We start from the raw sequence: 60,948 nt of genomic DNA, 5'->3' as shown, positions 1-60,948 counted from the left end.
ATGCTTTAGAATAGAGACATATTACTGGAATCAAAATCTTTATCGTCATTCAAAAGAGAATTTAAAGGATTTTTTTTTATTCAAAAATATATACTTAGTATATTTTTCGTTATTGGAATTTCCTAAAATGTGTTTGTTTTAATATCTTGAAACGATTTGTCGTGAACACTTTTAGTAATTTCGTATGCTCATGCTATTTAAAAAAAAAAAATCTATTGTTATGAATGACAGTGGACTGTGTTGTCGGTATGTAGATGCGGAGGTTTCCAGATCTCCGCTCGTCACAGCCTGTATTTAAAATCCATTGTTATTCGTAACAATAGATCTTTTCAGTTTACACAAATAGAAACTATGAAGTATAACAATAGGGCTACATGTAGGGTTCAAAATATCTTTCTTTCATTCATATTTATTTTTAGAAGTATTTCTCTTTGTTTATGCATTGCATAGATATCACGAGATTTAACTACATTATTACACAAGGAACCTTTATATTTAAAATGGCGATACATATTTAAAACACATATTAAACAATCTGGATTGTAATTTATAAAGCATTCCACGCGTTCTATAGAAAGGGAGTAAGGTAAGAAAAATATACAAATTATTGAATAGATATTTTACAACACCGTGCGGGTCTGGTCTTTATGATGATAATAATTATTATATTTATTCAGATAAACAAATCAGACTCAGTATAACCTGGGATATAAAGTAAAATCTCTAAAATACCGGACTCCAAAGAAAATTCAAAACGGAAAATTCCTAATCAAAAGCCTGGATCAAAAGCTCAAACGCATCACACGAATGGATAGCAACTGTCATATTCCTGACTTGGTGCAGTCATTTTCTTATGTAGAAACATATATGTATTAGTATACAAGTGCCATATATAACTGTCATACAACAAGCATTTTTATACAAACATAGCACATAAGAGACAATCAAGTAAACATAGTAAAGTAAGAAACCCATAAAGTGTTATTTTCATATGTTAAATTACAGTGCACTTTAATACAGTTTAAATATCATGAAATTCAATACAATAACTTAAAATATTACAAATACGTTTGTCCAATTTGAGCTGGTTTTTAAATACACACATTCAACTGTTGAATGAAAATTATTTGATATGTAAATGATTTCTTGGAAGGCTCCAAACAAAATCTACATGTTAACCTATGATGGTTTTCGGTGCAGATTTCGTCATATTTTCAATCGTTCTCAACACACATTTTTTATTAAATGGCGAATTTAGACGTAAGTAGAAATCTTTGTCTTCTTAAGGACGATACAGTTCTTAATGCAAAACGAAAATGAATACAAATTAAAAATGCTACCATTTCATTTCTTCCTTTTGACGTACCGTTTATTAAATTAATGTCAATGGTGATAATAATAAGACCTACACTTTTGAACGCTAAATTATCTTCACTGAATTAAAAAAAATCAAACCAAATCAATCAGTCTTCACCAGCGTGCAACAAGAAAAGCCGGACATTGAAGTCTTAAGGTATTGTATGGTAGACAAAGGACTTAGAGTATGTAGTTATGACGTAAAATTATTACATGTACTTACATGTATGGACACGAAACACAGACATTTGTCTTTTATTACTTCATCGTGCTCACCACAACATCGCATTCAAGTCTTGATACCCAAAGTCAAAAACAGAATATCTTCTTTCTATTTGATTTTAAGCGTTAACACATAACATTATATTATCAATAAGAATACTAAATGTACTGCGAAGAACATCTATATCTAATCCGAGTTGAACAGCCATTCCAGTTAAGATTATCCATCAATCGACCATGTTTTACAAGGAGATACCTGTAATAAGTCCGGAATATGACAGTTGTTGTCAATTTGTTTGATGCGGTTGAGGTTTTCATTTAATCATTTTATAACATTTTTTCGTTGTGAAATTAAAATTGGAGTGCGGTATTTTTGTTATGTTACAGTCAGAATGGGAATGCCTAGTGTGATATAGCAGTGGAGCAAGGTATTGGAGGTTGCATACGTGTTACGTAATTGTTTTGTACACTGATGAGTCTTATGTAGACGAAACGCGCGTCTGGCGTACTAAATTATAATTCTGGTACCTTTGACAACTATTTTGTACTTTGTGCAAACTAAAATTTGTCATGCAATAAAATTGGAACATGTTAGGAGACGGACAATTTAATCTGTCTATATAGTATATATTTAAAGTTTTGACATTGCATGCACTTTTTCATTTGGTTCAATGTATCTTTAGCTATACCCTTTGATATCTTGATATCATGTATTTTGATATTAAATACAATATAACACTATATATGTATAGAACCAAATAAGTTTTTTGTTGTCAGTATGAAAACACACCTGACAGTACATAAATCATTGAAGATAGATTTGATAACTTATATTATTGAGAGATTTAGAATGAAGAAAATATCAATTTCAACAGCGACAGTTTGTTTGAATAACTTTTCAATTCTTCAGATACATAATGTTTTAATTTTTTCAGAAGTTTCCGTAATCCATAAGATCAGCATTATACATGAACACAAACATTTGGACTTGACTGTTACGTACATGCACGTGATTTTAAGGAGAAAAGAAGACAAAATTCACATTTGAACATTAAAAGCTCAGAAAGTAAAACAAAATGCCACGAAGAGCAAGATCAGCTGCAGCTCGAAGGTATCTTGCATACATGTCTACATCGTTTTTCCCCTTGATATTACAATAATACAAAAAAGCACTACAAGTAATTCCATTTGATAAAAATGTAGAAGTATTTTTTCAGGACTGTCCATACATAAACAAATTCACTGATGAATACAAAAAAACAACCAAACATTTGATTAAGAAACAAATTGTGCAAATGCACTTGACAGTGACCCTGTTGTCTGTGAGCTCAGTACAACCCCAATTACAAACACTTCAAAAATAAGCGTTTGTTTAACATGGTAGTTTTTATTTGAATTTTTATCGTGCCGAAATATATTTTTCTAGAAAATATTGTGTCTATTTTTTCATTTTTCTATTTCGAGAGGTCTGACACAATGTAGTTAATGTAAAAAAAAAAACAATGCCAGAACCTTGAAAAGGTCAAACTTTCAGCTTGATAAACATGATGTTAGGCATGCCAAAAATACAAAAAAATCCTAATTGACTGTCTCAATTTTCAAAACAAAGTAGCAAGATAAACTGTGTTTTTAATGGTTTTCTTGACATCTAGACATGGTAGACCTGAAACATATTTCAAAAGGACGAACATGACAATTCTACGCGAAATTATGTCAGATATCCTTAAACGGAAATATGGATAAAACTTACGTACGATAGTTTCTTATTTAAAAAGCTGTCAACAAAAATGATAGACACATTGTTTTGTCAAAATATGCACATTTCAGTTATTAGATATGATATAAAACAAAAAGCAATTTTCATGGCCAAATCAAGACCTTCCTGGCCAACCGGGATAACTATTGAACAACAAAGAAATGATGCAATTATGGTTAGTGTTAACATTCTGGGATAATTATTACAGTGGTTTTGTCGTCTACAAACGCGTATCACAGATTAGATGGAATATCTGAGTTTACGAAGGATAATGGTCCAAACCAGTTACTTGACTATTTTACATTTGTAAATGTCTTATAAAATGTTTTCATCTTCTTTGTCTGGTTGATCATTTTTTTTTTAATCCTTCAGTAGTGAAATATGGTAGATTTACTTAGATTGCGAATTATGTAACAACTCTACAACTTTAACCTTATGACTCTTGATTCGAGCGTCAATGCGTCGTTTTTTAAATGCACAAAAATATAAGCCTGATATCTCTGATGAGTTTATTTAAAAGACCATAAAAAATACATCATACGTCACCCACAGAAGATTCTGAAAAAGAACAGCATAAGTTACAAACAATTGATGGTTTGGCAATCTGACAAATTGAATATCTGGACAGGATTATCATAATTACCGGACTAAACTGATTTGTAGCCCTTACTTGCATTGTATTTAAAACAACAACATAACTTGCATAGCTTAACATGTACATACATTCTTATGGTATATAGACGTCGGTCTCCAAGTTTTGTGCCTGCTAGAGCCCCACCAGCAGCACCAGCCCATTCTCCGGCAACACAGCCCAGACAACCAGGATTAATGGCACAGATGGCTACTACAGCAGCTGGAGTAGCTGTTGGGTCTGCTGTTGTAAGTATTTAACCGTGTTAACTGAATTAACAGCTCAAACATCTCTTAGCAAACTGAACACAACGGTCATACTTCGTACAAGCATTAATTTTCCTTATGTAGAAAATGGTGGATAAACCCTGGTTTTATAGCTAGCTATATTTCTCACTTGCATGACAGTCACAATGGATACCATTATATTTACAAAAATATGTGAGAAAAACAAAAAGACAAAATATGTAAAAACATCAGAAATTGGGATACAGCTGTCAACATTGTAGTTTATTACTATAAAAACAAATAGCATTGATATAACCGATGATATCAAATTTGAGGTACATGACGGAGAGTATGATCTCAACCAGTTAAATTTCAATTTACACAAATAGTATCATCATATTTGTTTTGAAGAAATAGTTGGCCAAGAAAGATAATTGAATTAAACTTAACTTTATCGATCATACATGTGTAATCAGTATTTTGTTCAACTGGTTTTTAAAACCAGTCACTTACAAAAACTGAACAATGACGTATCCATGTTACCTGTACTTCGTTAACCAGATATTTTTTAAAACAGTATAAAAACATGATTATTCATGATATTCATTAATCTCAGTTTATAAATATTAAAAGTCGACGAACACTTGAACCGGTTTATTTTCTTAATTTAACTATTTGTTGCAAAAACTAAGCATTGCAGCCAAGTAACTAATATTTTGCTGCGTGAATAGATCTTGTTTGTATTTTATTTTTTTGGAAACAGGTAAATCTAGTTTACATTGTTTCATCAACTTGAAATCTTTACAACATCTGATGATACAACAAATAAGCCTATAGATATGTCTAGGAGTGTAAACCACATATAATTCATCCGTTAGTTTCTCGGTATATAAAGGCAACAGTAGTATACCGATGTTCAAACTCATAAATCCAAGGACAAAAAACATTCTTAATCTTCACTGAACTATATCTTACAATATATATTTAATTTGCAGGAAGTGCACTCAAATCATTAATATCATGTTGGTAAAAACATTTTCACTTGTTAAGAAATCCACATGGATACAAATGCTAACACTTCTTGAAAACAATTACACTATGTAGTTCACTTTTTATGACTTTACAGGGTCATACACTAGGAGCAGCCATGACTAGTGGCAGTGGTGGTGAAACTCTCCCACCATACCAGGAACCAGTTTACCAGCAGACCCAAGAACAGCCATGTCAGATGGAGTTCAGACAATTCATCGAATGTACTCAGACACAAAATGACATATCAATGTGCCAAGGACTTAACGAAGTTTTACGAGAATGCAAGCTTAAATTTGGTTAGTAACGAAACTTCTTGTAAGAAAGACATCGTTGAATAATTCTCAGAAACAAACATATTTTCCTTTCTGGTGGATCAAAATAACTAACATTTTGTTTTGCGATCTCTTCGTCTGTCATTCCTCTATTATGCACCTAGTTACAGTTTGGCGAAAAGAAGTCTTTACGTGAAGTTGATGTCACAAAATTTTAGTTTATAGCACACAAACTTTGAAAGTTTAAACCATATTTTAGGTGTAAACAAATTAATAAAGCACTGTAATCGAACTAGCCGATAGAGTTTTTCACACGTCAGTTCGGTTTTCAAATTTGTATTGTACGTTTCAGTCAAGTTACCGTCTCGTGCTTGCGCATTTTCATCGAATCTACGTTATATAGTTGTTTATTTTCTTGGACTTTTATAGGGAAAAAAAAAGAAAAGTGTACTGTTCTTCATTTGTTTTCACGTCAAGTTTATACAAGGTACCCCTTTGTTCTATTGTCTTAATCCGACTTTTTCAATTTTCGTCACCAGACTTAGACGTAGTGAAATCTACAGCATTTGATCTCAGTTGACGGACATATCTTTTATAAACCTTTCTTCAAAATTGACATGTATTGACTGCTTTTGATTGGATATAACTTGACAATTGATGAGAAGAAATTCACATAACTTTCTTCAGCTTTTTCAGGAAGTACGCAAAATACAGAGGAACATACTGCCCGTTCTAGTAGCCATGCATAGTAAATAAGTGTTTAAAAGACCTTTGGGCAACAAACTTCATAAACATTCAAGAATGATTATTACAGTTTGTTCATATTCAATCAGTACAATATTTTTTAATTAATGTGTGTCGATAATCACTTTCGTGGGTTTCTCTCTCTAGATTTTGGAAGTGCATGATGAGATATTTGTCCTTTATTTACAAATCGGCAAGCTACAATTTAAAACATCAATATACAAATTGACAAATCACACAGTTACGAAGTAAGAATTTTGACCGCGTTGGCTTTTCCATTTTTGATAATGTGCTTTCCCTATATGACTTTTTGTTTTTCTTTGTTGGCATCTTAGTTTGTTTTTAAAGTGATTAAGATTATAACACAATGTTGACTGCTGTACACCTATTTTTGACATTTTTACCTATTATGTATGTTTGTTTTGTTCAAACATCGTTGTCAACACAATGTAATTGTATGCGACTGTCCTACAAATGCGAGGTTTAGCTAGCTGTAAAACCAGGACTAATCCACCTTTTTCTACATAAGACAAGGCCTGTACTAAGTCATGAAAATGACAGCTGTTATCGATTAGTTTAATGTGTTCGAATGTTTGATTTTGCCATTTGCTTAATGACTTTCCGTTTTGGAATTTTCCTCAGAGTTCGGTATTTTTGTTATTTTTCTGTTTACTTACACGTGTTACATTTATCTATCTATACAGTGTTATAACACTTTTTGTACATTTATATCATTAATTATTACAGGTGTACATTTATAATGGTTAGTTGTCAGATCCGAGCATAACTATGGTGACAAGAGACTTACACTTTCAACATGATCAAGATCCGAATTTGTATATAACTTTGTATGTGTTTTTCAATTGTCTGATTATTTTTGGAATCTTTATTGTTTATTCTTAAGTACGTTGTAACTCTTGTAATTTTCATTTTCTTATAACATCATCATCTTGGGAAAACAATTGCTCTTCAGCTGCGTACATTTTTTTTTTCCTTTCTAACTTTTTTATTCGAACGTCACTGATGAGTCTTTTGTAGACGAAACGCACGTATTGCCCAAATATAAAATTTCAATCCTGGTATATATATGATGAGTTTGTTTACACATAACTGCAAATATATTAAGTTTTGAAATATCACTTTACCTGTCGAGTTTAAAATGCAGTTCGAATTCGTTATGGTCAGTTGTTGAAATACATTGTTATCTCATGCAATACTTTCTGAGGTAATTGAAATTACATGCATGTGAATTTTTTCCGCTTTTATATGTGTTATAAATAAATGTCTTGGTATAAGGGTAATTTTGCAGTAAAAATGTAAATAAAGTAAGTTGTAATGGAATTTAACCCCATTGGTAGTAACCAAACTAAATGCATACGAATATTTCATTCTATCAATTGTAGTCATATTTGTATTTCATTTTTATTTTTGTGCTGTTGATGCTTGAAATTGAAGAATATGTATCTGTCTATGTCTTTAATGAAATATCAAAAATGAAAAAAGTGCATTTCCAAACTTAGATCATTTGACATCACATGGTAATGCTATTTACACATAATAATCTTCTGCATATGTTTATTTGTTTGTAGTGGATCAGCCTTTTTACAAATTATTAATAAAAACTAAACCATGCAAATTGTTATTCAAGTTGAGTAACTCTGTTTTTGTTTTAAACATTTTCTCATCGTGCTATGCTACAATTTGAAGTGTTTATTGCAAGTTCGCAATTTTTGTATCAGAAGTTGAACCTATACACTTATTGATTTCCATTATGTTGATACAATTTTCTCTTAAGCTATATGAGACAGTGAAAAGTTTCTCAAAGCATATGCATGTCCTTAAATTCTAAAAGTTTTAAAATTGTATTCAGTCCATCAAGTTGTTTGCCTCAATCAAAATAAGATTAATTTCGTGTCCGGTTATCATACAAATTTTTCATTTCTGAACGATTTAATTGTTTCTATAAGACAAAAAGCGAGACTGTCATGTCTTACACTTCGGCAATGTTATATGAGACATAATTTATGAAATTGTTAATTCTGTGAATGAAGGGATGAGAATTGGTCGATATCTAGCAAAGAATTATGATAAAAACCGATGCGAGTTGCTTCTTTTACTCGAAACGAAGAAGCATTTTGCTGCTATAAGATGTTTCTGAGATTTTTCGTCTTGAATTGATATATCAAATCGTTTTCTTTCTATTCATTTGCAGGCTGTCTTTTTTGTTAAAAACCTGATATCATGAATTTTATAGTTCTTCGTGATAGGGATACACATGACCTTAACAAAATATAAAATGAGCTGATGATATCTCGAAAATTGTCGAAATGTTAATACCCATTAAATAAGATTGGTTTACAAATAACCTTTGGGCGAAATACATATTAACATTTTTTTTTATCGGGTTAAAGTCAAGTTATGATTAAACATAGTTCAAGTGTTGGTTTACGGTAATTATTGCATTCTTCTCAAAATGAAAGTTAGTATGTATCATGACAATTAACTGTGTAATGTATATACCACATTGGGAAATGTGATAAGTTTAAACTGTTAAAACGAAGACCTACGTCTAGTAAGGTTAAGGTTGTTTGTTAATTACAAATATTTCTTATGCCAAAATTGTATGATTCATTTTACCTGGAGTATGGTTCCTTATGCACATATAATCCAGTTTGTCTACTTGTTTCCATGAGTGATTTTCCGGCAAAATTTGGAAATGAGTATTTAACAGCCATAAAAATGGTAAAAATACATTTCCATAATTGAATGGTTAGTTCAAAATTTTAATAGAGCCTTTAACATGAAAAATTAAATATTTTTTTAAAGTATCTTAACGAACTTGAGTGCTATGTTCATAGGCTTTGAGAAAAATATTGTGGCGAGTGGCGAATGTAACCCCATTCATAGCCAAATTTTGAACGGATTGACCTAACATTAAAAGTAAATAAACGTTTTCTGGATACCTTTTTAGTTAATGCTAGCGTAGCCACGAAATAACCAAACTTACCCAGGCTCTATGTACTGTATATGAACTACAAAGGTAAGTTATGCACTGGACACCTTGTCACAATCAGGGACAAGTTTCTACAACAAATCGACATAACAGACATTTCTCTGGAATGACAAAGCTAATACTCGACCTGGACATTAATTTGGACCATTATAAGCTAGCATTATGGGAAGAAAGTCTTAAAGAAATAACAATAAATATTTTAATATGGCATTAAGTTTAACCACAATACAAAAGGTAAGTAAAGTGGGGAAATGTCTAACTGTAAGTAGTGGTTTTTGAACTATATCATTTAAACCAGTTTATAACCATGTCCTAACTTTTAAACCCTTAATAATGTCAAAACATTTAACAGTAGAAATTAGTCCAGGACAGTAATATTAAACAGCATGACTGTATTATCCAATGGTACTTTCTTGAAATAAGAGTTGCAATATAACCAATTTCAAACACAGTCTTTTCTTTAACTATAAATATCTGGTTTTGAAAAGGAGTGACTTTATCGTGTACTTTAACATAGGTTAAAGTTTCATATAAACAATTGTAATTATATAAAATGTAGATAAGCTCCGAATCGATCGAGCTAATTAATTAATTCAAAATTCAAAATGCCACATTCGTCCCCACTTACAGATCAAATGTTATCATTTGATGTAACAACAATAATGAAAAAAAGTACATGTATATAAAATATATATCAAAATATTCAATAAATGTGTATTATTTTACTCTTAACAACAACCATAAAAACCCTATTTCTCGTATCAAGTATAAACTAGAAGAACTAGCCAAGGAATTTGTTTTTGTCCCGGCCGATAAAACTGCTAATAATATCATTATTGTTTCACGTAAATTTTACATTGCGGTTCTGAAAAAAAGAAATCACCAATTCACCAACATTCCAGCTGACTCCATTTTCAGAAAACGACATCTGTAGCAAACATAAACTTTTAACTACCTCATTACAAGCAGAACCAAGTACAATGAAAGTCCCAACTATGTACTGGCTTCCAAAGCTACACAAAACAACTTACAAATATATAGATTTATTTCGTCTTCCGGCCATGGTTCCACTACTAAATTGTCTATTCTTCTTACGAGTACACTTGGTACAATCAAAAACCTGACAATAAATTGTTCAAATAAGGCATTTGAAAATAGTGGAATTAATTACTTTTGGATTGTCAAAAACTCGTTAGAAATACTTGATAAATTGCATGCTTTTATTGATGATTTTGAATCAGTTCAAAGTTTTGATTTTTCTACATTATATACCACTTTGCCTCACATTCTCATTAGGAAAAAAAACCACACACCTAATTAAATGGGCATTGAAAAAGTCAGAATGCGAATACATATGTTAAATATGTTTTAGGTCATTTTTTAATAGCAATGTCAATTGGACATGCTTTGATACTATATCTGCCCTTGAATTTTACTAGATAACAATTGTGTTCGCTTTGGAGATTCCGTATATCGTCAAGTAATCGGAATTCCAAAGGGGACTAGCTGTGCAATACTTATTGCGGACCCTTTTTTGTATTGCTATGAGTTACAATTTATGACTAAAATTACCAAAGACCCATCGAAAAAACATCTGATACAAAAATTTAATAATACTTTAAAAAATTGGATGATATATTGGAACTCTATAACGACGACTTCAGTATATATACTAAGGAAATTTATCCTGTTGAACTTACTTTAAATAAATCTTATACTAACAATGATCACTGACCTTTCCTCGATCTTGATATCTATATCATTAACGGAAATCTTAATACAAAACATATTTTTCATTTGCTTTCGTTAATTATCCATTTTTAGATGGTGACGTTCCGGTGTTTATATATCTCAACTTGTACGATTCGCTCGTGTATGTAACAACGTTTTAGATTTTAGCGAGAGAAATTTATGTATTACTGAAAAATTGTTACACCAGGGTTTTCGATATCACAAACTAGTCAAAACATTTACTAATTAAATTTTATCATCGGTACAAGGACATCATTCGTAAATATAAGTCAACATGTATACTTCTTATACGTTCAGGTATTTCATATTCAATCTTTTATGGTAATTTTCTTTACAAAGTACAAAAGTTTTCACCTCAGAAGCTAACAAAACCTTTAATATTGATTCACTTATAGAGTCTTTGCATTGGAATTTAACACATTTATTTAAAAACCAGTTGTTGGCATGACACGGGTTATGTTCTTCTCATATATTTTATGATGGTATAATACTAAACCCCTAACTGGAGGGATTGTGCCTGATATTTATATAATGAAGACATAATTTTCAATCAGTTTAATTGAGGTCTGGAGCTGGCATGTCAGTAACTGCTAGTCGTCTGTTGTTATTTATGTATTATTGTCATTTTGTTTATTTTCTTCTGTAACCTCTTCTGACATCGAACTCGGACTTCTCTTAACCTGAATTTTACTGTGCGTATTGCTATGCGTTTACTTTTCTACATTTGGTAGAGATATAGAGGGAGGGTTCAGATATCAACAAACATGTGTAACCCCGCAGCATTTTTGCACCTGTCCCAAGTCAGGAGCCTCTGGCCTTTGTTAGTCTTGTATGATTTTTTATTTTAGTTTCTAGTGTATAACATGTATAATTTCGAGTTCAGTATGACGTCCAGTTTCCCTGAACTAGTATAGATATTTGTTTAGGGGCCAGCTGAAGCACGCCTCCGGATGCGGGAGTTTCTCGCTGTATTGAAGATCTATTGGTGACCTTCTGCTTTTATCTGTTCTATGGTGGAGTTGTTGTCTCTTTGACACATTCCCCATTTCCCTTCTCAATTTTATCAAAATTTTAAATAAATGTATAAAAAGAATATCGGTAATCAAATGTCAATGTCTCTATGTTGTTACAACGTTCCTTGTTATATTATTTTATTAAAATCAAACATTAATCTTTCGTCCCTAGCATTGTAATAATTTTGTTCTCTACATGAGTTTTTTTTCTGGTTCATATTATGTTTTCTTGTTTCCTGTCATCTTCTTTAGCTTTTTCCCCTCTCATTTACTTGTTCCCTTATTTGTTGAGCTTCTTTCCTTCATTTGCATAACCAACTCAATAAGGTAAGGCATCCTTTGGATCTTCTATTCATATTTTTACTTTGTTATAAAAGATGTCTATATTATATTCGAATGTAAACCCACCTTTGATGGTCGAATGTAACCCTATTTTTGATAGGCGAATGTAATCTCATCTTTGATGGAATAAATCAATAGGGTTTTGTCATTATAAACATATATGTTGTTTATAAATATGATTCACTGATTATTTAATTATACATGTTTTTTTATTTTGTTGCTTCTTTGTCATTTTTATTATTTTAATAATAAAAGACAGTTTTCAATTCATACATATTGTTTGTTTGTCATTCCTTCATCCTATCAACATGAGCGCAATCATGTGATGGACACACATAGTATATGATTCATGGTCTATTAAAAATCAACTAATAAATGTAGCATGAATAATCTGTATGCGAGTTGAAAAATAATTTTATTATTTATTAATTTGTTGTTTTCCATATAGGACTGATAAAGGTTGGCCCTATGTAAGTTTAACATTATTTGTTTATCCATTTATTTGATTTGTTTTTGTTTTTGTTTTTAAAGTCTTATATTTCATAAAAAGGAGATACCAGTTCTTTACACAGGATATAATTACTCTTGTCAAAAAACGATGCATTGGTCTTATCAAATTATTTAAAGACCCATTGTTTCATTTCTTTATATATTTATTCATTTAAATATTTACCCTAGTTATCGAGATTTTGACCGTGCATTCAAACGGAGAACGTCTTTACTAACAATGGCGAATATTTAAAGACGAAACCAACAAATATGGTAAGTGAAATCACTTATATTGCATTTTACTATTGTGTAAATGATGCGGTCCAATTTTCTAAAATTATGCAGCGTATTTACTCAAAATACCCAGTACATAAACATGATAAAATTACCATTAAGTATCTATAAAACAATAATTATAGAACCACATATTTTAAAGTGACATTTTGAATAGGAAAACAACACATTTGGCAGACGTTTCTCGAACGTGACACATCATTCTGACAGTGTTTTACGGGTTTGATTTAACTATAACTCATATCTTGCTGTCATATGCAAGAACAATATCAGTCAATATATTTTTTGAGTTTTATTGTTCGTCCTTTTTTTTTTCTTTAATTAATTTTCTATCATGTTTAAGACAATGATAATCAATCTCTTTATCTTAAGCTGCTACAACTTTCTAGTACAAGGCTTTGTGATATATTAGCATTTTGTAGAACAAGATGGGAACTATTATTTTTTGGCTCCAGTAATCGTTACCCAAGAAAGATTTATGATAATGATGGTTACATTAATCTTTTTAATGTCAGTGGGTAATACAAAGTTAAGGTATCGTGTTGTGTTATGCCTTAAAGTTGTAAAATAAAAGTTATTTGAGGACCTGGGGAAATGATTGAGAACCGTAAATCTAGACACCTCAAATGTGATTTTAAGCAGAGGTTCAATGTTGTCCGCTATGTTAAAGAAATCGTCAACCTGTTTTAATGTGCCTGTGAAGAACATAAAACTGTTGTCTTTGTATTGACAGTGCAATTGGATTTTTTCTTTCCATTGGAACTTAATATCTAAGATATTTTTAACAGACCAGACAGATATTAATCTGCATGTCGGAGAAAATATACCACCAATAGGCGCTCCTATAATTTGTTTGTATAAATGTCCATTTAATTCAAGTTCATTGTTTCTCAACTTTACAAATGCCGTTTATTCTGTTTGTTTGAAATTTTTAAAGTATATTCTTGTTTGTCAACTGATGAAAATGCATTTATAAATGTTACATCATAGGCAATAAGAATGCATTCTTTCTTGACCTTGTGCGACTCTATTTTATAAATGAAGTCTTTCGTATCTTGAATGTAAAAGTGATGACTCTTCAATAACGGTTTTAGAATTAGATCCAGTAATCTTTCAAGGCGTCTCGTAGTAGAGTTACACTTATGGATGATTGGTCGGTAAGAAATGTTTATGTTGCTAACTATTTGACCAGTTCGAAATGCCTCATTAATTATTTCTAGATTGATTTAATGACTTTTCGGATGAAGGTACATGTGTCTATGTTTTGATTTGTTGTTATTCTTCCAAAAATTATAAGTTTGTGAATCAATTTTTTTTTCCTATATAGTTTTTCAACACTATCTTTTATAGATTTGACAACAACGTTAATAGTTATTTTCTAGTAATGATAACTGTTAAGGTGACTTGTTTCTGTTTTGATGTAATAGATTTTTTACAACCGCTGTTGTGTTATTTTGATTGGGTTCATATAAATATGTTTTAGTTATGTTAGAGCTCTTCGTTTTCATGTTGATGAAATGTCCTTTAACTGTTTAACCTCAAGTTTTGATATATCTATTGTTATGTCAATTAACTAATTTTCTAGGGCAACATAGTAAAATTTTATTATACAGGCGTACAAAAGGCTTACAAAAAGCTCATACAAGCTCTTAACTATAACTTTTATATTTGATTGACATTAATGGGAATGTTATGGTGTATTAACGATATTAGCTTCTCTAAAATGCTCGGAGCATCCTCCAAGCATGCCTGGAGGAAGCTCTCTAGAATAAATATATGTTCCCTAAAGTGATATATCAATATGACATAATTTTCAGAAGTACCACATAGTACACGAACCGTTGGCTCACTAGGACCTACATATAACGGCAGTATATCGTGTGTTATTTATATATACACATTTGTTAGTTATAACAAATTTTACACACTATTGCACCTGCAATTTTGTATGGATATACAAATGATAAAACAGATATATTGAATGATGTGAAACAAAGATGTTAACTTAATGCCACATGCATGGTTTTTGGTGCTTTCTTTGTTGAAGGTCGCCGAAATGGCGTTGTGGTTCATAATTATATATATAATGTGTTCTCAAAAGCTGGCGTATCATGTTTGACTTCTCATTTTTAATTTTTATACATAAATGAGTTCTCCAATGTAATAAAAAAATAATTTGTTTATATCACACTTTTCAGGTCAGTCAAATTTTAAAGAGATTGGTGCAACAATATTTGATACTCATAAAGTGAGGCGTCCTCGGCAAAAATCAGCCAAACGTTTTAATAAAGCAGTTATTCTCTCTAAAAGTCTCACTGAAAAAAAAAATAGTTTGTTGTTATCGACGTCGCAGTAAGGTGTCAAGACGTCATAATTGTTTAGAGAAACGAAGTAGTTGAATATAACTGAAAATAGTTACAACTTTCCATAAACCAACTGACCAAAAAACTAAGACTACCAATTACATGTCACCCTTTAACAATTCATATGCCTGATTAGGGTTAAAACTGACAATCGCAAAACATGAGATGCGAAAGTTAACAGTAAATAGCTTTGCACTTAATGTTGATAAGAAAAGAACTTTGTTAAAATCGCTCGTTGCCTAAACCTCAATGATGTAAACAAACTCATCCTAGATACCAGGATTGAAATTTTGAATTTGCACCAGACACGCGTTTCGTCTTCAAAAGACTCATCAGTAACGCTCTAATGAATAAAAGTTAAAAAGGCCAAATAAAGTAATAACTATGAAGTTGATAAACTGTCTGATTACGAAATGATTTTTTTAATGAATGTGACCGTCTTCAGCCTGAAATATTTGCCACATTGAACGTTTCGGTATGTTTATGGCGAGTAAATACAACTGCGTCTTCCAAACGACTGCTTAATCGTAGTTTTTGTTTATCAAGACTATTGAACTAAAAAAAATTAGAGACCTTCCAAAATCCTGTATTGGCTGGATCAGAACACGGCCAATACGGAATAGTATCAATATTTGCCGAGTTGAAACTTTTATATGTCATAGTCAGTTTTAATCATATAAAGACCAAGAACAGAGTAGTTAAGTAATAATGATTTTTATTAAATGTATAAACAAATCAGAACTAATACGGACAAAACATCATGTGCAATAATATTGACGTTGACCTGACATATATAAAAAAGCCGTATTGATCCAAGGCTCAATTTTGGTTTTCATTTGTTTACGCCTAGGATTACTTAATTTTGGACGTATCGTTATGCATACATGTTAAATTACATTTTTATTATATTGTTTAACTTAGTATCACGAAATTTTGTAAATGATATTCAGTGTTTGTAACGTAATGTACATGTTGTAGGAATAAATAAACTGTCTGATTTATTCTTCCCAGCTTCTTTTTAAGTGGTAGATAAAACGGATTGTAATAGCAAAAGATTAAGTACTTGGATGATGGTTTTTTTTATCTAACAATGTTGACAAACAATCCATCGTGAATGCGGAAAGACAAGATAAGATGTCAATTGCTCTATCTTCTTCACTGTAATTTTCTTAGTTTTATCGAAGAACTAAAATCATTAATAGAAGTTTTATAAACTGGGTGTTTCTGTATTGGTCTTCGAGTCTTTGTTCTTTACAGCTAACATCGAATCTCGAATAAGGAGACAGTTTTTTAAAAGCAAATTTGCTTGATTCTGAATCCTAATGATTTGTTTCAATTGTATCGTATTGTTGTGATAATTTACCTGAATAAATACTGTTTAAACTAACCTCAAATCTCTAACCTGGCCAATACAAAAACAGTCTGTTAATAGCACTAATTTATTGTACTTGTCATTCTGCAAATTGGTGACTAGATAACTTATATCTTCGAAAATATTGAACATGGATAACATTATTTACTTATCTTGACATTAAGACGTATTCCAAAGGCCTATTTAAGTGAAAAAAGAAGCCCTTAACTTGATTACGACCACAGAGTGACATAACTATAAAGACAAATCTGCCTAGCCGTGCCGTTTTTTTTTCACCAAAAGCGTATCAAGTTTTACTTTTATATTTTGTATTGATCATGTTTCATGCGAGTTTTTAAAAACCAGCAATCGATTTATATAAATTATTCTCATTTTAGGAATTCTATTAGTTATGCTCAAAAGTTTGAGGCCAACACAAGAAAGGGAAACATAAATTGGTTAAGAGATGAATCGTTTTCTTCGTGCAATAAAACATGGCACCCCAGATCATATTAGATACGCTAGGATTTATCACAAAGTCGAAACAGACTTAAAGAATCTTATGGATGAATTTAACGCCATTGACAATTTCCTTTCTAAAATAAAATCAGATATTAGTGATCAAAGAATTTATTGCTTGAATAAAATAAGTGATATAAGAAGAGAACTAAATGACCATTTAGACAATTTAGAACAGAAATTAATCGATGACGTTTCAAATAAGCATGAACATCTGAATTCGATGATAGAGTTCACAACAAAGGAAACAGTCGACAACAAAACTAACATACAAGATATGTTGAATGATCTGAAGAGTTTAAAGCGAAATGATTCTGAGTATGATTTATCTATAATTACTGTTAAAAAAACCGCAGTAAATGCTATCAGCCATTCACTTAACAAGTTAAGAGAAGGAAACTGTCTTTCACAACCAAAAATCGCTTTGGATATCAATCCGGTCTTTAAGTCTTTTGGAAAACCAATTAACTCATTTGGTACGGTATCGGTTCAGTATAATGCTTCTGTCATGAGTTTTTCAAGACCTACACTGTCTTTTCCTATACAAAATGTTACGGTAAGTCAGTTCAGTAATGTTATTCCTAGGACAGAACGTTATGTATCTCTCCAAAAGGTTAATACTTTCAAATATCCAAGAGGAATGAATATAACAGGATGCGTACAACTACCAAATGGTAAATGTCTGTTTGTTGATCGTGACAAAAAGTTTTTAGTCTTGAACAAAAGTGGTAATTTCGAAGATAATGTATTAATCGCTAGCCACAGATCACCATATGACGTTTGTCATATTCAAGACAATACAATTGCCGTGTCTATTCCCGAAGATAACGCGGTAGTGTATATAGACATAATTTCGGGGAAAACAATAAATTCGTTTATTTTCAAAAAGAAATGTTATGGCGTTGCTTGCGATGGAAAATTTCTGGTTATTGGGTTTCCGCGTAAAGATAATGGCGTTTTTGCAGACTTAGAAGGCAATCAAATCAGGTCTTTAAAAATTCGAGGCGAACGTTTTGCATTTAGTGACAATGCAATATATAGTGTTAAGAAGAATGATGACGAGGTACTATGTTATGATTTATTTGGAAAAAAAACATGGATGTATCCCGATAAAGTTCGAATGCCGGTAGGAATTGCAGTTGATAAGAACAAATATGTTTATGTTTTCAGCAAATTCAATAATGCTATATATTCAATTTCGCCGTACGGATTAAATAGCAGAATTCTCGTAGATCAGGAAGAAGACGACCTCAAGGATTTTAGTTGTATGTGTATGAGTCCAGATTCTAAGCGTCTATTGGTATGTTGTTCCAGCAATCATGCTATATTGTACAATGTGGAACGTCACAGAGTTTGTTGATATTCTTTAATGTCAATGGAATGTGTAAAAGAATAATCATTCGTGCATAAAAGTGTATAGTTTATTTCAAGTCGTATAATAGTGCAAAGCAAGGTTATGTTTGAAATGTAATTATTATTTTTTTCAATTGATTTCACAGTTATATATTGGTGTTGTCATCGTGCAAAATTACAGAAACAAACTGCTTTTCATGTTAATTTTTGCCGGCTTGATCTATTTATTAGCCGAATATCACCATATCATATAGGTTGCATTTCTGTAAATATTGACAATGTAATTTCCCATAGGAAAACCTTTTACGGCTGAAACTGTACCACTTTTACTATGAAGTTTTGAAAAAAAATCTTATCCTAGAATTGAAAGTTCATATGCACTAAACAAAATTCAAAAAATTTCTTAACTATCCCTACCTCGAATGAAGGGTTACCACATATTTCAATATAAACAATATGCACATTTATATTTACTAGTAACATTCCCAAGTTATGTCTTTATGAGATCCAACATACAGATCAGAACTGGGAACCAGTATGTAAACAAAATTAATTTTCTATGACTATTCTAGATCTCCCCCAAAGAGGCGTGGTTTGAGAAACAGCTGTATTTACCAAGTGCAACTTAAACAAACATTTATTCAAATAGAAAACTCTCTAAAATCAGTTTTTCTCACATTAATACTCATTTATCAGAATAATAGCCTTAAAGAAATCACTGTGTATACTCTAAGTTTTTCTTTACTGTATATTTTATACCCCCTCCTTTGTTTCAATTTTTTAAAGAATTGGCCAGCTTGCTCTATTTGCATATTTTCTAATAAGAATGCTTAGAACCTGTTGAAAACTGTTTTGATAACATATTGAAAGCATATCAGAATACTATAAATGTAATGTTTAGCAGTCAATCATTACAACTCTCAAGAGAATATAAAGTATCCAATCCTGCCTCTGTTTCCAGTCCACATCTTACTATATGCCTTTAATTTGTCAATTAAAGTTCACATTTTCTGCCTCTAATGGTCAATTTAGAAATCTTGTCACAACAGTATCATCTGTAACCATATATCTGACACAAATTAGCTTATATATATACTAGAAGTGTCCAAACAAAGCCATATTTGCAATAGTTGTATGTATGCAGATACCAGTCTGAGGTAAATTCACTTAAAATTTTATAGAGATGACTGCTAACATCTGATTTTTGCATAACTTCCAAGCATGGTTATGGTTTTCTATATCAGGAACTTTAAAATCATAAAATCATAGCATTTACAGGTTAAATTATTTGTTTAATGACCCAGGGGGTAGGCAATTTTCTATGTTTTTTGCCCCTGGGGCCTCAAATTTCCTAAATTATTCTGCTGTTTCTAGCAATTTGGAATATTTAGTACGTATTCAGGATAGAACACACTATTGTAAGTTTTGTTGACATTTTTTTGTATTTCTAGCTTGTATTTTTTATGCTGTGGTGACAAAAAAGCAGATTGAGGTGTTACGGCCTACTTTTGGGTTATCGACAGGACACAAACACCCCATAAATAATATTCAGGAAGGATCTATGAGTTTCAATGACTGCGAAAAGTAAATATAAGCACTTCTCCACAATTTAACTTTAAGTTACATATATGCAAATATTATGATTTAATTTTGAATTCAGGACTTTTGAGTAAATTATGCATACTGTACTGTGAATTTATGCTGAGTCATCATATTTAAGGCCGAGGATTCTATCAATCTTCATGAAATATTTATAAAACTTCATATTTAAGTTAATAGTAAATCTGTGAGATAAATCAAATTTGGTTAAATTCTGAATGTTCTCTTTTTACACCCAATAATAATATTTCTGTAAATATTGACAATGCAATGTCCCATAGGAACTCCTTTTACGGCTAAAACTGTACCACTTTTACTATAAAGTTTTGAAAAAAATCTTATCCTAGAATTTCATTTGCACTTCAATTTTTTCAAAGGTCAAAACATAGGGCTGTGCGGCATATTTTCAACATTTTTGCGCCCTGAACTTCTCAAAATTTTAACTAAAACTAATTTTCTTAACTACCCCTACCCCAAATGAAGGGCTATCACATATCTCAATATAAACAATATGCACATGTATATTTACTGATAACATTCCTAAGGTATGTCTCTATGAGATACAACATACAGATCAGAACTGGGAACCAGTATGTAAACACAATTAATTTTCTATGAATATTCTAGATCTCCCAAAAAGAGGCGTGGTTTGAGAAACAGTTGTATTTACAAAGTGGAACCTCTATGGCTATTACAGGGGTAATGGTGATTGATTCAGAAAAAGGAGTATTGTGTACAATGCATTTAGTCAACATGATTTAAACGCTGATATATCAATCAATATATACTTAACCTTTGGCAAAAGTGTAAAATTCTCGGGACATTTTATGCTACAGCAATGCATCATGTAGTTTCGATGTCGAACAGGTAGTCTCGGAAGAATTATATAGCAATGAATTCAACCGGGACATGGGAGTAAGAATACATATGACTATAATCTTTTAGATAAATGTATGGCTGTTAATTTGAAGAGAATCTCATTTCCCGCAAATATTCGATCTGTTACAGTCAACCACCATTCTAGGGGAGAAAGAATGCATATGTTAATAGGTTTAGTATCTCAATAGTAATAATAAGCAAAGAATACTCAAACCATTGATAAGAAAGGATTGTATTTTATAAAATGCTTTCCTTAAAAAGGGGTAACGGCCCACAATGAAGTTCTTAAACCAAATATTCAAATAGTATAGATGTAGATGTAGAGTAGCGGTGAAGTTGAAATTTTCCTTTCGTAAATTTTACATAGCAAGCGTGAGTTGGTTGACTCTTCAGGAATATATCTGTTTTACAGATGAAGACAGATATGTCCAAATTGTCGTCACAACAATACTGTTTATTTTTTCCAAGAATGTGACCAAAATAATTTCAGTGGTTGAGATCATATGAAACAAAATACTAAAAAAAAACATTCATTTAATTTCTTACATGCTATATTAAAAAAATACCAAGTTGATTTTGATTGCTTTATAGAACTGATTTGATACCTATTTCTATAGCTTTAGTTTATTAAATATAATGTTCCTGTTTCATTTGACGAAGTATTTTTAAGTGTTGATATCTAATATAGAAAAGGTTGATCTAGTATGAATGCCAATGAGACAACTATCCACCAAAGTTCAAATAAAGTAAATGTTAGCAATTTAAGACAAACGTACAGCCTTCAATCATAAGAAAACCCATACCGTATATATAAAAAGAAGATGTGGTATGATTACCAATGAGACAACTATCCACCAAAGTTCAAATGAAGTAGCTTTCTAATGTATGCATAACACAACATTTTACGAAAAACAAATATGACAGACTTAAACCAACGACAACAACTGAACTACAGGCTACTGTCTCGGAAAAGGCACATAAGGAATATGGTGGAGTTAAGCATGGTTACGGGCGCCACTTCTCCCCATAGCATTGGAAAGAGTTGTTACAGTACAACAAACAAAAAAACACTATAAAATCCGTTTAAAACAGCTTAAGTCTTCAGATCGATACAGACCAGAAAAAAATAAAACAAAAACACAGAACGGACTTGGAAGGGAATTTATACATTCCTCACAAGATAACGCGGTCAATGGCAAGGCAAACTAATACATTGTGGTGATGAAACTATTATTGTGTTGTGTGTCAGGAACTGTCTTCTGCTGGGACCGATTAAGGTATACTAAAGATTTTCTTTACAAACGTAATATTACTTTTATCAAATGGTAAATTACATGATTTGTTCATGATGAAATTATATACAGGTATGAGAAAAAGGGAAATATGAAACATAAAAGTTTACTACCATGACTATTGTATTTGATTGAATTTGAAACGCACGAACATCTTGCATTATCTATTTATTTCTTTTTGTGGAGAAAGACATTAATAATGATCCTGATGGAAAGTGTAGTCACTAGATAAAAACAGTAACATGCAGTGTTTACATTATGAAATACAATTAGAGCAGCGATGTTATCACCATCAATTAAGATTTTACAAATAAGTATAACAATACTGTTTTTTTAAAGTCGGTCAAACCTTGTGAGTTTCGTTCTTTTACATATAGAATAATACATGGCAAAATCCGTATCGCATGCTGTATCACTGTTCCAGACCATATGAGTATTTGGACCGTACGCGTACGGTCCGGACCGTATACGTATACTCATACGGTCCGACCATACGCGTACGGTCGGACCATACGAGTATACGCGTACGGTCCAGTACGAGCTGACCATAAATGTTATTTGATCATATGGGTTAAATTGAAACAATCTTTATTTTTAGTTTTACAAATTGTTATTGATAATTTATTATAATTAGATATATAAAATGAACAAACGAACAATTGAAATTAGATATTTGTTTAATTGTATATCTGAATCCTATTTCGGTACATGTACTCTCGCCCAAGGTGACACAATTCACGTAACGTAATATTTTTAGCATTTTTATGTGTGCAGTTCGTGCATGTTCTTTTGCATTTGAATTTTTTGGTAAGGTTGCTTAATATTCTAAAACAATTGAACTCCCACATTATGTTTACTTCCGATATTTTCAATTTCAGTGTTCATAATTCAATTAATGTATTACTGATCAACATGCTTAATACAAGAGATTAACATATTTAATTAGCGTGAATTAAAAAAGTTAAAATATAAAGTTTTTGTTTCAATTACAATTGAACTTTTTTATATTAATTTGATAGTTAAGTAATGTTGATCTGCTATATGCATTTGTATCTAATAAACTTTACCATATTTTAAATATTAGTCAGACCGTACGCGTACGGTCCGACCGTATGAGTATTTTGAAAAAGTACGCATACGGTCCAGACCGTACGCGTACGGTCCAAATACTCATACGGTCTGGAACATCACCACGAGAAACCAATATCAGGCCGAAGGCCGAATGTCCAGAGGGCTGATATTGGTCGAGTGGTGATACAGCATGCGATACGATTTTGCCATGTATCATTCTGTTTATCATATATTTTCATAGAATTAGATTCATGGGATATCCATTGTTTTTTAATCGTCCGAAATTATAAGCTAAAACAGTACATTATGATTTTCCTGTATTTTTCCAGCTGACTTTTTTTTATAGACTTCCTTATTTGCTTAATATCCACATCGTAATGTCCCCTATAACCTTATTACATTCTCAATATACGTTAAAGACCATGTATTAAAATGCATCCACTAACGATACTGTCCTATTATTTCAACTAAAATTAAAATCTATCAAATAAATATCGTAAGATGTAGAAATGTTTGAAGTTTTATTGTTTATTTGGCGATGATATTATTCATGATCATTTTAATTTTCTGACGAGGTGAACAGCAAGACAAATTTTCTTGAACTTTTGCTATCTATTTTAACCAAATTAAAATCATGAAAATTTGCATGTGTGTTAAGTCCATCAGGTAATGAAAATAAACTACACGAAAATTATGACAAAATGAATAAAACAATAAAACTTTAGAAATAACTACATCTTATTGTGTCTTTTATATATATATATATAAATCACTAGTAAAGTTACTAGGTAATAATTTTCGGAAAAATATCGATTTCAGTTGAAATGATTGGACATTTTTTAAGTGGGAAATCATTTTTTTTTCTATCATGCAAGGACATACAGCAACTGGACGTCATAGGTCAAACGTTGACGTCAATCAAATTATGACGTCACGCCAGGTATGCGATATGGGTTTTGTTATGCGATACGGGGTATGCGATACAGATTTAACTATGCGATACGGGGTATGCTATACAGGGTAGGTGATACAGACTGGAAAAAAGAACCTTTATTAGATTTACAAAATGGCTGTATTTTGTACTAAATATATGATAATATCAGATTATTACATGGCATTTTTCATATCGCATGTATTATCAGGCCTAGGTTCAATATCAGCCCAAGAGCCGCATGTTATGATCTTTTTATCATATGCTTCAACAGTAGAAAAAAATAACAGATTCATATATTGATCCTTCTACGTGGTTCCCGAAAAGATGTTGAAAGAGTAAAAAGTTCACGGACGTCGGACTGCAAATTTGATACATTTAATATGAAATCTTTCTAGCATATGCCTCAACAGAGAAAAAAAAACACATTTTAATATGGACGAATCGACAATTCAACAATACACATAATGAAAATTGTTTGGAAAAGTCAACTTTTTAAAACTAACTTTCTAAATTATATTTCAGAAAAACTTAAAAAATGCATTTATTTAATATTTTTTTTTGTGATTTAATTAATTTACACAATATACTTTCCAGTATTCAAATAATTGTTTTGTACACTACTTTGTAATGTTTTTCACCGAAAACGTAGCATTGAGGTGTATTTTCCGGAATTTGCCGAGTATCACCGGAATGCCTTGATAACGTTACGGAAAGGCATGTGATATTAATCGAAGCATGTGATAAACTTTTCATATCAGCCCGCTCAGCACCAATTAAAAAAATATGGAAAATACTTTAATTTCATGTAATTATCATACAGTAAAAATCATATTTTATCTAGTATAAGTAAAAATAAATAAATATAATGAATGAACAATTGAACATTGGTACTTGTGTCTCTTCATTTAGAAGTACAAATGGTTTAAAATGTGTCATAAAATCACCTCAAATTAAACATGTATTGCAATGAGCAGTTTTGTGTATTCGATTACGTTTTCCTCTATTTGGTGGTCTGGCGGACAAAAAAAGTTGAGTTCAGAGGGAAAGCAAATGCATTAATTTCTGTAAACAGTAGTATATACTCACATGATCAATAAGACGTTGCCACATGTGGAGCAGGATCTCCTTACAATTCTGGATCACCTGAGATATCCCCACTGTTTGATTGGTTCCGTATTGCCCAGTATTTAATTTTCTGTGTTTTATGTACACTTGTTTGTCTGTTGTCTGATTTTAGATTTATTTAGCCATGGGGCTGTCAGTTTGTTTTCGACTTATGAATGTCTATTTTGTATATTTCGTCTCTCTTCTATATATAGATTATGATTAGGAACTTTCCGTTTTGAATTTTCCCTGGAGTTCAGTATTTTTGTAACTTTACTTTTTGTGCAAAATGTTTCATATACATAACCTTATAGATTATATCATGTACATGTAAATACTTAAAGTAAACTTAAACAGAGAGCTCAATCCAGATATAAAGTTTGCAATACTTGCAATGAGTTTGATACAAGTAAACTTGAATTGTCACTGTGTCATATCAAACTATATGGAAACAATACTGAAATTTCAGAAGTATAGTCTTTACGAAATCACTGCATATACTCTAAATCTTCTTTTACAGTACTTTTTATTCCCTCATCCCTGTTTCATTTTGATTTTAAAGAATTTGAAAACAAGACTTTAATTATTGTCAGCTTACTCTATGTGTATGTTTTCTGACAACAAATTATAAGCATTTCAGAATACTATGAATGCTATTTTTAGTAGTTAAGATGATATAAAGTATCCTATCTGCCTCTGTCTCCAGTCCACATCTTACTGTATGCCTTTTTGTTAATGAAAGTCTAAACGACGTTTAAAAATAGTGTCTCAGCAGTATTCTCTCTCACCATATATTTAACATTATTTAGCTAACATATGAACTACAGGTGTTTGAACAAAGCAAAATTTGCAAAAGTTGTATGTATGAAGATACCAGTCTGATGTATGAATTTACATTGACATCTGTTTTTTTTTTTTAAATAATTTCCAAACACATGTTTTGTGTTCTATACAAAAGACCTTTTAAATAATAAAATCATAGTATTTGCAAGTTTAATCATCTGTTTTATGACCCAGGGGATAGGCAATTTTCTCTGTTTCTAGTAATATGGAATATTAAGAACATACGTAAGATAGAACACACTATTGTATGTTTTATTTGTATTTCTACCTTGTATGTTTTTTTTATCCCGCAGTATTACACATTTAGGTGTTACGGTTTACTTTTGGATTAACGACAAGACAAAAACACCCCACCAAATAATAATCTGGAAGGATCTGTTAGTTTTTATGAGAGAGTAAATATAAGCAATTCTAAAATATTTAAATCATAAATATGCGTATATTATGCTATAGATAATGCATATTTTTAGGTTTTTATTATCGTAGAACACACGTGCAACAAGGGGTGTGTTCTACTGCAAGAAAAACTTTAACGTAAGCAATATCTGTCAACCAATATTTTCAGAATTAGCAGTCTATTTTACCGACCACATTACTATGGGATATTCCTTTCTAATTCGTTCTGGTTTTAAGACGCCCTAAGTCACATTTAAAATGTGAAATAAAACTCACTAATTAATCGAGATATAAAACTATCTTTATTCCCTGTTATTCTTGCTCTTAGGAATTTTTTTAACGTTTTTACATTGGATTATACCTATAACACATCTTTCAAGGATTTACATCCCTTGTGAAGATGCTTGAAAGTATAAAATTTTTTGACTTTTTTGACGGCATTTTGAAACCGGAAGTTGCCTTTAGTTTCATTAATGTATTGTCTAGTCGTAATTTAGGAACTGTCATTTACTTTTTATCAAATCTTACATTGGATTTTACATATAACACACCTTTTACATGTTTTAAAAGATTAACGAATTATTGTTAATTTGAAATGACGCCATTTCCGAAATGTGTGGTGGCTATCTTGAAAAAATGATTTTTTTTTCTGGCCAGCAGCGGTTTTTTTTAAGTATCATTTAGTCATCCTTTATACCAAATTTCATGCTTGTATCACGATTTGCACAATTATGTCCATAATATCTCCCACTATTGGTGGTCTTTCTCTGATAACGCGATTATACGGTCGAGCCCTTTAAATCGAATTATATAAAACTTAGAAATCATTATCCAGACACAATATAAATAAGTACCTTAAGTGCATAAAGTAAGACAAAAATGAATTGCTACCACCCGATAACAGCGTAAAAAATATAAGTCACTTGGCTAGTAGTAATTTGTTGTACCAACTTAGTCGATGACAGGGGGTGCTATGTTTTTTTTTTATTCTATTTGTAATGAAATCTATATCGCGGAAAAATATTTTGTTAAACAATCTTAATCGAATTAAATGAAATATGTTTCTGATAAAAATGCATTGTATCCTTATCATCGTGATACTGAGTAGGTTAATATATAAAGTCGTCATAGAAATTGGAGAAACATTCCTATATAATAGACACTATTGAATAGCACATACACATTTGCACTATCGAATACACATTTGCACTATCGAATACACATTTGCACTAAAAAGTAATGGCATGATAAAAAACAAACAACAACATTGAAAATTGCATTCAAATATGAAAGTCGTATTTGCTTATATATGAAACAAATATCAACAACATTTTATTGTATAAACTTTTGTACACATATTAATCTTCATATACAGGAATTTTTTTTCCAGATGATTTTTAATTTATATATACTTTGATTTTAGCGATTTTTTTTTTAATCAATGGCAAACCGTTGCACTATGTACAGGTTAGATATGTCCATTTTAAATAATTATATTCAATTTATAATTAAGTAATGCAATTATTACGAAATTTAAGGGGTTTAAAAGGCAAAGTTAAACTTAGATAAAAGTTCATGTTGAAGATGAAGGAAGAAAAACGCAAAACAAATACAAGGTATTATTTTCATTAAATAAATTTAAATATTCGTGTGCATATGTTTCTTTCACATTGTGTACATGACGACAGTTCTTTGAAAAAAGTACTATAAATAAAAACACATAGTAGTATAATACAGATTTTGCGCATGTCAAACGATAGTCTTCTCATATTAGATAACAGCATTAATGACCATGATTTACAGGTAAATGAATAATAAGAAACGTTAAATATTTTTTTTCATGGAGAAAGTTCTTACAAATTGTCCACAATACAAAGCTTTTAAAACAGCCTTTCAAAATTTATAAGTGTAAATATCATGATTATTGTTAAGTTCATCACTTATACTACTTGTAAAATATTATATATCTATATTATATATAAGACATCTTACCATTTACGTATACAGAGTCATTACATGTATTATTTCTCGATTCAAAAATACGAAAAACTTCTTTTAAATCGCTTATCAAAGAGGCTGATGTCACCTCCACTCACAGGGTAAACATTGGAATGCTAAAATTTAAAGGAATATCTTTTTTAAGACATAAAGAATAAAGGTAGGTAAAACAAACATTTTGGTGTAAATAGGACGCCCATTGTCCTATGCGGTTAAAATGTTTGATATATTCTCAAAGAGAAATAAAAGATCCAGTGAAAGATTTTTGTATTTTTTATCAAACCATAAGCCTTCCTGCCTTCATTTTTTTAAATACGAGGTACAGTAAGGTACAGTACCTCGTTAAAATATATACGTCAAACGAATGACGTTTGAGAACTTGATGATTTAAACTGTTCGTTTTATTGAAAATAAACCTACACATATCGTTTCAAATACAAATTTCTTTTTAAACTATCTTAACTATACACTATTGTTCAATGTTTCACTAGATGTAATTAAATACAATTGATTGTCGGTGTTAAGAATTCTTTCAGTGAGATAATTCTTGTGCATTGAAATATGTATAAGTATGTTATGGTTGTAATTAATTATATATATAGATATATATATATAATGGCACATTATATTTTGCGTGTTTTGGCTTAATTAGACGACCTTACAACTCATTCAAAATACTTTGTTATCAGTCTTATACGTTCAGGTATTTTATGATATTATTCTCTTCAATGCACAAATATTTCGTCATTCACAAAAAAAGCTAATCAAACCTTTAACATGTTTAAACATACTTATTAAGAAGGGATATACTTATAGTTACGAAACTGTTTTCAGGTCATTTGAGATGGCATATTTTGGAATTAATATTGATTCATTCTTAGGATATTTGTAACGAAAAAATCATATTAATCGTAAAACAAATTGTTGGCTTGTTCCTCTCATTTATTATTTGATGATATGATTCTAAACGCACGACGGAGAGAAGATACTTAATTTTCATATAATGAAGATCTATACTTTCAATTACTTTGATTTAGTAATAAGTTTCTGTTATCAGTCCTTTGTTAATTAATGTATCATTGCTATTTTGCTTTGTTTGTTTCTGACTCGGACTTATTTTAAACATTTGTTTTTCTTTGTCTTTTGTTGTATGTTTGTTTATTTTATATTGGAAAGAGGTATAGGACATTTTGGTGTCTGTTCCAACTAAGGAGCATCTGGCCTTTATAAGTATCGTAATTTTTAGTTCATTTATATGTTTTAAAGTTTAGTTTAACGTTCATTTGGACTGAAATAGTACACATTTTTATAAAAGGGACTAGATGAATCCCGCCATCATATACAAAACCGATTTTGTGCAGATTCTGTATTCTCATTCTGAAAAAAGAATGTAAATGATAGTGTTTTTATTTTTGACAAACTGTTGTACACATACAGCTCCCTTACGATGGTTCGTTTAAAGCTTGTTCTCTGGTCGAAATGCATTCTACCAGGAATTCCATAGTATAGAATAAACTGATGGTTGTAAAAAGCATTTGAATCTATCTTGAAGAGTTGGTTTTTTATTGGATCTTCAATAGCTAGTCTAATGAGATGATCTTAAATAACTTCCATGTTAGATAGCTTTTCAATGGGAAGGCGGTCCATGCAAACTTACTCTTATCGGGATATAGAAGACATACTTAACAATAGTGCGCGTAGTTTGGTTTGTAACCCACTAACTCATCATCCTAATTGATATATATTTTGGTAATATCAAGTGCATTCGAATTCCAGGTCAGCAAAACCTATCCCTGACTAGGGATGTTCGGTCTCTCTCATGATATCCCATGTTATTGTGTTTGACTTCAAAGACAGTTGTCTCATGTTCAGAGAATAGTCTCATATTTAAGTTGACATGTTTCTTTTTACGATATACTCCGTCATATGATGAATATGTTTTACTCCTATTAATGAATTTGGTAAAAAAAACTCATTTATGTGTCCTTTAATCTTGTGATTGACCTTTCTTTTGGACAAAAATGTTAATAATTCCACTGCTTCTTAAATCAAAATCTACATTTAAGGACGCCATGCTGTTACTGTAAGACTCTGATATGTCTGCATGGAGATTGCACTGTTGAAACAACTGCTTGTTGTGTCAGAATCTGCATTGGTTTTGATCAGTCAGTTATAAATGTCAGGGGCGCATGCTGCTAATCCTGCAAAACAACGATGTCATATCGGGAACTACTTTTCAAATGTCATTCCATAGACAACTTTAATGTTGTCTGTGCTGACAAAATTGACACAATCTGTCTATTAAGATTCCAGCAATTATCTCCTTTGTGATGGATTGTTCAGCATTGATTAGTCCTCGACTGGCAAAACTGATGACTATCTTCCCTGTTATTCTTGCTCTCAAAACATTTAAAAGGGCATTGGTATTAAGTTCGTATTGTTATGTTCCCTCTGCACATTCAATGACTGGTGTACTTACAGTGGTGATCTTTTAGTGTCTTGCATGCTTGTTCATTCTTATCATTCTTGATGGCTCTAATTTCGGCTTTTTCTTGATTGATGATGAAAACGAATCTGACAGAAGTCAGCTGACTTGGCTTACAATCTCTAAAAAGGGTCTGCCATAGCTTATAAATATATAAGCAATCTCTTACATGTCGTTAAATGATTGTTTTTAGTCTTAAAGGCATCCTGAAAACTTTATATGAAAGGAAGTACATTATTGCATTGTTTCTTTGCTGTAAAAGACGGACGAAAGATTACCAGATGAACAGGCAAACTCATAAATCGAAAATAAACTGACAACGCCATGGTTAAAAATGAAAAAGACAAACAGAAAAATAATAGTACACAAGAATCAACACAGAAAACTAGAGATTGAGCAACACAAACCCCACCAAAAACTGGGGTGATCTCAAGTCTCCTGGAAGGGTAAGCAGACCCTTCTTCACATATGACACCTGTCGTGTTGCTAATTTCATTACCAACCCGGTAAATAGTCTAATTCGGTAGGTCACATACATGAAAACAGATGTTGATTGTAGTTATGACATAAGAAACATATCCGATATCATCTGTGAAACGGTTATTCCATAACGGTCAACCAACTCGTGATGGCGTCCTTAAAATTTACGAAGGGGTGTTTTCAACTTCATCATCTTGGAACTCTTGGTTAAATAGCTTGTGAGCAGCAGCCATCTTTCAAGGAAATCATGATAAGAAATACAAGCGCAGGAATATCGTATCAATTGGGAAATATGCAGGCGCTGCTGGAATGTTGCTACTTAGAAAAGGAAAGTTCACAATTGGTAGACTGAAATCATCACGTTTGTCGTAAAGTTGTGTTTTCAACCTTCTTTCATTGTCAATTTCTAGATGCAAGTCCAGATGTGAAGCAGAATGAACCGTATCTGTTGTATTCGTTATCTCTAATTCGATAGGAATAGATGTGTTCTACATAGTCGCAAAGTTTTGAATAATTTAGTGAGAGAACATCATTTATGTAGCGTAAAGTCTAGTTAAAGGATATTGCTAACTTCTTGTTTTACACCCTAAGAAGTAATTCACACGCATTTGTAGATAACCATCTTAACGATGACAGTTGATATTTTAAAGTTTAATATTTTTTTTTGATTCTGATTAAACTTTCCTAAACATCATTTAAGATAATACGCCAAAACTAATTAGGGTTTCCGGTAACTATGAATTGTACTTGTTCATGTGAATATATAGAAATAAAGGCAACAGTAGTATACCGCTGTTCGAAAGTCATAAATCGATTGAGAGAAAACAAATATGGGTTAAAAACTAAAACTGAGGTAAAAATATCAAATTTAAGAGGAGAACAACGAAACAACAGAAACACTGGAATGCAAAAAAACACCACACAAAAACGACAATGCAACACACACAGAAACGAACTATAAGATAACAACTGTCATTTTCCTGACTAACATTACAAAAATGTACTACATTACAAATAAATGCAAGAACATTACGGACAGAGAAATACACAAATAATCATTACAATAGGAAATTTTGACATACTAATTTTTATCAAAGGTACGTCCTACAATCTTATACACCATACAAGCGCGTCGTCTACATAAGACCCACCTTCGACGTCTAGATCAAAATAGTAAGCAAAGCCAAAAGAACAAAGTTAAAGAGCACTGAAAACCCAAAATTCCAAAAAGTTGTGTCAAACATGGTTAATTTTATCAATACCTGGGACAAGAAAATCCGTAGTATGTAGAATAATTCAAAATAAAAAACGAACACGCAAAAAGTCTCATAGGACAGCACATACAACAGCACAAAAATCCTTGCATTTTCACACGATAATATCGCTAAAAAAGATACGTCACAGGTACTTTCAATTATTCTTTTTTATATTAAATGTCAGGTTTGTAATTATGGTATTTAATGTATAATATAACAATTACAATTTTATTAATATAGAATTGTGTTAGTAATTAGATAATTAATTGTAGTATGTCGGTATTTTGTAAGCTGCCCCAAACTAAAATCTTACTGGTTGATTAATTATCTTAACTTCTACATACGAATAGAATGTTAAATAAAAGACTTGCAACACTACAAACGACAACACATTTAACAATATACGATCAGAATTACAAATTCAGCATCATAACTAAATACTTTAATTTTGGATAGCAAAGTACCCTGACACGTTTTATAGCAATGCGAAATTACACTCAGGAAAACAGTCAAATTCGGGAATAGGTCACGTTTGGTACTTAAAAGACAAGTGGACATAAATGGCAAAAAACAATCTCTAAGACGTAGTAGAAATGTCCTTTGTTAGTTTAGACAGAGATACATTATATGAATGAACCAATTCGTGATGGTGTCCATAAAATTTACGGAGTGTCATTTTTAATCGTTCCTGGTCATAACTTTGTTGGATCAGTTTTTGCGTAAGGAACACACTCCTGTATATGAAGTCAGTATAGTGTGACCATGCACGAGCATAACGTATCAACTGAGATATGTAAACACACAATACGAAAGGGCAGAGGGTATGTTACCACAGAGGAAATCCTGGTTAATCATAGGTCTGTTTTATGTTCCATTGGAATTTTAACCAAAGATGAAGAACTGGATCTTCCATCACTGTATTGGATACCTAAACTACATAAGTGTTCTTACAAACAACGGTATATTGCTGGGTCTTCCAAGTGCTCCACGAAACCTCTTTCTAAATTATTAACATCTATTTTATCAGCAATCAATCAAAGACGGGCTTCAAAGTTATTGTAAAACTGCCTATTCTAGAGGTGGCGTGAATCAGATGTGGATACTTAAAAATTCCAAATATCTTTTAGAGTACATACAATCTAACTCTCTTTTATCTTGTAACAGTATTAAAACATTTGATTTTTCTACTCTTTACACAAGTATTCCACATTCCAAACTAAAAAACAAATTGAAAGAGTTGGTATTGCTTTGCTTCATAAAAAAGAATGGCCAACGTAGATACAAGTATCTTGTCTTAGGGAGGAATAAATCCTACTTTGTAAAGGATGACTCTGATTCAAACCAAAAATTCTCTGAAACTGATATTATCAAGATGCTTGATTTCTTGATTGACAACATATTTGTTACATTTGGAGGACGTGTTTTTCAACAGACAGTCCGCATTACTATGTGAACAAACTGTGCCCCTCTACTTGCCGACTTGTTTCTTTATTATTATGAGGCTGACTTCATCCAGGAACTTCTTAAGAAGAAAGACAAGACGTTAGCAATATTCTTTAACTCTACTTTTCGCTATATAGATGATGTTCTTTTACTAAATAACTCAAAATTTGGTGACTATGTGGAACGCATCTACCCCATGGAACTAGAGATAAAGTATACTACAGATACAGTTAAGTCGGTCTTATATCTTAACTTACATCTAGAAATTGACAATGAGGGTCGGTTGAAAACAAAACTTTACGACAAAAGAGATGATTTCAGCTTTCCAATTGTGAACTTTCCATTTATAAGTAGCAACATTCAATCAGCACCTGCATACGGGTATATATCTCCCAATTGATACGATATTCCCGTGCTTGCATTTCCTATCATGATTTTCTTGATAGAGGGTTGCTGCTTACAAGGAAGCTATTTAACAAAGAGTTCCAAATGGTGAAGTTGAAATCATCCCTTCGTACATTTTACGGACGCCATCACGAGTTGGTTGACCGTTATGGAATAACCGTTTCGCAAATGATATCGGATATGTTCCTTACGTCGTAACTACAATCCCCTTCCCTTTCATGAATGTGACCTACTGAATTAGACTATTTAGCGGATTTGTTATCACATAAGCAACACAACGGGTTCCACATGTGAAGCAGGATCTGCTTACCCTTACGGAGCACCCGAGATCACCCCTAGTTTTTGGTGGGGTTTGTGTTGTTTATTCTTTAGTTTTCTATGTTGTGTCATGTGTACTATTGATTGTCATTTTAATCCATGGCGTTGTCAGTTTATTTTAGATTTATTAGTTTGACTGTCCCTTTGGTATCTTTCGTCCCTCTTTTACTGCTGAGGAAAGGGAAATTGATAATTGGGAAGTTGAAATCGTCCTGTTTGTCACAGATTTTAGTGTGAAGTCGTCCATTTGTGTCAATATTGAGGTAAAGATCAAGGTATGAAGCAGTCCTTTTAGTATCAGTCGTATCCCTACTTTCAAGTTACTTGGCTATATAAAAAAGGAAGAGATGAAATCACAAAAATACCGAACTCCGAGGAAAACTCAAAACGGAAAGTCCCTAATCAAATGGAAAAATCTAATAGCATATTAATCTATTGTAATACAAATTCATAATATCTAATAAAATTTGTAGATTTAGCTAACAAAGTCCTTATATTTGTATAAAGTAACATTCGTTTATAGTGGAAGATTGTTTTAACGTTAAAAAAGCTACAATTAAATATTGCTTGCTTGTCCATCTCTGTGATTTATAATAGATAACTTTGGTTAATTTCCCAATCGATCTATCATAAAGGAAAGATCAATAATTCGACTTTCATTTATAGTCTTTTTCAAACATGATGAACGGTTCTTTTTTATATTGGTATGTAATCATTTTAAACGTTTCAAATTTATGAAATTATATACGTAAATCAATGTTTTTGATACTCCAATAACAAAAACGGAAAATATTGAATTGTTACATTTTGTAATTATTGAAAATTATATTAGAAACTTACACTTAGTTTTAAAATAATGAACCTGTTAAAGGGAGACAATATTCGCATAACTTTTCTTTTCGAATCGGCACATAATACAAAGGAATGTCACTCTTGCATACAAATGGCACATAAATATAATTAATTAACTGTGCGTTCGTGCTCCACCTTCAATGAAGATTTTAAATTATGAATGTAACCAAAAGTTGTAAATCTATAGGATAGTGAAGACTAATGAAAGCTAATCCACTGTAAAAAATATTTCTTTTCCTCAGAAATATGCTCTAGCCACTTGACTTTCATAGCTCATAATTAACGTTTCTACATAACATTTTAATAAAGTAGTAAAATAGTATTTGCTTCTCAAAGTGTAAGACGCAATAAAAATCGTATGCTTGCATCATCTTACCCAAATACAGATTAAGTTAAATCCTGAACATTTCAACATTTGTTTGTTTATTCTTAAAAATACCGGTTTGTAACAAATCACAAGTACTTGTTAAGATCCGACTAAATACCGATATCCCGATACCGTCAGGTAAATATGCTAAATCAAATGACAAAACACATCAAACGGACGTTCAACAACTGTAATATTCCTGATTTGGTATAGACATTTTCAAATGTGGAAAAATGGTGGATTGAACCTGGTTTTAAAGCGCTAAACCTGTCACTTGTACGACAGTCGCATCAACGTATGCGATAAAAGTATTGAGTGAAATATGGGTTATTAAGTGATAGGACATCATCAATATATCTGAAATCAAAATTAAAGAATTTCACAAGGTGATTTCTCTATTTGCTTTTTAGAATGTTCTAAATGAATTTTGCTGCAAACGAGTACAAAAACAAATCGGTCAGTAGGCGTGCACCTATAAATTTGAGTGTCTCTCCAACATCGTGAAGTAAAAAGATATGAATATGTAATTGCAATAAAACAAATAACTGTTTTGTACCAATATTGTAGAAGGTGATTCGAAGAAGCTGTTAATATCGGAAAATATGGATTACTCCGAACTCGAACGTGTTCAAAAGTATAAAAAAAATTATGAATTCGTATTCAGAAGTACAATTCGGAAGATCGATCGACACTTACCTTTGATCGAGTCTAACATAGTTCAAGATTTAGATGTTTTCGACCAAACAGACAAAAACGCCGATGATGGTATCAAAAACTTAGTTCCACAAGAGACAAACTGTACTGTAGAACACCAAATAACTGATGGCCATAAAATGTCAACAAACCAATATGATACTAGTAGTTGTAATGATCCTGCCAGGAGTTGTCCTGGTTATCTGGCAGAATTAGCTGACAAATTCCAACTATCAATTGAAGTCAATACGGCGAACGAACTGAAAACTTTCTTGGCAAGTCAAAGTGTAACCGATGTTTTGCCTCAGCTTGTGCCTGTCTTAGAAAAAGCGATGGATTCAGGTAATCAAGAGTTAATTACATCCATTAACTCATACATAAAAGACAAATCTCCCGAAATTGCCTCACATTTTGTTTCTATGCACAGAGAAACCTTCACAAAATTGAAAAAGGCGAACGTTTGGTTTGGTTCAGAATGTCGTTGTAACAAGGCTGAAGAAATAGAATATCAAAATAAACTATGTAACAAATCAATGCCGCTATTAATCTTAGGTGTAGATGATGAGATAACTTATAGTGATGCAAAATATTTTTAAAATAAGAATGTATCCTAATAGCTCCTTCAGGACGAACGAGTCAAGAGAAGTTGCAGATCGACAATTACCAGCATCGAGTTTAGATATAGTCCCGGAAGCACGGTTAGTTAAAGTGCCAAAATCCGTTGCTAAAGAGCTTTTCAAAATACACTCCAACCTAACAATGGTTTGTCCATCGGCTTTTAAGTCCAAAGGATTCGGAAGCAAGGAACACACAGTTACAGAAATAGACTGTATAAGTTTATTTTGCCGTTTAAAAGGAATCATTCCGATTGGAGAACCACATTTTCCTTTGAAAATAAACGGCTTTCAAACAGATGTCCTTGAAGGAACATCCTATTTAACAAGTGCATTTCATATAGGAGATCAGATCTGTAATAGCGAAAAAGAAACTGGTACTTTAGGAGGCTTTGTCAAATACTATGGATTTGACACTTTTCTGACCTGTGCCCATGTGATATTTGGAAAATCAAAGATATCAAACCTAAAAACTAAGGATATACATTTCAATTGTCACACAATGAACAAAGACAACGAAATCAAACCTGTGAAATGCACCCTGATACGTCACATCCTCAGATACGATACACAAGAAAGCAATATGGATGAAGACGATATAAAAGATGATAAAAATACTGACGAAACTAGTATTGATGCAGCTTTAGTTTTGATCCAAATGCCTACCACTTTTGATGACTCCATGGGAGATAACAGAAAATCAGATACAGAAGACACTAAATCGGCCTTATGCTGTAAAGAAGCTATTTGTTCAAAAAATCAAGTGGAGTTGAACATCAAGTTACATGGGTATGGCAGTAGGACAGAAGATAAACTATCAGCTTTAGGTTAGTTATATATTTATATACATATACATTACATAGATTACAAATGAATCCAACATTTCCTGTATGAAAAGTTGAATAAACACACATATATATATATATATATGAGAGCCCAGGTGGTCGTGTGGTCTAGCGGGACGGCTGCAGTGCAGGCGATTTGGTGTCACGATATCACAGTAGCATGGGTTCGAATCCCGGCGAGGGAAGAACCAAAAATTTGCGAAAGCAAATTTACAGATCTAACATTGTTGGGTTGATGTTTAGACGAGTTGTATATATATATATATATATATATATATATATATATAAGTACGTCTGAGTCAGTTGTATATATATATATATGTGATCCTTTACTATAGATAATTTAGCTGATCTGTAACAATAACATCTTCATGCCTTATATATCATGTACTGTAGTACGCCGCTAGATTAAAACTGACGAGGAAAGGTAACACACGGCCAGCGAAAGCTCTTTTATTGAGAGCCCAGGTGGTCGTGTGGTCTAACGGGACGGCTGCAGTGCAGGCGATTTGGTGTCACGATATCACAGTAGCATGGGTTCGAATCCCGGCGAGGGAAGAACCAAAAATTTGCGGAAGCAAATGTACAGATCTAACATTGTTGGGTTGATGTTTAGACGAGTTATATATATATATATATATATATATATATATATATATATATATATATATATATATATATATATATATATATATATATATATATATATATATAGCAAGGTTAAAGAACATCAGTTGTTCGACCGGTTAGTCAAATGCGTTTTGTTTAAATATACTTGTTTTCACTATTTGTTTTCTTTTGGAAAATGTTGTTTGTGCTGTGTTTAGACCCTTCTACAACGAAATTTGTTTTACATGAACATGTATAAAAATTGCGGTTTTTATCTTACGCAATCATAGGTTTGGACGTAGTTTTCAATTTAGACTTATTTATATACATATAGTTAAAACTTGTGACACTTGAAGAAGGCCATTTGTTGAGTCGAAATATTTGTCAACACGATTTAATTACAACATTTTCGTATTATAACATCTTATATCAGTACCGTTGTGCAAATCTTTAGACTGCAACGTGTGCATGTAAAACAACTTTCGTTGTAGAAGGGTCTAAAAACAGCACAAACAACATTTTCCAAAAGACCAAAAAAGTGAAAAAAAAGTATATTTAAACAAAACGCATTTGACTAACAGGTCGAACAACTGATGTTCTTTAACCCTGATGACTGCCATTGGCGATTGCCAAATAAAATTGACCACAAGATGTAACAAAATGGATCTTAATATAAATGTAATACTAAACAGAAAAAAATTAACTTGTGGCCACTATGTTTTGCCACAAACATACGGTGTCAATATGTTTTTAGTAAACCAGATCCGGATTTCGACAATAAATGTCTCTTCAGTGATCTTAAGGATCGAAACGGTATTTTGAAGGCCATATAAAAAGTATCCTCATTTTTAGATAGGCTCTTGAATTTTAAGAGTCAATGTAGTATGAACGGATCATATAAACCGGAGGGAAAATATGATACAAGTCCAAACGAAAAAATATAAACGAGTCTAAATTGAAAACTACGTTCAAACCTATGATTGCCTTGGATAAAAACCGCAATTTTTATACGTGTGCATGTAAAACAAATTTCGTTGTAGATCGAAGGGTCTAAAAACAACACAAACAACATTTTCAAATATATATATATACAACTCGTCTAAACATCAACCCAACAATGTTAGATTTGTAAATTTGCTTTTGCAAATTTTTTGTTTTTCCCTCGCCGGGATTCGAACCCATGCTAATGTGATATCGTGACACCATAAAATGAACAAATATTAGATTCGAACCCATGCTACTGAGATATCGTGACATAAAATCGCCTGCACTGAAGCCGTCCCGCTAGACACACGGCCACCTGGGCTTCACAATAATAAAGCTTGCAGTGGTCGAGTGTTACCTTTCCCCGTCAGTTTTAATCTAGCGTCGTACTACAGTACATATATATATGTAACAAAAAAATTGCGAATTTTATAGATCTAACATTGTTGGGTTGATGTTTAGACGATTTGTATTTGTATATATATATATATTTATACTTAAATTGAACTCTGCGTCCATACTAGTAGATAAATATGAATAAATTTAAATTTCAAAATGCTCTTAAAGTCCTTAAATTTTTTTCATATTCTCTCCATCCGATCTCTTTTTGCAAGATTCGAACAGCGCCTGCATAGGAAGTATATACCTCCCGGTTAACACTTGATATTCTCGGATTTATATTTTCTATCATGAATTCCTTGATATAGGGTTACTGATCACAGTTAACTGAAGTTATGAAACGCAGAGTTCAAAATTGTGATGTTGAAATCATCCCTACGCCATTACGAGTTGGTTGACCGTTATAGAATATCTGTTTCACAGATGATATCGGATATGTTCCTTATGTCGTAGCTACAATCACGTTTCCTTTCCACGAATATGACGTATCGAATAAGACTTATTACCGGTTTTGTACAAACACGAGCAACACGACGTGTGCCACATCAGGAGCAGAATTACATTATATTCCTTTTCAATAAGTGTGTTTGTGTTAATCAGGCCGTTCCTTTTCTCTTTTGGATTGTTACATATTTTTTCTCTTCACATGAGAGAAATATGATACTTCAGACATGTCAGATGTAGATTATATTTTCGTATTAAACTGGTAAAATGTTGTTTACAGAGCCTGTGAATTTAAACAATATCAATGTTAACTTGTTATTTTATGGTTCTCACTTTAACACCGACGTGAAATTGCTAAATTTAGTTTTTATTGGTACTACAATTAATTTGCTTTTGTTAAATTATATTAAACTATAAATCAATGTCGTCATTAATTCATGACTGGCGCTATTGTTTTCGTTTATTGTTTTGTAAAAATCCAGACTGTTGATTTTCTCGTATAAATTGTGACACATTTGGTCATTCCCTAAATATGCTGCCTATCCGGTACTTCTTATAAGTTGAACTTCTCTAAAAATACACAATGCAATTTACCATTGGTACTCTTTTTACGGCTAGAACTCTGCCACTTTTCCTAAGAAGTTTCGTATTACATTATTTCACAGAATAGAAAAACTTATTTGCAATGATATGTTTTTCGAAGGTCAAAACATAGGGCTAAACTTAAACTAAAATTCATAACTATACCTTCCTTCCATTTCAGTCTTCTTAAGAATTCAATATCACCACTTTGCATGTGTGTTTACACTGTGAACTTTCCCAAGTTATGTCGCTACGAAATGAAGCATAATGACAATGTCTTAAAACCTACAAGTAAACACTACATAATATTTATGAATATTTAAAGGTCCCCACAAAGAGACAGTGGTTTTTAAAACAGTTGTATTTTTAGAGTAAAACCTATGGGATTCATATAAAAATGGTGATCTGAGTCAATCAAAAATAGCCTTTATTAATTTGACTTGCTTCCCTGCAATATGTCTTAACTATTTTTATTGAGAGTGTCTAATTAATATAACACGTATGCTTAACTGTTAATCATGGGCCTTCGCTCTAAAGTGCCATACATAAAATTATCATTATAAATTTTCTTTTACTTTTTACCACAAACTTTTTTCTTGCTAGGTTTAAAGTCAATATATTTGAATGAAAATTTCATTGATACTGAAATTAAACACAGCATGGCTATCGCATTATCGGCAATAACAGGAAAACAAGAAAACTTTATAAGTGTGAATAAAAGAAAAAAGCTGTCAGTTATTGTACCTGGATGTCATGCTAGAATCGATACCAACATAATGTACAACCAATTTGTCATAAAGAATATGGATTTTAAAGAAGGAGATTCGGGTACATGTATTTATACACAGTTTACTGGGAGTGAAGAGAAAGGATGCATTGGGATGCTTATTGGTAAATCCACATCTGAAGATTTTATAGTGACACCGATGAAGGAAATATTAAAGGCCCTCGAAGTTAACAGTAAACCATAAAACAAAATTAAAGTTGCCACCAACGTTATATATGTATAGCATTTTGTTTGGTCCTTATATTCAGTTGGAGGATTAGTTTTTGGGATAACATGCTTGGTGTACTTTAAAGCAACACAATAATGCAACACTGATGACAAATTATTCTATATTCTAATTGATTTTTTTCTGATTTTTCCATACAACACATCTTATGATTTTCAATTTGTTGTCGTTAAATAGTTATATAATTGTGTGAAGTTGTCCCTATGTCAGTTTTTTTTATCTAACTTGTCTAATGTAAATATTATGAAACGCATACGCAATGCTAAAAATCACATTTCGATTAGGCATCACAATTAATATTTGTTTGAATTGTTTTAATATAGAAATGATTTCATATTATTTTTGTACTCCTGTCAGAAACATAGTTTAGTTCGTAGTTTTATTTGTATATTGTTCTATGTATTTTCATTTTTATGACAGTTATTTTATCTATACTATACATATACAACAATGAGGACATTTTATTTGAAGGATAATTATGTGATCATGATAAAGGGTTTATTGCAGAAAGTGAGCTTACGTCTAATCTTTTAGGGTAGTATTCGCTACAAAGCACTAAACTGTCGACATTCACCCCCAAAGCTAACCTAAACTTCAAATAAACTTATGCAGAAGTCACAATACTGTTGTCAGTTCATTTATTCTAAAACCAGTTGTTAGCATGCACGGGTATGTTTTTTTTCATACATTTTATGATGATATGATACTTATCGAGAGGGATTGTGCATAATTTTCATATGATAGAGACATACACTTTCGTTCAATTCAATTAAGCTCTGGAGCTGGCATGTAAGTAACTGCTAGCAGTCTTTTTTTAATGTATCATTGCCATTTTACTTACTTACTTTTGTTACCTATTCTGATTTCGGACTTGGACGTCTTTTGAATTGAGTTTTCTTGCGAATATTGCTGTGTTTTTTTCATAATACATTGGCTAGAGGTTTAGGGGAAGAGTTAAGATCTCACAAAACTTTTTAACTCCGCCAAATTTTTGCACTTGTCCCAAGTCAGGAGGATGTGGCTTCTGTTAGTCTTGTATGCTTTTCAGCTTTAGTTTATTAATATATATATATATATGTTTTGCAGTCACGTATGACTTCTATTTATACTAAACCAGTTCACATTTTCATTAAGGGGTCAACTGAAGCCCATCTCTGGGTGCGGATTTTCTCGCTGCGTTAAAGACCTATTGGTGTCCTTCGGTAGTTATCTGATCTTTGGTCCGGTTATTGTCTCCTTGACAAATCCCGATTTCGATTTTTCAAATTTCTTTTGTTAAATAAGAGTAATATGTATGAAATACAAATATTTCTCAATATAATTTCATCCTTTATTCAGTTAAATTGTTGATACAAATACTGAAATATGAAAACATGCCCATCAAAAAAACACTTCAAATTATTTATATTTCGATAAATGCAGATCGTGTGTTAGTAATGAAGTCTGCACTTAAACTGAAGAAAACATTTTTAAAACCTTTCATGATGCGAAACTTTAAGTCTATTAAGCATAAAATGCAAAAAAGAACAAACATATATATTGTAGGCAATGGGGGCACTAAGATCTAGTGTTCCTCTTACTGTTCTTCAGTCAGTCCTTCTATCCGTCTGTCCGTACGTTTCATTTTCTTTTTCGCGCCGTTTCTTGGGTTTGAATTTGGGCAATAAGTCATTTAAAGATCAAGTGGTATCCCCCTTTTTGACTGAACAACTGCTATTTTGTAAATGTATTAATTTTAAGCTGAAATTATTTACTTTTTCCAATTAATTCTAATTGTGTAATTGTAAAGTGTTATAAAGAAAATATAGTAGTACTTTTTCTAAGAATATTTGTTATACAAATAGATATACAATGTAGTATAGTAGGCAGGTTACAATGCTTGTTGTTCTGTCAACCAATTATATTATATCCATAAATAAAACGAGGTTTCCATCCATAATAACTCGTTTCTCTGTATTTTGTTACTATTTAGAAGAAATGAATAAAGTGTTTTCCTTTATTTGTAGTTCTTTAAACTGTCTCTTCTTATGAACGGGAGATAATCTAATTTGAACCATGACCAATCGCCAAATTCCCACAAAAGACACTATAATGCTAATGTTAGGCTTCATACGATACTCTTAGTTCTGCTGTTTATTTTGATTCATAACTTTGTGCATATCTGTGACTTTGATTTAACTGCATATAAGAAAAAAAATAGATACATTATGTCAGTTTTTTTAATGGTTTACAATGTTTTGTCAATGTGTTTAGCAGCAGAAGTCGGTAAGAGAAATGCACTGAAGGACGAAAGGCAAAAACAGACAGACATCCGCTACAAAAAAAAAACCCGGTTAAAGAAAAAACACTTTGAACTTGTTTTTTTTAGTTTATCAAATAATTAATAGAGTTGTCTACAGTGATCCAACATTTTTCTGAGAACATACTCTCATCCTCTATCTGGTGGCTTGTTTCATATTCATTTCCAGCAAAATGAAATGAAAGCTGCAACTGTTCAAAATAAATCAAAGAACACCATACTATCACTCGAATTCGCTTGCCTCATGATGATGACGTGCTTTTACCAAATACTACTTTTTCTTGACAATGACGATACAAATGAAGCTTGTTGTGTTCAAAGATCAACCAAACCATCTAGATGACCTGATGATAGCGTGCTAGCAACACGTATAGGACGACATGGGTTATTTTCCCTATTCGATTTAAACAAAAAACTGAATGGAATATATATCAATGTCTTCGTTAACGTCTATAAAAGCAACATTTCCTTATTCAATATGTCTCAACCCTACCTATGAATATTATTCCTGTGATGTTTCATTTCATTGTTAAATTTGCATGTGATTGAACATGAACATACGACAAGTACCACATGCGGCGCAGGATCTGCTTACTCTTCCGTAGCACATAAGATCACCCACGGTTTTTAGTTTGTTTCGTGTTACTCAAACATTACTTTTCTATGTTGTGTTTTGTGGACTATTGTTTCATTGTGTTTGTTTGTTTGTCTATTTCTTTTTTAGCCAATATGTTGTCAGTTTATTTTCAACTTGTTAGATTGAATGTAATTTTGGTATCTCTCTATGGGAAGTCATCTTGACAATAACCTAACTACCTAAAGCGTTGTCTCTGTTGGAATTATGACTACTATGTTATATGTCTCACCTGTTCATTTATGCTTTTCAAATGGTTGCTTAGACTTAATAAAAAGTAAAAGCACAAAAATATTGAACTCTGAGGAAAATTCAAAACGGAAAGTCCTTAGTCAAATGGCAAAATCAAAAGATAAAACACATCAAACGAATTGACAACAACTGTATCCCTGACTTGGTACAGGCATACTATTATGTAGAAAATGGTGGATTGAACCTGGTTTTATAGCGTTAAACCTCTCACTTGTATTACAGTCATATCAAATTCCATTGAAGTAACCACGATGCGTGAAAAAAACCCAGACATAATAGGTAAAATTGCAAAAATGGGGGTACACCAGTCATCACCGTGTCACATTCTCAGCCAGTAGAAAAACAAACAAATATCTAATAAAGAAGCACTAAAATATGTGTCTGTTTAATTCAAACAGTTTTTCTTCATATTGTTTGGAGGAGAATGAGTTGTAATGGTTAGTATTTCATTTACTGAAATTTTCTCTCAATTCTATTTCCCTTGCAAGTATGACAACCATTACATGTTACTGGCACCATCAATGGCATATTTCAGTACTATAAGGTCACGGTTCATTCAATTAAAATGATAGGACTTAGAATTCATTAGAGAATTTTCATATTTTTTTAATGTCAAGTCAATATAATGGCTTTTACCCCACACCCTTCACGTCAGTTGTAACATTTTGACAATTGCATGTCAGTTTATCAGTAATATAGTTTGGTGATCTTTGAAGTCCAACCGTCTACAATCACAGACAAATATCAATAAAATATACGGATAAGGGGATGTGGTATGATATCAAATAAGACAACTATTCACCAAAGTCAAATTAAGATTACTGCATTTATAGGTAACCGGCCGTCAACAATGACAAAAAAAAAACCCGACTAGTTTGAAATTCCCAGACATGAAAAATATGAAACATTCAATTGAGAAAATATAAAGGCATAACCTGTAGTGAGAGGTTAATAATCTAGCTTTAAAACCAGGTTTAATCCACCATTTTCTACATAATAAAAAACATGTACTAAGTAAGGAATATGACAATCCTTTCGTTGTGATGTGTTTGAGTTTTTGATTTCTCCATTTGATTAGGGACTTTCCGTTTTGAATTTTCCTCGGAGTTCAGTATTTATGTGATTTTCTTTTAATAACAAAACATGGAACAGGCACATACAGAATGTAACGGAGTAAGTATGTTATGAATTTCAACCTTCCTCTTACATTATATAGTTGTGTAACAGTTCAACATAAGAACAAACAATAAGAACACATTCAAAAAGGCCTTCTTATATCTATTAACTCATCAGATCGACACAAAAAAAAAACAACAAAAAAACTAAAAAAAACCAAGACCTTGTCCATTCCTTATTCTTAAATAAAGGCAACAGTAGTATACCGCTGTTTAAAATTCACCAATCGATAGAGAAAAAACAAATCCGGGTTACTACGAACAACAAAATCTACACTATATATATATATGACACAATATAACAGTATAATGCAGAGTAGACGAGTTTTTTTTTCAAATTTTGTTTTTATATAGATTTGTAATGCGCGAATTTCCGTATAGCAATGATATGTATATGAAGTGAAAACCAAACTTTGAAACATACAGAAGAAAATCAACAAATTAAGAATATGTTTAAATCCTATTATAGTGAGTGATAACATTGTGTGAGGGAATTCGACGTTTGCTGTACCACTGTTCACTCCAACGCAATTTATGACAATACCACTGCATCAATCTGTATGATTATTTTTGCAGTGTTTTAAAAAATGATTTTACTTTGTTGTCGCGTATTATTTTTGAAACATTCAATGTTTTAAAAAGGCGAATTTTCTGTATAAAGTCAATAATTATGTTGACTTTTGAAGCCCAAACTTTCTACAGCATTAAATACGCAAATAAAAGATCCAAAAACTATATCAATACAGAACGACACATTTATGGAATTATAGCAAATCTTTTGGTTTACAAATTTTTATTCGTTATTGCAAAATAATGCACTTAAAATATCTGACATTTTCTCCCTACCCAGTTTACCCCTATTATTTTTTATGATGTGGACTGGTCATTGTTATTAATTCGTACGCAATTTGATTGGATTAATTTGTAATTAGTTTACCTTCAAACTTGTTTATGCTTTTCATACATGACTACTAGACCTTTTCAACATCTCTCGACACCGACTAATGACACCTACAGTTTACAGGTAAAATGGAAAGGTCGTCTCAAAGACAAGAACCATCATGATAACCAATACGTAACATATTGGATTGGCGGTTATATACTGTCTTGACTATATAGCTTCAGAATATATATCAACCAAATAAATAAATAAATATTTTTCTCTGTCATATAGAATTTTGATTTTGTATGTATTTACACGACATTTCATGTTGAATTGATTAAAACAGCAACCATTCTGCATCCTGATCCGCTTTCTCTTCAATTTTATGATTATGTGAGTCCTTTACCAAATATTTGCCGCACGCAAGTAACGATTAATTTGTTGGTGTAAAAGCTTTTATGAAATTTTCCAAAATTTATGAAAAATAATTACTGGACTGTCCGTACGTCCGTATCACACTTATGAACACGACCAAATTGGTATTTTTCAACCGATCTTCACCTTAGTTGATGTACATATTCAATTTCTGGAGAGATAATCACATATTGATTTTGTAGGTCTAAGGAACTTGAAAATATCACATCTAATTTTTTTTTATCAACGGCGGACTTCTCCGCTTCAAGATATTTTGTTAGAGTTGATGTTTTTCATGAGTAAATTTTGAAGAAAAAAAATATAATTGACTTCTCGTTTTAATGTTACAACATCTTGAGCAGTGCATTTTTTTTTACATATCTGTGTGTGGAATTTATATTTCAAATTGTTAGTTAATACTTAGAGCTTGTTGACATTGCAAAATCAATATGGACAGTGCTAAGCAGGGGTTAGAGATCGGCGGCTGATGTCCCGAGAACAACATACCTTGTCCCTTCGTCATAGTGTCCTTCCCCCGTTCCTGAAAATGACCTTTGGATTTCTTACAAGAAGTTGATCAAATTTCGTTAATTTTATCTATACACTGTCATTGCTATATTTTGTTTTGTTTTCATCGGGTCAGAATTTATTTCTCTATATCAAATTTCCGGAACAAAGTTTTGTTCCTTATTCAAGTTTTTTCGTACTTGAGAAGATTTTTTTTTGTATCTCATCTATGACCATACATAAGAGAGGTTTTGAATCAAAATAGGGAGATAAAATCCGCTGCATTTCCCGGGGGACTGTGTTCTCCTTAGAGACAAAGTTTATCCAAATCGTCATCCTTTAGTTACACCATTTACAAGACCTCAAATTAATCATAAGCCATAACATTTGAGAGAAAGAGCAGAAAATTTAATCGCGTGATTGGTGAATACAGAATTCAAGTGGAACACCAAATTGGTGAATTGAAAATACACAAAGTATTCAGTACATTATGGAGGCACGCAAGGCCAAAACTAACAGACATTGTGGAAACATGTGCCGCCCTTGTCAACAGACATAAAACATTGTTTAATTAAATATCAACTACAATTAATCATGCTTTGTTCTTTTCATTTTCCAAATTCCACCAGAACAGCTAGAAGCTCAACGTCTAAAAAGATGAAATGTGACTTAAAGTCCATCATTTTCTTTATAATAAATTAAAAAAAATCCATGTTATTTGGACTCTGTAGGAAAGTTCTATCATTGTCAATGAAAGCAATAAAATCAATAATGATTTAATTTTTTTTAATTTTTGAGACGACCCCTCATATTTTACCTGTCGTAGTCGTTCTCAACTGTAGGTGTCGATAGATGTTGAAAAGGTCTAATGATAATAGATAATAAGAACGTGCATGCATGTGTACGGTAACTAAAATGACCTTCAAACTGGACACTGGACGAGTCAATATTATGTTTTATCAATGAAAGTTAAGGTATGAAAGGTAATAATTGCCACTTCTTCTATTTTCACAAAATTTTCCGACTACACAGTTGATAGATTATTTTTTTAAAGCCTATTGTGGAGATAAAAGAAAAAGTTTACAAATAAGACGTTTTGTTCCATTAAACAAGTCATTTTCTTAAGAGAAATGCCGAAATACATTTTACGCACAGCTACGGCAGGTAAAGTTATTTTTTATCATAACAAAAAAAAAGCATTATTCAGTCTCATTGGAATATGTTAATTACAATAACTCCCAAACTTAAGTAGTAGGTATATGAAGTCAAAATATGTCCGATCTGCCTATTTTTGGACATCAAAAGTCAATACGATCTTTTTAAAGTCAATTTCGTCTACCTCACAAAATCTTGTTAGGCACTATAATCTCCACAGCTTGAAATATAGAATACCACAATTATTATCAATTTTCTTATTTCGACTTACATCTAAAAATTAACAGTTTGTTTTGTTCTCTTGTTTTACTGTTACACCCCAATATCACAAGTTAGGGGAGGATAAACCCATTCAAACGAGTTTGAGCTGACCACAAAATGATTGTACCTGTCCGTAGGCTGTTATTCAGTGATTATCGTTTGTGTGAGTGTAATACACATGTACATTTTTTTTTCGGTCATAATTTTATATATAAAATAGGCCGTTTGTTTTCTCGTTTGTATTGTTTTACTTTTGTCATTTCGGGGACTTGTATAGGTGACAATGCGGTATATGCTTTGCTCATTGTTTAAAACCGTTCTGTCATCTATTGTTGTTAATCACTGTCCCTTGCAGTGCACCTGGTATCATGTTGTTTTTGTACTGTTCGTGTAGCTTTAGTCTACGCAGCTGTTTTAACGCAGACTTAAATGCTATAGATTTTGTTGGCACTGCATTTTTGTATTTTCGTGGTCATGCGCTTCAACCTCCGACTTCATTTGACAATTCAACAGATTTAATTCGAGCCCCGCTAATGAGTCTCATGTACAATTATGAAACCGGCATCTGATGTATTACGTCCGGCTTAAATAACACGCCAGAAATGCCCCTTTGAGGCACACTGTTTATATATTTTTTCAAATATGTTTATTACACAATATTAATAAAACAAAGAGAAGGCAAAATCTATTTATTTAAAAGATAAGTTAAAACTGAATATTATACAATTGATAAGCCTTTTCAATGTACAAACCACTTAACACGGATACAGTCACAATAAGACATAAATGAAACTTTAAATAAAAATGATAAACAATGTCCATGTAACTTAACAATATGGCAATATTACCTGATAAATTGTAAAATCTAAACAGGAGGAAAGAAAATCATTTGGTTATACATATATATTACATTTTAATCATAATTTGGACAGTGGATGTAAACAGAAATTTCTTTATCCTGATTTAGAGCTATTTCTCGCAATTTGATTGGCTGGTAGTATCCTAATAGTTTAAGTACATTCTTTTATTACGTCAATTAAAATGATCTTCATTACACCATTGCCTTAATACAAAAATTTAGATGCTTTATAGTCCTAATATTTTTCAATTTTCACAGTGTTTAAGATTAATTATCTAAATATATTTGGTTCATATTGTCCTAATAATGGAATTTGAAAACACTTATTTGTAATATAACAAAATCAGGATAAATTCGTTGCACAGTATTCGGAATTTATTTGGTCAATAAAATGCAAATTGGATTTGGCTTCGCCTCACCCGATATGATTTTTATTGACCTGATAAATAATTGTATAAGGACAATTGCACACTATGTTACTAATAGTACCATATGTTTTATAGTTTGCTATTGCAAACGTTTCTATATAACCGATTACATCTGTCGAGATCATTTAAAACTTTTTGATTATCATCTATAGTAGTGTAAGGTTTTACTCATATTTATCATACACTTAGCATTAATATGCTGTTCTTGCATATTTGTAACGAGCGATGTGATATAGCGACAAATTCAGAAACAGGCCGATAACCAATATCAGTGGCCTATCATGCAAATAACCCGTTTAATTATCGGGCCTCTAGCGTAAGTTAATTCTGTTATTTTCAGTTCCGACTGATTACAAATGATATCTGCCACACAAAGACTTGAAAGAGGCTGCTATATGAGAAGTCAAATGCCATTGACCGTATATTCACATGTGATATCAGGTCACTGACCGTATACCAGCCTTTTTTATGAGGTGAGGTTGACAAGCGTATAGTTTTATTTATGTCGTAAATACAGAAAACATGTTTGCGTAATGTCAACGTCGTCTGCTTCCAATTCAGAAATAATTGTTTTAACCACGAATATTATATTTGGAACAGACGCAAGAGTTGCTATGTATGCAAAAAAAATCATCCTATTGTACATTGTGTTGAAATATAAGTTGTATTTGTACTCGGCCAAAAAAAAATAATGCATGTTATTTACATCATGTAAAAATAATTTGATGAAGTGATTATTTGATAAACAAAAATATACAAATGACATGGGGATCTACATGTATAGATGATACCCGGGCCGATATGGGAAAGGCCATGTATTAATTACTATTTGATACTTCCCGCTTTTTCGCATGTGATGTTGTCTTTTCATTCTCTACTCGAATCATGAAGGCGTACAAATATACTTATGATTCCTTCTGATTTAATTTCAAGACCATTTTCGAGTGTTTTCACATCTAAATGTTGCGTACTCGTGAACCCCGCAAAGTGGAAAGGGAGTTATATAAGTTGCAATAACTTGTTTCCCAATCCACTATAAATAAATATGCTTAAATTAAACTAAATGTTGCGTACTCGGTGATAATCTTCAAATTTAAAATTCAACCTCGAAGGCTTAGTCTTGATTATTTTCAAATTCACGAAAACCCACACTCAAGTCGTGTATGATATGATAATATTATTTAAATGGTTTAATTAATTAAAAAATTATTACTGAAATAATATAAGTTAGTGTTGAACAAACTTAAACAATGTTTTATTTACAAAAAAAAAAATTTCAAATAAACAATAGTACTGTTTGAAAACAATATCGGTTTACATATGTTGAAATCGACCAAACCTGCCCGCTCTTATACATTTAATATATTTATCCTAATTAATGAACATATCAGGCATAAACATAATGCATTTGTAAAGACCAATGCAACAGGATATGTCAAGGTGGTACAAAACACCTTGACTAACATAAATTTTGCTCGTTTAATGTTCATAAAATTTTGACAATATCTTAACTTTAAAACTTTTTTAAAAATATAAAAAAATAAAAAAAACTTGAACCACACACTTTATCGGAAAATTTTCATTAGATATGCAGCTGTTCAAAATAACAGTCGTATCTGTCATTTTACAGATTGTGTCTCTTTCCTGATAGTTATATTTTGGAGAAATGTTGATTTCTTTTAATTTGCATAACAGGTGATACAAGTCTTGTACCTTATGGAGTTTGTGCAATCTCCAATGAGCATACAATACTACATTGATTTGTCTCCCTTTAGAGATCCATGTGTAAACCTCTATTGCCTTGATCCATATTTTGCCAAAGCAATTTCTGGGAAAATCCTTTTTTTCAACGCACACAATTTATTACCCACGAAAATCAGTCCATCAACAACATTAATAGCTTCGCCTTTCATACATTGAATGTTTGTTAATGACAGTACACATCAAACTTGTGAACATAACACGATGGAATACAATCATTTAGTAAGGATGTAAACAAAATACCAGAAAAGATTATAGTTAAAGAGTTGAAAGAGAAATATTTCTGATATAAAACCCTTATTCCAGTAGGCGGCTTAACCCCCTCATTTTTATACTTTCTCTTATTCTAGTAGCCGGCTAAATCTCCACATTTTCATACTTCTTCTTACTCTTCTGTGGTTTTCCTCGGTCTGAAAACATATTGTTATTCAAATATTACGTCCGACATATAGAATAATGTATACATATTGATGAAGTGGAAAACATTATTTTATATTTGATACTGGTTTTTTTCTGCTTGCACAATCACCTGTTCATTCGTCAAGTTAACATGAGGATGCCTGTCTGGGAAGATGAAGTTAAATTCAGTATAGATATTACAAAGAAATGATATTGATTTATGAGGTCTAAATATTTTATATGACTTCAGCCATCGTAGGATTTCAAAGTCATATAAAATAGCTAGTATTACCTTGATAAACATGAAAGAGGAAACATATAATTGTTAACTAAATATGAAAAAAGACAAAGTTGTGACGGATTAAGTCGCCTGTTCTCGTGTGATGAAAGTGAACATAAAATAAATATATATATATATATAACATAAACAGAAGCTCAAAATAATTTGTGTCGCTCACCTAGGTCTATGAACGTTCTAACAATGAACCCATTCCCAACTTATAACACACATTTTGTTGTTGTTGATTTTGTATTGCTAATCATTGTTTTTTATGTTCACAGTTTCTCTCTATTTTCTATTTAATTGTGGCCTCTAACACATTTAAGCGGTTAACAATATTAAATAATGCAATACGTCAAGTGTTTCTCGTTGGCTGCTGTGTAACATATTTGTTCTTTGTTATTTGATTTTTTGTTGATTAATCTTTTTGCAATTAGTCATTTCGAGTACTTTTATGTCTGACTATAGGGTTTGATTAATATCCATTATTGATGGCAACGCAGTTACATATAGTTACTTTTATTGTCTCATTTTAATTCTGTGTGCTGTTGTCGTTTCAGCAAGCATACCTTAACTCTTTCTTTTATACGTATACATAAATATTTTTTTTAATTCATATCGTTTAGGAGGTTGTCTTTGATATTAAACTCCCCTGTGTATATTAATAAGAATAACCTTTTTTTAACTCACCCCATTTCACCGTAACCATATCTATATATCCATCATCCCGAGCAGTTGGTATTTCAGAGTGACTATTAGAATCAATGACTCTACTGTTAAAAAGATAGGTTAACATCGTTTCAATATAGAAAAAAATGAAGTTGAATGGTCTCTCTACTCTCAAGAAAATTACAAATAAATCTCTGTAAAACTTTAAGATACTCAAAACTAAGTGTACAACGAAAATGAATTGCATTATGTTACAGGCATGGGGTGACGCAAATTTGTAATTGTAATGCATTTCATTTTTTAAAGTAATGCGTAATGCAGCAATTTTTGCATTACAAAATTGTAATTGTCTTTTAATGCATTACTTGAGTAAAAAGTTGATTAATTTTATGCATTACATTACATTACATGATATTACTTTTTTCACATACTATATATGTTTTACAGATTGTTGGGCATTTAGCTAAGGCAGAATTTTTAGAGAGAAGGACATAACTTTAAAAGTCTTTTAGTATTGTCAAAACATCAATGAATACCTTGTTATATTAAATAACAGAAAATTGATCATTGGCATAAAACACTAGTTAGTTTCAAATTTGGTTAACAATCAATTTTGGTACCATTTTGACACTTGGCATTAACTTAAACTATTAAGCTTTTTGTTAGTTATTTAATAAGGAAAGAATTTCTCTGTTAATATTTTTGATTGGAATTAATAAAACAAATGTATATTTATAAAAGTGAAGTAAACATTGGTAAAAATAAATATTAAACTTCAATTCTATAATTTCTTTTTCGAGAAAACACAGAGATGTTTACCTTGAAATTCTTATGATGTGGAAAATTATGTAATTGTTGTAATGAATAGACTTTTTACTTGATATTATAGTATTAATGAATGGGTATTTTTATAATGGCCCTGTTATATGTCCAAGGTCTGTAATAATGGTCGAGGAAGCCTCGGGCCATTACAGACATCCGAGGCCATTATTATTGACCACGGACATATAACAGGGCCATTATAAAAACACCCATTTCTTAATACATTTATTAACCAACTGAAAATAGTGTATGTGTTGCTGCCAACTTGATGTACTCTCTTACTCTTTTAATGACAGTTTAGTTTGAAAAAAAATTAATTTGTACTTCACCATGATCAAACTAACAGAAAAACAGGGCCATTACAGAAAATATGTTATTTTTAATAACCAGTCATTTTTGGCAATAATGTACTTAGTTGGTTAATAATTAAATTTAATATGTATACGGAGAATATGCATTGCATATGCCATAATCTTTTGTGACATCATACTAGTTTTAAAATTTTTGATTCTTTTTTCACTTTGTTATAACATAATTATTACATATACAAATGTAATGTGTAACTCAATGCACTACTATGCAAAGTTATTGTAATTTAATGCATTTCTTTGATAAATTTTTGTCAAAGTAATTGTAATATAATGCATTACAGTACAATGTTATTCCATCATGCCTGTTATGTTACGTAATTTGCGAATACAAATATCTCAAAAACACGCCGCGCATCAATTAGGTACTGCGCAATCTGTTTGTGATTGTGTCCGTAAAACTTAAGGAACGTCGATTTCAGTCTGTCACACCTTTAAATGAAATTCGCACACTGTATACATTCATGAGTGTAACGTGCTATTTGAGATTTGTATACGCCATACTATGGGAGCAGAAGTTATGATACATTTTAGAAAAAAGAAGTAAAGTTCACAATGGGACCTTCATATATTAAATGTGTTGAAGATTTTAGTTTAAAGTTGTGCATGGGTGTCAGTATCTAGAAAAATGTTAAAATATGAAGCTTATCTCCTTGTTTCAGAAGTGCATTTAAGGAGGTAGACCTAGGTTACAGTGTAAGGGAAATAACTCTTAGAATTATCAGTACGTTTGTGTCAACCACTTTCATGAACTTCTAGGTTACCTAGATTATTTTCAGGTATATGCTTAAAATTCATTGATGAAACTTTTACAAAAACATATCATTATCTGATTTAAAGGGCTACCTCCCTAAAACCAAGGTCTACAACCTTTTACCCAATTAATAAGATAGATAAGAATTAAACAATCACTAAAATGTTCATAACAGAACATCATCATGAATGTGAAATTGCCGAACTCTGTAAGCTGCCTTATTTTTTTTAACTTTCAAAAAGCTCGATATTGTTATGATATTGTAATTATTGTATTTATTTATGTTGGCCTGATTTGTGTTGTGTGGCCTGATAGTTGTTTACAGAATAATCTTAGAACTGTGCAATTTAGAAATCACATGAACAATCACAGAATGATTGGAACCTTACATTTGACTTACATAATGATTCCAGAATGATCCTAATAAAAGATGCATTATATAAACTTCTACATTTTACTAGAAACTTCCGTTGTAACTTTCTAGGATGTTCCATTATAGAGTGTTCTAGAAATTTCCATGACAACTTTATATATACAGGCACTAAAGTTAAACACACACTTAGACTTAGACATCGATAGACATTAGTATTCACAGCATTTGGATTGACACTTTTATTCTACAAACAACCTCAAACTGGATTGTGACCTTAGTAGTGAACGTAATATTCAGATTGGATTCCGAAAGATTTCCGGATACAGATAAAGATAAAAGATTGGACTCATATTTTGACAGTTAAGTTGACAGTAAAATTTGTGTTATACTTCTTGTAAACTTTTGTATAATAAATATTGTTAAATTTTATTATTGATTTGTGTCTTTTGTTGGCTACAATTTAAAGGCAAATTCTGGCCGAAACAATATCAATTCTGTTCTATTTGAGTACAAAACAATTCGCCCAGTAGTTGATTCCCATATCAGTAAGCGAACACATTAGCTATTATCAAATTTGGAACATAAACTATAACAAACATAAAATAATACTAGCCTGTAATATGTGTTGTGACCAAGAATATTCGGCAATCAACTGTATTTATTTCAAGATAATGTAAAACCCTGTAATCAGCATCAAAGGATGTCAAAGAATGAAAATAGCTGATATAATACCTTAACCTGACTTGGATGAAAACTTTCTGGACTGAAAATACTCATACAATGAATTGAGCTGTTTTAATACGTTTTGGCTAGTAGATTTTTTCGGGGTTGCAACAATTTATCATACAACGCTGCCACCTATAGTTCTCACATGCACATGTTAAATGTCTTAAACATATTAGTATTTTATATATACCTGTGGTCTTCACGAGTTTTTGATTCTACAAATTAAGAAGCATGTATAAATGTGTATAAATGCAAACTAACAACACTAGTTTCTTTGTGTACTTTAGATAGACAAAACATCTGATTAAATATGATCGCATTTCTTTTCTAGGAATCACCGACCTTAATGTAGAAGATTTCTAAATTTTGTTTCTAAGAAATTACAGGTAGAATAAGGCAACCACTACTATTACCAATATTATTTCAACTGATCGGGCGGAGCTTACGTTTTAATCTGCATAATTTGATTCCGTTATGAAATTATTGATTTCTAATCACCAATCAGTGTCACTAACAAGGTATTCAAAAGAACTGAGCGTATGCTATAGAATTAAAAACTAGACACTTCATCCATGAGTTTATCCTAAAACACCTGTCTATAGAGGGACTTCTCTTTGATAAGCGAACCAGTTTAACCCCGCCCAGTCAAGTGAAATAAATCAAGTAATGCATTGGTAGCTGCTTTGTTGTTTGTTTCAAGTCACACATTTCTTTGCAAGTACCTGGAGTGTTTTCTTATTGAATGCATTGACGAAGTATAATATGACGGTTTTTTTACAAAGTTGGTGGTTTTTTAAAATTGTTTAACATTTCCCTGCGGTTTTATACTTTTACTTTAATTATACATCCCTTTTTTTATTAACATGTTTTTACATTGTATCACAAATCAAATTTGTTTGTTCATTGTGTGTTAATTTATGTTACTACGGTTTTGATTGATATTTAATAGTGTGTCTTTCTATCTTGTGATGTTATACTATTGTTTCAGAAAAGGGAGAAGGTTTGGTACCATTAAAACGTTTAATCCCGCTGCAATTGTTTGCATCTGTCCTAAGTCAGGAATCTGATGTTCAGTGGTTGTCGTCTTGTTTATGTGGTTCATAAGTTTTTCTCGTTTCTCCTTTTTTATGTAGATTAGACCGTTGGTTTTCCCGTTTGAATGGTTTTACACGTCTAGTGATTTTTGGGTCCTTTCTAGCTTGCCGTTTGGTGTGAGCCTAGGCTCCGTGTTAAACACCGTAACTTAACCTATTAAGCATATTACAACACTGTCAGAGCGATAATTGAGTGTTGAAAAAACATTTGTAACATCGACAAATTTTATACTAACTGCCTATTATTTAGGAGTTGTCGTCGGCTGTAGTTTCCAAAGGAGTAGGTTCAGTAAGACCCCTTTTTGGCCCCAAAATATAGCAGTTTTACAAAATTGTTAAAATGTAAACCTTTAGTTGTTTATTGGACAGTAGAATGCTTCTGCTACATAAATATGGGCTGTTTTTGACATTACAATGCACATATATCCGGTACTAGCACCAATAAGTCATGCTAAATTACTGAAATCCTCATAATTCTAGCATTTTAGTTAAATTTTAGACGGTTTTCGTGTAAAACGAAAGTGGCCGCATTCGTGTTCATCCTTAATATTGAAATGTGAGTTGTATTTTATGATAATACATAACATATATAAAGGTTCAGGATGAATACGGATGCGGCCACTTTCATTTTTACCAAAAACCATCTGAAAAGTGACATTTTTCGGCATATTAGGTAGATTTTTCATATTTGAGCTTAAATCGGATCGTTTTTAATGACTAAATCTGTTAAAATCTTTCACATAAACTAATTAATTCAAATAAAATAGACACTTAAGTGTTTAAAAAGTGGTCAAAATCTTTCGTCAGATGAACCTGAAATTTGAGGCCAAAATAGGTCCTTACCGGACCTACTCCTTTGTTTATTGCATTGTTAATGATTTGTTTCCAAATTTGTCATTTCCGATCCTTTTATAACTGACTATGCGATATGATATATACACTTATTTAAAAGTCGTGTATACCTGGCAATACTTGCTTAAATCAGCTTTATTTGGAATATGTTGGTTAATTGTCTTATTGGTAATCATACCATATCTACTTTTATTAACGGATACACGAACATGAAGTTTGATTTTACATCGCTAATAAATTCGTCCCTATGATAACGTTCGACTTCGTTAAAAAGTATTTGTTATTTCTCACTCACCCTTTCTTATACTAGCCATATATGCCAACTCTCCCTCATCAGTTGGAATTTCACGGTGATTATTTGTATCAGGTACTACGTGTACTATGCTGTAAAAAAATATGGTTACACTATACCAATTTTGAATGGAAATCACTAAAGAAAAGGTTAAATTTCTTATATCATGCAAGTCCCTGTTAGTATTTGTTAAAAGAAAAACTTAAATGTTCAGTGAGCTGATAAACATTCACAACACCTGATTTGAAAAAAAGAGGCTGTGAGATCTAAAAATAACAAATAAATCCGGAATGCACAACCTAAAAAATATGTAAAAGAAACAATGCATACTCAAAGGATACATTTACCCCTCAAAGTAATAACAATAAACTGCTTCAGCGATATGAGTAAGAGGGGGTATAGAATATTGATGGTTGTCCAAATTATTTTTCTACTACATCCAACGATGTTTCTCATATTACGGAGTGTGCATTATCTACTATCTATGGAAACATAAACTATAACAAACATAAAGAAACACTGGCCTGTAAACTATGATTTGACCACGAACGCTCGACAATGAACAGTATTTATTTCAAGATGATACTAAACTTTGTCAGCAGCAACAAAGGGCTATGTTGCAAAATGAGTAAAAGCAGATATAAAAACAACAACCGAAACTTGCTTGCACTCTCCATACTTGGAAAATTAAATGGTGGTGGACGTATTTTGACCTTTTAATCGATTAATCTTTAGCATTCCTGGTATTTTACGTGTAATGAAATAAATCCCATATTTTGATATGTTTGTTTATCCGTAAATTAAAAATTCTTTATTTTTACCATCACAATCTTTTATTTATTATACTTGCGAACAAACAATCAAAAGAAAATCATACTTGTGTAGTCAATGGTATAATGCACAGAGAGAATCCATATCTTGAATATCGTAATATTTTATATGTACCTGTAGTCCTCATGAGTACTTGATGCTGCAAAGAAAACAAAACTTGTATTATCCAAACTTGAATCCAAGCTATACACATTTTTTTTGTATCTGTTTGCAATTAAAACTTATA

General features: G+C 31.6%; 1 protein-coding gene across 1 annotated transcript; it reads left to right on the top strand.

Annotated features, from left to right (window-relative positions):
* The first annotated feature begins 437 nt into the window (after window positions 1–437).
* On the top strand, window positions 438–10,644 carry LOC143076247 (coiled-coil-helix-coiled-coil-helix domain-containing protein 2-like). The gene is made up of 5 exons (XM_076251977.1): window positions 438–586; window positions 2,514–2,689; window positions 4,075–4,213; window positions 5,319–5,520; window positions 6,988–10,644. Exons 2-5 carry the CDS (start codon window positions 2,655–2,657, stop codon window positions 6,999–7,001), a joined length of 390 nt encoding a protein of 129 aa, XP_076108092.1. The 5' UTR covers window positions 438–586; window positions 2,514–2,654; the 3' UTR covers window positions 7,002–10,644.
* The last annotated feature ends 50,304 nt before the right edge of the window (window positions 10,645–60,948 follow it).

The sequence above is a fragment of the Mytilus galloprovincialis genome, chromosome 5 (genome assembly GCF_965363235.1).
Source record: "Mytilus galloprovincialis chromosome 5, xbMytGall1.hap1.1, whole genome shotgun sequence".
In the NCBI taxonomy this organism is placed as follows: Eukaryota; Metazoa; Mollusca; class Bivalvia; order Mytilida; family Mytilidae; genus Mytilus; species Mytilus galloprovincialis.
This window is presented reverse-complemented; position numbering and strand designations above follow the sequence as displayed.

Coding starts and splice junctions, on each gene's coding strand:
- LOC143076247 (XM_076251977.1), top strand. CDS start 2,655: ATGCCACGAAGAGCAAGATCAGCTGCAGCTCGAAG. Junction 2,690..4,074: donor AGATCAGCTGCAGCTCGAAG/GTATCTTGCATA, acceptor TATGGTATATAG/ACGTCGGTCTCCAAGTTTTG. Junction 4,214..5,318: donor TAGCTGTTGGGTCTGCTGTT/GTAAGTATTTAA, acceptor ATGACTTTACAG/GGTCATACACTAGGAGCAGC.